Source organism: Salvia miltiorrhiza, chromosome 8 (genome assembly GCF_028751815.1).
Source record: "Salvia miltiorrhiza cultivar Shanhuang (shh) chromosome 8, IMPLAD_Smil_shh, whole genome shotgun sequence".
Classification (NCBI taxonomy): Eukaryota; Viridiplantae; Streptophyta; class Magnoliopsida; order Lamiales; family Lamiaceae; genus Salvia; species Salvia miltiorrhiza.
Window position 1 is genome coordinate 26886866 of NC_080394.1, and position 72089 is coordinate 26958954.

Sequence of the window (72089 nt, forward strand, 5' to 3'; positions counted from 1 at the left end):
CCTCCGTTTGTGAAAGAACTTTAAAAAAGAGGGTGATAGGAGTTTTAAGAAAAAAGTTACTATTGAGTATACTGAGAGTTGAGAAAAAATTATTAAGTGTATTGAGAATGATGAAAATATATTGTAATATTAAAAATGGTGAAAAGATAAAAAGTATGAGTAAATAAAGTATTATGTGGGACATAGTCCAACAATAGGTAGAAAGTTTTTTTTTTTTCATGGACATCCCAAAAATGAAAAATAGAAAGATTTTTTATGGAGGGGGAGTAAAATTTTTAAAAATTATAATGTAGAGAAAATAATAAAATTAATTAAATTCTTTTTTAGTTTGAATAATTTTTTTAATAATTTAGTTTTTAAAGTATTCCATCTGTCCCATTATTATTAGTCTGTTTTGCTTTTTGGGGTATCCCATTAATATTGGCTTGTTTCTATTTTTGGTAATGATTTTACACTATAAATAATATGACCCCACATACATTTACATTACAATCTTATTATCTTAAACACTCGTGTCCAAAAGAAATAGTCCAACAATAATGAGACAGATGAGAGTATTTAACCTATATTTTATTCGGATATATTTTGTTCCAATAGTACTATTATTGTTGGAATAAAGTATATAAATAATGAATTGAAAAGAAAAAGAAAAAATATAGGTGGGGGACAGTGGTCCATTTGGTGGTAATTACATACTACGCCATAACTGCGTTAAGTGCTTTACGGGAAAAATTCAACTACTTTTGAGCACGGGAGCAATTTGTTGAATCACTTAATTTATTTCTGATGGGCCTGTCGGTCATACCCCTCTTTTAGGTTTTGGATTACCAAACAACAACATTTATCAAACATTATTAAAAAAGAAGTGAGTCACAAGATAATTTTATTCATAATTTATTACCTAAATTTCACTTTAAATTTTAAATTATTTTTACTATAAATTATATTTTATAAGTTTAAAAATATTATTTTAAATTATGAATTTTTAAATTTGTATCCATTGTACTTTGGTCTATTTTTCAACTCTTGACACCACAATATATTTTTTCTAATTCACATGGTACAATTGTTTTGTGACTTACTAATTGAAAAATAAAAATAATTTTAAATACATCGTAATATTTCGCGAGTCGCGTCAATTTTTTGGAGTCGAAAAATAGATGGATGATGCAATTCATACAAAATAGTTAATTCATGATTTAAAAAAAATTGTGATGATTCATGATATAATTGGTAGTGTACAAATAATTTAACAATGAAGCGCAATCTGTTAGTAATATGCTCCGTCTCCAATTAATAGGTTTGTGTGTGAGTAAGATTTTTTTCTTTATTAATAAAATATATATATATATATATATATATATATATAAATAATTTGAGATTTAAAGTAATACTTATCATAATTATTGATATAGTTAGTTAGTAAACAAAATGAGATGATTACTATTTATGGATCTTCAATCATCAGATATTTTCGTGTATATATATATATATATATATATATATATATATATATATATATATATATATATATAGGGTGTGGTTCTAGAGAGAACTACATTATTTGTGAGAACGGGAGAACCATCAAATCTAATGCATCCACTGTAAAAATTAATGCATTTGCTGTTAAAATTAATGCACTAAAAAAATAAAAAAAAATGCTCCCTTCAGGATTCGAACCCAGGATCTGCATTCATCCAACAAAATGATGCATCCACCGTAGATCTTGATGATCGAATGGCTGAAAATGGTTCTCCGGTCTTCTTTTATTTATGGTTCTTTCTTGAACCTCTCCCTATATATATATATATATATATATATATATATATATATATAGGGTGTGGTTCTAGAGAGAACTATATTAATTGTGAGAACGGGAGAACCATCAAATCTAATGCATCAATTGTAAAAATTAATGCATTCGCTGTTAAAATTAATGCACTAAAAAAATTTAAAAAAAATGCTCCCTTCAGGATTCGAACCCAGGATCTGCATTCATCCAACAAGATGATGCATCCACCGTAGATCTTGATGATCGAATGACTGAAAATGGTTCTCCGGTCTTCTTTTATTTATGGTTCTTTCTTGAACCTCTCCATATATATATATATATATATATATATATATATATATATATATATATAGGGAGAGGTTCAAATAAGAACCACTAATAAAATAATAACAGAGAACCATTTTAAGCCATTCGATCATCAAGATCTACGGTGGATGCATCATCTTGGTGGATGGATGCAGATGCTGGGTTCGAATCCTGAAGGGAGCAATTTTTTTTGTTTTTTTGGATGCATTAAATTTAATAGCGGATGCATTAATTTGTATAGCAGATGCAGTAATTTTATTGGTTCTTATGTTCTCACTATAATTGTGGTTCTCATTATAACCGCACCATATATATATATATATATATATATATATATATATATATTTACGTTAATTTAGTTGAAGAAATACGACGATATAATAATAAGGTAAGATGGACTCCCTTCGTATATCGTTTTTGTGAAAGTTAATTTAGCTGGAGAAATATGATAATATAATGTACTCCTTCTGTGTTTATGAAAATATGTTCTAATTAATTATTTTTGTTTATACACAAAAATATGTCGTAATTTTTTTATAAATAATTTCACTAATTATTCTTGTAGGGTTATTTCTCCACTTACTAAATATACAACTATTTTTTTCTAAAAGAATCTGTGCCTACTTCCTTGGAATTCGTCTTCATTGAATGGAAGAAGTACAATTTTTTTGAGAAAGAAAAATTACGATGTGTTTTTATTAAATATGTAGGTGCATTTAAGTAGGGGAAATGGAGATTATAATTCATTAAGATTATAAAAAAGGAGAAACATGATCCAGCTAGTTTAATTCAGAATGACATTTTTTGAGTTTTTTTTTTAAATGACATTATTATTGCTTCAATTAGGCAAAATTTCACATGGATTGGATATAGCATAATAAAGCCATGTTTTCACTAATGCCCTAAGATAAATAAAATATTAATTTGTGGATATAATATATTAGGAATATAATATTATGAAAATAATTGCAAAAGATGATATACAAGTACAAGAATGAATATGACATGCTTCGTATTAAATTCTTTACGTCCAGCTGTTTCGGTACTTCGCCTCTGATAGGTTTATTATTGATTGGGGAATTTATTTTTTTATGATCGATAAGATAGTATTTTTATTTTTGATAGAAGGATTTTTCAAATTTCACCATTTTAATCGATAAGAATTCAAGTGATACTAAATTAAATGATAATTAAGTGCAAATTTGTTGAGAAATATGCCATGATAGAATTTTTGGATCCAAATATTATATCAAAGATATCAAATTTATTGATACAATAAAAAAAATTAACATTTTAATCATAGCCAATAATGCAACACATACTAATAGACAAATATGAGGGAAATGATTTTTGTGGAAAACAATTAATTTTTTTGAGAAAAATCAGAAAAGCTTAAGTTCGTGGAAAAATCAGAAGTATTAAGTTTGTGAGAAAAATAGAAAATATTGAAAATTCGTATATTTATCATAAATAATTTAAATTAAAAATTGACATGTGTATGTCACGTAGGCAATAATATGTCACGTATAAGCTAAATTAGTTACAATTTGAACAAATTGCTCGTTGTGGGAAAAATCAGACGAACACAAAGTTCATGTATTTATATTCAAAAAATAAAATTCATGGAAAAAATTAAAAAATATTGAAAGTTCGTGTATTCATACGCAAATATAAAAGAATAATATTAAAAATCACTATTCAATAGACTCGAACTCGATGCGCACTGATTTTTATGAATTAAAAATAAAAATTGATTTAAAACATATTTATACATGTAAAAGATTAAAACATGTAACAAGAATGAAGGAATAATATTTTTGGATTATAATTTAAGATAGATATGGAAAGAGGGATTGTATGTATTAGTACTAATTTACTAAATCAGAAAATGATGTTATTTTATATAGATCACGATGTTGCATCATCTCTCTCTCTCTCTCTATGTATAAATATTTTGTTGAGTTCCCCCACTATTTATATTTATGCAGCCCCCTCTCCCTCCCCGTTCTCCACCCCCTCGTAAAATGGACGGAAAACGGACCCCCATTTTTCTCTTCCTCTTCCTTTCTCTCTCCTTCTCTCTCTCCTCCGCCATTGCTCAACCCTACCAAACCTTCGCGCTCACCTCCCTCCCCCAACCGGAGACACAAGCTCTCTACCAATCCGACCAACTCCAGACCCTACCAGTTTACCAATCCGGTTTCGCACTCGATCTACACCATGTTGACAATCTCTCCCCCGCGCAGGACTCGACGGCGGAATCTCTCTTCAAACTACGCCTCCGCCGCGACGCGGTTAGGGCGAAATCGCTCTCTGAACTGGCATCGTCGGCCGCACAGACTAACATCTCCGCTAGGAATAGAGGCGCGCACGGCTTCAGCAGCTCGGTAATCTCCGGACTCGCGCAGGGGAGCGGCGAGTACTTCACGCGCATCGGCGTCGGAACGCCGGCAAGATACGTGTACATGGTGCTCGACACCGGCAGCGACGTCGTCTGGATCCAGTGCTCTCCCTGCCGGAAATGCTACCGGCAATCGGATCCGGTCTTCGATCCGACGAAATCGACGTCCTTCTCCGGAGTTTCCTGCGCCTCGCCGCTCTGCCGCCGCCTCGATTCCCCCGGCTGCAGCAACCGGAATAAGAAATGCCTCTACCAGGTATCGTACGGGGACGGCTCGTTCACAGTCGGCGACTTCTCGGTTGAAACGCTGACGTTTCGCAAGGCGAGAGTGAAGAACATTGCGCTAGGCTGCGGCCACGACAACGAGGGGCTCTTCGTCGGCGCCGCGGGTTTGCTAGGTCTCGGCCGCGGGAAATTGTCGTTTCCTACTCAAGCCGGCCGTCGCTTCGGTAAAAAATTCTCCTACTGCTTGGTCGACAGAACGGCGTCGTCCAAGCCGTCTTCCATGCTCTTCGGTGAGGCGGCGGTGCCGCGAACCGCCGTCTTCACTCCGCTAGTAACAAATCCGAAGCTCGACACCTTCTACTATGTTAATTTGAACGGCATCTCCGTCGGCGGCACGCGTGTCCCTGGCATTACGGCGAAGCTCTTCAAAATCGACGCCAGCGGCAACGGTGGCGTGATTGTCGATTCGGGGACGTCGGTGACCCGTCTAACCCGACCCGCTTATGTTGCCCTAAGGAACGCGTTCCGGACCGGGGCTTCGAATTTGAAGCGGGCGCCGGATTTCTCTCTCTTCGATACGTGCTTCGATCTGTCCGGGAAGACTGAGGTGAAAGTGCCGACAGTCGTGCTGCATTTCACCGGAGCGGACGTGTCATTGCCGGCGGCGAACTACTTGATTCCGGTGGACAGCGACGGAACTTTCTGCTTTGCGTTTGCGGGTACAACGAGCGGGTTATCCATAATTGGCAACATCCAGCAGCAGGGTTTCCGGGTCGTGTTCGATTTGGCGGCTAATCGGGTCGGGTTCGCCCCTACGGGTTGTAGCTAGGCAGTGTAGTGGAGTGGGGGTTTTATAATTTCGCTTTTATTTATATTCAAAGAAGGGTAGTATTTGCCTACTAATTTCTAAATTTAATTTTGTTTCAGAAATTTTTATGATGAAATTGGAAAAGGGAACAACGGCACATGTTGTCTTTTGAATTGTGTCCTATAAATTATTGCCATAAACTTGTACTTTTGTGGGACTTCATGTATAGATGCATTAGATTTGTCCACTGTCTGATGCGTGTATAACAGTGTATGGAAGGTTTTTGTATAATTTTTTAAATTTTAAATTATAAAATAGTCTTAATTTTATATAGTTTTAAATGTACATAAAAAGTAGTTTTATTTTATTCATAAACACTATTCCAAAATAGATTATTTTTCATATATTAACTTATTTACTTATTCTATCACATATCATGGACTCTCTCTCAACTCACAATACAATTTTTCTCAAAAAAAAAAACTCACAATATAATTATTTATTATTATTAATCAGGTATCCTTTTTCTACTAATTATATACTTAATCACTTTTATTAAAACTGGTGTCACTATCTCCTATGACTATTTTTACAGGTCGGATGTAGTATATAAATTTGAATAGTTTTAGAATTTATAATTTGTAATAAAAAAAAATAGTAGTGTGCTATTGATTTAATTGTTAAAATCTTATTTCAGTAGTACTCATAGATTGAACTAATATATACTCTATTCGTCATAACATAATTTTAGAAGTGACAATATACATTTTAATAAATGCAGTTGATTGTATTATTGTGTGGAAAAATAGTCTCATCTAAAGGATAAAGTTAATAATAATAATTAATTATATTGTGAGTGTAGAAAAAGGTCCCACAATATAGTAGAATGGGTAAACAAGTTGATATATTGATGCCTCGTTATCGTTATATATATATATATATATATATATATGTTCAAGAAAGAACCACTAAATAAAAGAAGAACGGAAAACCATTTTCAGTCATTCGATCATCAAGATTTACGGTGGATGTATCATCTTGTTGGATGAATGCGGATCCTGGATTCGAATCCTGAAGGAAGCATTTTTTTTTTTAATTTTTTGAGTGCATTAATTTTAACAGCGAATGCATTAATTTTTACAGTATATGCATTAGATTTGATGGTTCTCACGTTCTCACAAATAATGTACTAGTTCTCTTTAGAACCACACCCTATATATATATATATATATATATATATATATATATATATATATATATATATATATATATCACCTTAACCAACAATTTGGTACTCTAGATTTGTACTCCCTCCATCCCAATATTCATAGCTAAAAACTTTTGGTCACGAGTATTTATGAAATTTAAAAGGGAGAAAAGAAGAAAGTTCACATGCTTAAGTATGTTTTAACTTTAATTAGGAGACACCTCCCCAACAATCAACAACACCAGCCACATCAACAAACTTAAACAAAAATTCATGATATTCATTCCTAAAATGTTGAAAACAACTGCAGAAGAAATTTTAAACCCTAAATTGATGAAGCTCAACTGATGCTAAATGAGAATGCAAAACGAAAATTATCACAGAAAGAAAAAAATCTATACTCTAAATCAAAGATTCATCTCAAGAATCAGAGATATGACATCCTCCTCCACAGAAATCAAAATCAAAGATACATAAAAAAGCTTCATCCCAAACATAGATACATAAATCAAATCACAACTTCCCCACAAAAAGCTTCAAATCCGGAGACTCCTCCTGTGCCAGCCGCCCCGAACCCTTTTCATACACTGCCCTTGGTCGGACAGTAGCGGTGAGTCACCGTTGTGGCCTTTGTTTCATCTTCCTCGTCTGTTGCTACATCCCCAGATCCCCAAACTCTCTCCTCTAATTCCCGACATGACGGTGAAAAGAGGGGATGTCGTCGTTGTAGTGGAGGTGCGAGGTTGGTGGTGGAGACGATTTTAGAGGAACGGTGGAGGCAGTAAGAGGAAGAGGACGGATGAAGGTATGGTGTGGAGGAAGAGGCGGAGGACGCGGTGGAGGGTGGAGGGCAGAGGCGGTGGAGACGGACAAGAGTGAGAGAAATTCAGGAGGAGAGGAAAGAGGTTGTAGACAACGAGAACTTAGAAGTCAGAAATTAAGTTACTTTTTGAGTTTTGTAATGTAGTTAATTAAGATATTAATTTACTCCTAATTACAGCTAAAAAATGAAACGGTCGAGTAACGTGAGATGACTCAAAAAGGAATATGAGCCATGAATATTGGGATGGAGGGAGTAGTAAAGAAGGCTCGAGGTATATTAAAGCTCGTTGCTAAAATATTCTTCCATTTCATATTACATATTTGTTGCATACCCTTAAATAGGTTGTAATGGCTGAAACAATGACATATATAAGGTGATGAAAAGATAAAATTATCCTCCACATCTTCACCCACATGCTCCACTTCGTCTCCCAATTACTTCAAAGCCCGTCGTCAACGATATCATGGTTGTCGATTGGGTGGCAAATGACTTCTCCGGCCCGATGGTGGTCTCTTTGGGGGCGACATTGTAATTGATAGTGATGAATTAAGGGTTTCAATTTGAAATTTTAATTTAGGTAGAGCTTCGTCTAGGTGTAAGTCTACTTACCCATGAGAATCAATTACAGTTGCCAGCGTTGAAGCTCCCATTAAGCTTTGTTGTTGACGGCTTGTACGTCTATGCGTTGCGTTGACCACCTAATGTGTCCAAGTACATAAACATCGACTATGATTTGTAAGTTTGATTTAGTTAAGGAAGTGATGAGAGTAAAGAGAAGTTGTTGAAGGCAAAATAAGAGGTTCATATTTCTAATGGCTACGGTAGTGGCTGGGAACTATAAGGATAAATAATTTGTGTTGTTCGAGTAAGAGAAAGAAAATAGAGATATTACCAGTGGATTGCGGCATAATTTGGTGTTTTCTTTTTTTTTCTTTTAAGTTTACCCACTTAATTTTATATACGGGAAAAATTGTATTTTGCTTATTTAGTTTAGATTTTAATCTAGTGTCCCAAACAAATCTCATTATAAGGCATGCACTCAATACTGTAACCAAACTCTGCAAAAATCAATATAACACAAAGATTCAAGCTCATTTATTGCTATTGTTACCATTGATATTTCAAATCACCCATTTAATTTCAAATTCAAACATATTCCATGTTTATATCATCATTCCCAAAGAAAAAGACAAGATTGGTGGAGTTTGTGGTCTTGGACCTACCCCAACCGGCGCACAATGTCATCATTGGCAGACTAGTGCTTGATGCTTTTTGCGCTCTCGTGTCAACTTACTATCTAAAGATGAACTTTTCCATGGAAGAGGAAGTGAGAGAAGAAGTTGTTACCCAACAGATTTGACAAAAAATTACCGACTAGCTGGTGAGCCGAAGAGGAATAAATTAAAGACAAGACAAAAGCTAGGAGAAAAATTAGAACTACTGGAAATCACGAAGGCCAGAGCAGATACAAAGAAGCCAGCTCTGGTAACCACGGTTGAGTAGTGCATGAGCATAGAATTGTTCCCTGGGAAAGAATGAGCTACAACAAGAATCAGGACTCAGATGGAGTCCGTGGTTAAAGAGAAAGTGATAGTGTGCCTCTAGAGGAACGCGAACATCTTTGCCTTCAGTACATCAGATTTTTTAAACTATCCAATACAATCTTAAAATCAACCAATGAAGATCTTAAGATTAAGCCAATGAAACAAAAGCTCCAACAATTCTGAGCGAAGAAAGAAGAAGCAATTCAAGCGCGGATGCGAGAATTCCTCAAAGTAGGCCACATTGTGGAAGTACAATATCCAATCTGGCTATCCAACGTTGTAATGGTTTCAAAGAAAGAAAAAGAGTGGCAGATGTGTATGGATTTCAGAAGCTATCAAGAGGACATCTTATCCCTCATCTTCTTGTCCTCTTCGGTACCTAAATAGGTAAGAAGAGAGATGTTTTCCCCTCGTCAGTCGTAGTCACGGGAGTAGTTATCTCCTTAGAAGGAGACGGAGCTTGACCAACAACGCAAGAGCTGGTAGGGTTGCTGTTTTTACTCATAGGTACTCCATGTGAGTCTACCAAGACTCGTTTCTTCTTGGTGGTGGCGGAAAAAAGTTCAGCAGCAGTAGAAGAAAAAGGTGGAGCTATTGACACTGGAGCAACCTCTAGTGGAATGTCAGGTCTAGTGCCAATTGTATCTGTAGAGCTGCTGGCGGGACCCCCTGAGTTGTTATATGCCATTGTAGAGCCACCAGTCGCAACCCTTTGGGTTGGTTCTTCAGAGCTGCCTTGGTCTTTTAGCTCGACTATAAAAAAATTTAAAGAAAATAAATCGTTAGTAATACGAAAGGAAACTATGTATATCTGAATAAATAAAAAAAAATTACCGATCAAAAATAAAAAAGGCTCATCACGGCCAAAACATTTTGGTTGGCAGAAAACCCTCTCATATCGAAGGCTTCTATCTCCGCAAAATGCGAATTTTTTCAAGGTTTTGAGGAGTGGGCTTTGAGCCTATGTACTTGCAGATTTGGGTACGGTCAGAGTGCCACTTAGTCTCTAGTAGACCATAGGATTCCCAAGGTTGGCCAAACATTATAAAAATAAACTTATCGACAAACTCTTTTTTGCCGAGTGAGATTTGCCTATAGCGAAGAAGAGAGGAGAAGCTATAAAAGTTTTTAGACTTTTTTAAGAATTGCATTTGACAGAAGAGCAGAACGTGTCGCTTGTCAATAAAATGTTCTACATCACAACTTGCGTACTGTTGATGGAGTGAGTTGAAAGAATGAGACTCGAAAGAAATTACTAACGGTAACGAAGAAGGGCAGAGGGAAAAGATGCAGACCTGCAACTATGTGATTCTACCATAGTGGAATCATCCGAGGAGTGGACGACTCATCAGGTTTATCTTGATCATCATTGTAAAGGTAACATGCAATTAAACCCGAATGATGGAGGGTGAGTATCATCATTCCCTTAATCTCATTAGTAAGTATGGCCGCGACGGCTGGAGGGTTGAAAATTATAGAGGTTCGTATCATGGTCAAAGAAAAAATGGTTCTAAGAAAGGAAAGAAAAAAAAGACTACGACAGACGGAATAAGGTGGTTTGCCCGGAGAAGACGACTGTGAAAATGTGAAAGAAAAAGGAAAAAAAAGATGGAATTACAAAACGTTAAAACTAAGAAAATGTGATACCTAGTTTTGTCCTAGTCATGTTAAACTATATTTTCTATGCATCGTCATCAAAGAAATAAGAAGTTAGCCAGAGTAAATTCGGAACACGAAAGCTCGAAAATATTGTGAGAGTTGAAAATGGCCCAACAAGGCTTCCGTTTGAAGCTCGTTCCCTATTTATAGGAATGGGGACCCTTCCAAATCTTGACACATGTCTCCTAGGGTTTCATACTATACCCAAAATCGATTGTTGGAGATTGGACGACTGGAATTGTGTGGGGACCCGTGCGCTGAGACGAACAGCTAAGATGCAAGGAAATATGCCATCTATGGTGTGGTTCCATTGAGAATTTTTTTTTTCTTGAGAAATAAGAATAATGAATAAATTAACAAAATCTACGGATAAACCAATATAACTCACAACTAGCCAAATCTACGGATAAGCCATTTTACACTTCGTACCATTTGTTCCAACACTTGGCGCAACAGACCTTCACATGAATGTGACAAAATAGAATATTAGTACCATTCGTATCAAACAGTTGGTGAGAAAGACATTGAGACGAATGATGTGAAATAGCATATTCGTACCATTCGTCACAATCTTAAGTGCTAATATTATTATGACAAATGTTGGGAATGGTTCAAAGTGCGAAATGGAATACTCGTAGCATGAATGGTGCGAATAGGTCTTTTCTATTCACATCATTCGTCTCAATATTTGGTAAGGCAACATTTAGGAGGACTGATTCGAATATGACATTTCGTACCATTCGTTCCAACATTAGGTAAGAATAGACTTTAAGACGAATGGTGTGACATTAAATATTTGTACCATCATCTCATGCATGTACTTGTGAGATAGAAATGTAAAATAACAAGGAATATATAACACTCATTTGAAAAATAACACAAATTCGAAAACAACATTTTATTCATTTATTCATTTTACAACAAATACAAGTACAAATCTAAAAAATAACTATATGTCATAACCAATTCTACAATAATTTGATATCGTACTACTGGATTTTCACCAATGAATCCTAACTATATGCCATCACTAACGGGATACCATTGGGGATCTCCCGCAATGAAAAAGAATCTGGAAGCTCATGCACCTATTATGGGTGGTGTTAATGGCCGCCTTGGCTAGTTGACATGACAGATGATATGAATTCATTCCATTCGTTTCAATTTTTCTTAGATCTGCATATGCAACTCATAACTCTCGTAGATCTTGAACTAAAATATATTTGGAGAAGAATATGTTAACAACAACGTACTTGTGATATCAGAGACGGAGAGAAAAAGAAAGTAGCTCGGCGGTACGACAGAGGAAATAAGGTACAAAAGTGAGGAAAAGAGGGGGAGTCCATGTTTTTTGTAGGATAATGCGGCACCGAAATAGTTAAAATTGGCTAAATATTGTTGAAATAACGTGGGGTAGACAAACAACTATTGATTTTCACTAATTTTAAATGGATATTTCGCACCACTAATACTTAATTTATTGTCATCGATGAGTTTATTATAATCAATTACCGCTTTGTAACTGTGGAAATGATTATGATCAAGTTATTATCTTATAAGAGCTGACTGATTCAAGTTTTATCGGTGTTGTATGCATTGTATTTTTATTTATTTAGATATTTGGAATCTGTACTAGGTTGATTGTCATTTCATTTATTCATTTCATTTATTCATTATTGTAGTATATAATTTCATGACATGATATGTATCTTGTATATATAAAAAAAACTATAAGAGTATTATTATACAAATCACATTTATAGTATAAATGAATCCATTATAAATGTGGTATTAAATATTATGAATTTGGTCTAAAAAACTATAAATTATAAAAAATGAAAATTTGCCACTTATGAAATTCGAATCTTAAAAAAATAAAATTATAAATTCATTATAAAACTTCATGATCTAAAAAAAAAAAAAGGTTTTTATTTTATGCGATGAATAGCACTATCATCTCAATGTAACTATTGTGAGAAACATTAGGCATGGGATATTTAATGAGAGAAAGACACATTTAACCAAACTCACATAGTTAAGGACTTATATAGCCACAAGATTTAAAGTAAGACTTTAGTAACCAAAAGCCAATCAATTGACCAAACCGCCCTTCGTCTATAATCATGCTTAATTAATACATGCAAACCAAATTTTATTAAACTGTTTTTGCTTAAAGGTACGTGGCGTTGTCTCACAGTCCAGACCCAGATCACAAAGTAATCTATCGGGCACGAGGAAAGTTTCCAGCCGATATACCATTCAAGCTTCCTTAGCAAATCATTTTGATCTTAACAGTCTAACATTTAATCAGGCCCAACATGCTTCCGTACAACTTCTAAATAATTCAAATCATAAATCAACAGTATACCTTTTGTCGACTGGTCACCTTCAGGAGCTTTTATCGCGTTTTACGGACTTCTTGCCTCCTCGGCCTTCGTCCAACCACACACTCGCAAGTGATGGTTGCAACCTTCTTCCTTCACTGTGTTCCGGCACTCGCCGAATGGTCACCTTTAGGAATCAGTTTCCCTCCTTCGCTGTGTGTCGACTCCAAATATTTTTGTTGAAAAATGAAAAGAAAATATTTATACTAAACCGGAATAGTTGGACAAAAACAAAGTGTTTATAGAGGAATTATATAATAATTAATTTATTTCAAAAATAATCCCCCAAGGGAGGAGACAACTTGTTCAGCTACTCATAGTAGCCGATTCTTGTGTACATAAAATAAAAAAGGAAACTAAACTAATACGAAAAACTTTGAAAACGGAAATTTAAAATTACAAAAGATAATTTCTAGAGAGAGGAAGTGGTGTGTGAAAATGTTGTGAATTTTCTGATGCCTTTCTTCTCTCCAGCTCTTGTGGTTTTATAGAGGTCTGAAACCCTCTATTATTGCTTGGTAGTTGGCCTCGGATGCTTTCTTCGTGGCCAGCTTGCTTGAAGTTGACAGCCACCTTCTTTTGTTGGCCATTATTGCCGACACTTGTTGGTGTTGTCACATGTGCTGGACCCTTGCTTTATCATTTTGTGATAATGCTGGTAGGGGCCTGCTGCTTTATTTTCCACTCACTTTTGTCCTGATGCGTTTGGTGAGTGGTCCTCCTGTTCTTCCACCCACTTTTGTCGTTTCTTTTGTGGGTGCGATCCTTGCTGTGAATCACATGATTCACTCAATTCTGTTGGCCACCTTACTTTTTTGGTGCCCGCGGGGTCCTCCCCTTTGGAGTCTGATGTTTGTCGTGTTCATCAGACCGGAACCTTCTTCTGTCTGGTTTCGGGAAGAAACCTTTGCCGAATTCTGGTTCCTTCTGCGACGAACATTGGTCGCAGATTTTCTCGATCCATTGGCCCGAATGAGCCATGTTGCAGAATTTGCGACGAGTCTCTTTGCTCCCCGCCATCTTGTTGTCCCAAATTGTTTGCCGTTTTTTCTCGAAAGATTTCTCGGCAAACTCGGTTGTTGTTCCTGTCATAGTGTTGACCAAGAACGTTCCCAAATCTGAATTCTGAAAGAATTTAAATCTGGACTTCATTTTGTCCATCTCTGTGAGACAGACCCAAAGACCCCAAGCTCGTCTCGTGGAGATTTGATCCTCCGTAAATGTTGAGGCGATTGGGACTTGAAAATCAGGAACTTTGATCCGGTTCAAGGCTCCTGTATCTGGTCTCCGAAGCTTGATGAAATGAAAAGCTTCATAGACTCCTTTTCCGACAGGTTCTGGAGCTGCACTGAAGAAGTATAGTTCCAAAACATCTCCCCGTTTAAGGGACTCGTTGTTTTCCCAGGCTTCAAACACCGTCTTTTGGATCCACTTGGGTAGACCCTTGATTTCGTTGAAGGCTGGAGAAGTGGTATAGACTGAGGCCAAAGCCCCAAACTCATACCATTCCTTGATTTGATTTGGATTGGCTCCCGGAGTTGTCCAAATCCTGGGGTATCTCCCTGCAACATCAACCCGGCAATTTCCCGGATTAATGCCCTTTCTTGTGATGAGTTTCTCCCATCTGTCCTGATAAATCTGCCAAGAAGGAGAAATATCAACAAAATTAGTATCAACCTTAAGTTGGCCAGTCATCGGCCTAAGATTGATCTCTCCCTCTTTTACCCCAGAGGTAGTGGGTTGACATGTTGATTCAGGGAGTGACCCCTTAACAACATCTTTTCCTCGAGCGTCCGGCTGTGAAGCCATTCTCTCAGGACTTGTGCTAGGGGTACTTGAATCCCCTGCTACAGGTAATCCGCCCTGTACGGAAAGCATTGCTTTAGCCCGATTTTCACGGACAACGCGCAAAAGCGGCTTGCTGAGTACCTCCTGAAGATTGAACATCTTCATGAAGCAATCATCGATTTGGTCGGATACTTGGGCTTCGTCAGCCGCTTGTATCTTTCCAGCTTGTTTAGTGTGTAGTACACACTTCTGCCATTCTTGTTGTAGCAGCTCTAGACTTGCAAAGAGCTGCCCCTATATTGCCTCGATGGCCTCCACTTCAGGGAGCTCCATCCCTTGTAAGGAAATCTGCAAGAACATTCTGATCAGATTTCAAAACGACAATATCATAATCATAATATTGACATTCGGCTTGCCATCTAAGCAATCTAGATTTTTCAGGCTTAGATTCAATCTTTTTTGTTAAGAAAGCTTTAACGTTAGTGTTATCTACTTTCAAAACAAATTTCTTAGCAAGTAAGAAAAGCGGCCATTTTTTAAACGCCTTTCGCACTGCAAAAAATTCCTTCTCGTTGATGTGCCATCGCACGGCTTCGTCGTCGGAGAAAAGACCGCTACAGTATCTGCAAGGTTCTTCTCCATAGGGGGTGATCTTTGTAAGCACTGCTGCCCACCAGAAATCACTCGCGTCTGTATAGAGGACCAAGTCATCCTCATCTTGTGGTATTGAAAGCTTCGGGAGATTTTTGCAAATCTCTTTTAACTTCTTCATTCCCTCCCGATGCTCCTTTTTCCATATGAATGGAACATCTTTTTTCAGTAGTGGACTGAAAATCTTTCTGTGTTCTGCAAGGTTTTTGATAAACATCCCTGCAAAATTGACAACTCCAAGAAAGCTTTGGAGCTGTTTTTTCTCCTTGAGATCCTCCGGAAAATTCTGGACCTTCTCTACAATATGATCTTGTAGAATGATTCCAGATTCATCGATCTCAATCCCCAGAAACTCCATCTTCTGGGTGGCTATGACTGCCTTCCTTTCTGACAGCACTAGTCCTTCTTGTTGACAAACATCCGCAAAGATCTCCAGATGCCTGACATGTTCATGAATGTTTTTTGATGCAATAAGGATGTCATCAATGTAAACAAACATAAACGAAGAATAATCCTTGAAGAGATTATCCATTTTCCTTTGGAATATCTGAGGCGCGTTGGCTAACCCCATTGGCATCACATTCCAGACATAATGTCCTTGAGGAGTTGAGAAGGCTGTGAACTTCTTACTCCCTTCCTCCATGCGAATCTGGTAGAAACCTGATTTGCAATCGAACTTTGAGAATACCCTTGCACTTCTGATGCAGTTGATAAGGTGTTCTCTACTTGGGATGAAATATCCATCGAACTCAAGAATGTCATTAATCCCTTTATAATTAATGACCAATCTTGGCTTTCCTCGCTTGATCTCCCCATGATTTCTCACCAGAAATCCCGGACTGCTGTAGGGTGATCTTCCTCCTTCGATCAGCTTTAAATCAAGGTGTTCCTTGATTATACTCATCATATCCTGTTGATCTTGAGGGTTCATCAGAATAGGTCTGTACCTTACAAACTCATGCTCCTTTCCAGTTTTAACTTTCAAGGTTGCTCTGAGCTGGTTTTTGTCCCACCATGCCAAAGGATCCTCGTGGTAACACTTCTGGATTCTCCTTTTGACGTCGGCAATGGACACCTGTTCTTCTTCTTTGATATCTTTGTGTGATATCAGGGAGACTTTGAGGATTTGAATTTCTTCCTCAGAGAGATCTGGGAATCCCTCAGTTCTGCATTTGAGCAAAACTTCTCCGAATCTCCTTTGATCCTTCATTTGGGGTCTCCGGAGTCTGCCATCATCACCACGCTTGCTGCGAAAGTTGATTGGCATCGAGCGATGAAAAGCTCCCTTGAGCCTTTGCACAATGATTTTGTGGTCACAGTTGGTTGTGAACACTAGCCTCCTGGCTTCATTGTCTTGAATATACCGCTTGAAGCTTTGCAGAAAATTATTTCCGAATAATATATCTGCTCCGGTATCATGGAAATAAATTGGTGGAGTTTTGACCTTGTACCAAGGTGTCTGTCCTGCTCCGCCGATCAATATTTCCGTCTGTTTTACTCCCTTTGATAAGAGTAAAATCTTCTTGGAGAAATCCCTTCCTGCAATTCGAGGTAGATCTTCTTCCACTTCTGTTGGAAAGACTCCTCGTTTTGCTGTACAGATTCCTGCTCCTGAATCCACATAAGCAGCAAAATATTCCGCTTTGTATTTCTCATATAACATCCCCACAGAGATGTATATTGAGAATGGACTTGTCATTGGATCATCACTTTCTGTCGTCCAATGGTGATCTCCATTCCTCCTGATTTCCATGACCATGGTTTATATTTGTCAAGGAAATCTCGTCCTAGGATCAGGACGTCTGCTTCTGGTCCGGCTTGGCCTTCGGTCTGAATTTCAAAACCTCCAACCTCCAGAGTTCCGATGTATCGGTTGTCTCCTGGATTCGCCAGATAATACAACATACTGCAAGGAAACTTGTTTTCCATGCTTGTTGTATCAAACCTTGTAGAAACCTGTCTCCATCCTTCGGGGCATTTGAATTTGACCCTCATGTCTGGGACTGGTGTTTCCTGGATCGCCCTTCTCTCATAGGAATGAGAGAAACTTCTCGATATAGGCCCTGAAGTTAGCCTGTTTCCTTGAAATGATAGCCTTGGTGCCCCCAGTCTGAGACTCTGGGTATGGCTAAGCACCGGTTTGTCTCCAACGTCGATGTCGATTTCCCTGTTCTGGGGAATTTCAACTCGGTTTGAAGGGGCTGCCTTAGCAACTTCTTTGAATATTTCTGGAATTTCAATAAATTCTTTTCCCAGAAATAACTCCGTATGATGGGAATTTGATAGGGCATACGAGACTTGATAAGTCAATGAGTATGGCCTGTTTCCATCTGTCATGTACTCCTTCTTTTTGTAGTCCTGATAGAGAGTCAGGGCTCGGCTGAAAGATGAATCTTGTAGATTATAAGCGATCTGTGGATAAAACTCGGTTATAATCTTCTTGGCATAGAGATTGCCCGAAAAAGCTCCAATAACTGATTCTCTGGCCTCTCTGACCCTTTTATCGCATAATGCGACATCAATTGGCTGGTCTGTCCCTGGGAGAAGGGAAGATTTTAGCACCAATTGAATTGCTCCAATATGAATCCATTTCATCGTACTTGCGACTTCTGGCTTCATTTTCCTGAGATCCTTCCTAATATCTTCGGCCGGAACCAGCTGGATTTCCACCTGGTTGCTTGTGATCTCAATTGGAAGCGCCGTTTCTTGGCTTGTGACGCCAAAATAGACATGATGCTTCCTCTTGGTTGGAATCAAGCTATTTAAAACTCGATTCAATCTTCCGTTAGAAAACCCTTGGTAGGTTTGAACCTCTTCGGTTTCCTTCTTGAGTTTTTTCACGAGCTGCTTCACCACTTCTTTCTGTGGAATCAGGAAATGGCTGGTAAATCCACTCTGATCCTCCTTTTGGGTGTGGTGGACCTCGTGTTCTTCTTTAGTCTGACTCGGCTCCGGTTGATCCATTGGACATCTCCGAATCTTCAGAACTAAAGATCTCTTCTTGCTCATATATACTCTCATCAGAGGATATATCTTCAAATTGATACACGGGTATCAATTTTTGGTAGAAGATAGCGTCTTCGATATCCGGGGTGGATTCGAATCTTCTTATCTCCCTTTTCTCGTTGTCTGGGCAATTGGTCGAAATATGCCCCTTTGCACCGCACGTCCAGCAGTTGCAATCCTTGAAACTTTCATTTGCTTTGGCCTGAGTACGCCTGAAAGTTTTTCTCGCCGGGATTCTTTTTTGATTTGAGAATCGGTTTCTGGATGGTCCGCTCCGTTGGCCTGACTTGTAGGAGCGTGCCTTCTGTCTGGTCCACATGGTTCTTGTCTTCCAAGAACTCTTCCTGGACTTCCTTTCATAGGGTTGATACCTATGTTTCTTTCTGCTCCTTCTTTGATATAGCAACTCAGCACCAATCTCTGTTGGAAGATCAATGTTGTCGCACATCAATGGAGATTTCTTGTTGAGTCTCCTCAATTTCTTGAGATTCCTCAGGTCTGCTGCCTTCTGGCACCATTCGGACAGCTTCTTGTGCACGTATGACATCCTTCTTGATGCACTATCAAGTGGATATTCTCCTGGTGAAACGTATTCGTTGATGAGCATCTCCCTCCATGGACTCGGGAACTTTGTGAAAAAGAGGTCCTTGGCGGTTTGAGCATCAACAACCCCCATATGAACATATAGGGTATAAAGACGTAGAAACTCATCAAGAGCTTTTGGCTCTAGCACCATTAATCTTAGATTGTAGAGTGCCTGATGATATTTCTTGCGTTTCTCCTCTGCAGATCCTTCGAAAAAACCCATTCCCAAAAAATGGATTTTAATTTGTTTAGTAGCCTCCTTAATGATGTCATAAGGTTTTATGCTAGTAAACAATTCTTCCCTTGCTGAGATGTCGATTTTATCCCAGTATTGTTTTGCCATTCCTGCCAAACTAGCTTCGAAGATTTTGGCAAACTCCTTTTTATCGTATTCGATTGTGGTGACTACGATATTTAATGATGAAGCCCATTCGTCGATCAGATCCTCCCAATCTTTGAAGCTGGCTTCGTCGATGTTGAGAATCAATCCATAGGGATGGATTGGTTCAAGTGTGGCCTTTCCTACAGGAGTATCCCGCATTTGTGGCCTGCGTCTTTTGGTTCGTTGGTAGTGGCTGGCATCATCTGAAGCTCCACCCCTTTTTGACGAACTTTCTTCTTGGTGCTCGGTTTTGGGCACCTCATCTCCTTGGTTCATCTTTAGATCAACCATGTTGAGGTTAGCAAAGGATTCTGCTAACTCCTGTAGATCTTCTAATCCGATTCTGTCAAGGCTATTCATGATATTTGCCTTTCATGATTCGGATTATATCCTTCGGCTGCAACTCCTTGGGTGCTGCATCAAATATAGGGGAATTCGTCGGGTCGTTGGACCATTTATTCCGAATTTTCCCGGAACATGGTTTTCGCCTTTCGATCTCCTCCATTCTTCTCTGGATATCACGCAAGAGGGTAAGGATTTCCTCTTGTTTGAGTGATATTCGGCTTATCTCCATCGGTAGTTCATACAACTTGTTGCCATAAAATTCCACCGTTTTCTGAATCTCCCGCAAGTTGACGTTGTTGGAAGAGTCTGGCTCGATCTTGTGGTAGCTTGGATAAGCTACTCCCGCCTTGTCTTTTTGTTCCATCAATCGTGTGACTGATGGGCCTCGTCCATGCGTTGTTCAATCCTTGTCCTGGCTGCCACCATTCTCATGAGGTGCTCATGATAGAATTGAATACTCGCAATAATATTGCGAATTAGCTCGATATCTCCTCCTCGTCGTATATTGGATACGAGGACTCGATTGTTCCACCTGAGATCACTTAAAAAGTGACTAGTTTCTATCTCCAGATTCTGGAGAGAGTTCCTGTAGTGTACACATCTCGGACACTCGTCCGGATCCATAAACTTTAAATGGAGTCTCCTCCCACATGGGTTAATAATAAAATAAATTAAAAATTACATAATTCCTCTATAAAAACCCGCTCTGATACCATTTTGAGAAGCGGGGGATCAGCACTATAATTAAGCCATTTTTCATTGATTGTACACAGTTGATTATTAACGTGCACAGTTGACCTAGGGGCGCAGTTGTCTTTTAAGGGGATTTTGGCTAGAAAAGTCATTCTTTAAAAGGGGTGGCCAAGAAAGTCATAAACTATGTGCTTTAGGCTACAAATGTCAATTCTCACATATTTAATTGGGTATAAGAGAAATAAGAATTGTGAATAGTCATAAAAATCGAATTGGCCGGCGATTATATTTTATTTGTTGTCCAAAACATAATGAATTGGGTTTATTTGAGTTGATATAGATGCGATGGTGTGATTTGGCACGGTTGTTGTAGTTGGAAAAATTAATGAGAAGAGTCAGGCAGAGTTAGAACGTGTGGAATTAATTGTAGTCCTACTATTTTACACTTACTCCTAGTTTTATTCAACTTTTGTTCCAAGGTTTTGTTCCCGATATATCCCATATCAATGTCTATGCTTCCCTGCATGTTCTCAACCTCGACAGCCACATCGTGGTTATTCATAAATTATTTAAATAAAAAAAATTATTTCCTCCGTCCACGAAAGAACTTCCTATATTTCCTTTTTAGGACGTTCACAAAAAAACTTCCTACCTATTTTTGGACTATACCTCACCACTTTTTTTTTTTTTTTTTGATCGAGACCTCACCACTTATAATCCTCTTACTTTTCACTTTTCACAACTCTCAATATTAATTATAACACATTTTCACCACTCCCAATACACTCAACTATCTTTTATCCATTCTCCATACATTCAACAATATTTTTTCTTAAAACCCGTGCCACTCCCTCCTAGGAAGTTCTTTCATGGATGGAGGGAGTATTTTTTTTGAATAAGAATAAAATTTAGTTATTTTAATGTATTTCTACATTGTAGTTATTTTTTTATAATTTTTTTGATTTACTTTTATTGAAAAAAAAGTGTAAACAAATGTAAAGAATACAATAAAATAACTAAATTCTATATTTGTTTTAAAAAATAAATTAAATAATTAAAAAAAATCTATTAAACTAATTTGTGGGTGGCTGCATAAATTTATTGTTTAAATATAACTACTTTTATTCTTAATTTAATTTTTTTAGGGACGTTTATTTTGCATGATTCATAAGATATTATGATTCTTCTTTAAGGTCATTCTTTTAATGAGATAAGAATCAAACAAAATTAATTTAAATGATGAAATAATCAAGGGCATTGAAATATCTCAAAATTTTAATTTATTAAAATAAATAAAAAATTAATCTTACAAATCCTTTAAAGCAAGCGTCCTATTAGTGGATCGGGGTTGATCCCCATTTCGTCTCTTCACTAAAAATGCATAAATTATGCGAATTCGAAAAGTACGAATAATCCAAAAATTCACTAGTTTAATTATGAACAATGATAATTTTGTTACCAATGATGCATATAATTGTTAATTATTAGTATTATTTTGTTTAGGAGAGGAGATTGTGAATTTAATAAATAAATAAGAAAGTTGGGTATGATGCAGGATTGACATATCAGGGGCGAGAATTCCGGTGATTGTGAGGTGGAATTGAGCATTCAGCACTTCACATGCTATGGAACCAAAAACCTCTCTTTTTCTCTGTCTCTCTCATCAACTCACGGTAACCTTTTTGGTCCTTCACTTTTGCTTTTTCAAGATATTTTATTGATATTAGTATTATATTCATCCTAAATATCTATAATTGGCCACAATACGATTTTAATAAATATTTGTTTATTAAATATGCATAAATTTAGTAAACGTATTAAGAAGGAAAAATATACATAAATAGTATGCGTGTGTTGACTTAACTGTAGGAGGTTAATACCTAAGACCTAAGGTCCTAGATTCGAGTCTCTCGTCGCGCGATATTTAAATTTTTTTTATTTAATTATATAATTTATCAGAAAAATATATGCATAAATATGGGGGACGAAGTGAATAATTTATTATCTCTGTAGGCGTATGTGCTTTTGTGTCGATTTGGTCTATATTAGTTTATATATCTTTGGATGATGAAAAAAAGTATTAATTGAAAATTAAAGTTTTTTACTATATTACTTAAATTGGGATTGATATCTCCTCAAAAAAAAAAAAAATGGGATCGATATAAATGAACTATTCCCTTCTTAGAAAAATATTTAAAAAAATTTATCATGGTATGTTCATAAAAATTAATTTGATTTTATTCACTACCTCACAATATATTAACTTATTTAATTATTCTATTGCATATGACTCGTTATTATTATCTTTATTATTCGTTAAGTCACTATCCTTTGTCCATAGAATTCGTGTCACTCTTTGAACTATTTTTTTAGGTTGCGATTGGGGAATATAACGTTACTTTCAGTTTATTTAATTAAAAAGTATGCGCTTAAACTTTGTTATATTTTTTTTGGTCTGATATTTAAATATATATATACATATATTTGAAATTGGCCCAATATACTAATTCAAATGCGTTAATTTGATGAGTTTCAAAAAAAGCTTTTTGTCTAATCCTATTATTCCTTTCTTGGGATGAATGAAACCCGCAGCTGGCATACGCATTATAGTTTGACCTCAATATTCATTGTGTAAACCTTAATTTTTATATGTTTAGTTAGTGATAAAATATTAATATTCAAGGTTAAAAGATAGTATTAAGTTTAAATTCATCGTAAAATAGCTTTTAATACTTTTTAATTATTCAATAGAAAAAAACCTCAAAAATACTTTCAGCTTTGTTTACTTCGGTATTTTGTGAATTAGTGAACTATCTTTTGCGAATTGATTGTTTCAGGTGATAAATTTGATAGGGTACGTCCCATAAATACTTTCATGCACTGATAAAAGTGAGATATACAAATCTTACTTATAAAAAAGTTTGAGATTAGTGACTTAAATATAATGATCCATCAACGATTCTTCAAATTTTTAGTAATCGAATAAAACAAACACGAATATTATATTGATGCTATAAATAGTTCATTACGGAGAAATGGCTTTTGTTTATAGATTGACGATGCATGTTATATAACGTGCAACAAAAAATGATTATGGATGACTACAAAGTTTTATGCATGTAGCATGTAACGTACCATGTGCAAAATTAAACATAACTCTACATACCAGATCCCCCACATGTTTTTATAGCTTACGTCTAATAAATTAAATATTTCCATCATTAGATTTGCCATTTATGGTTTAAACTAATTCATCAAGATTTGATTGGGGGAATTATTTTAATTTGTGATTTAAATTATACTATATTATTTTTATATAATATAATTATTAAAGTTTATTTATGAGATTATTTCATCTTGAGTTTGTAAAGATCATAACTAACTTTTAAATATCATCTCCTATAGAGCTTGAAAAACCATGATATATTTTTGTGCATCATTTCATTTGGAGCTTGAAATATCATAATTGAGTTTCAAGCATCATCTCGCTCGGAGTCTGAAAGAATATAACTGATTTGTGAGCATAATCTCATTTAATGTTTGAAAGATCATATGTAATACCCCGTTCTTTTTAACTAAATTTAAAATTATTCTTGAACTTAGATTTTTAAGATGATTAACGTCCGAAAAATGAAAATGAATTTATTTTAATCCCAACAATTAAATGATTTACAAAACTTTGGTATATAGTTAATTAGTTTCTATGCATTGCATCGAAATAACTATCTAAGCATATTTTTTTGAGCTTTGAGGCTCAGTTCCAAAACATTATTTAAAAACTAGGATCACTCTTTTCCTTTCGACCTCGGGAGAGGGGAAAGAGAGGTGGGCCCCTCACAACTAATCGATCTATCACTCAATCACATGTTGTTTCGTCATTTTTTGATTTTTTTTATTGTCTGATCACACTCGAAATTATGTATCTAGTTATCGTATTTTTGCCCCTCCTCAGTAGTTCCGCAGAAGGTTTTTTCGGATGTTTTCTAGGATCAGTGGATCCACTTTTCAATTTAAGTCAACTGATGCACCCGCGAGGAGAGCGCAGAGTAGCTGGGAACTAATGTGCCCATTAGCTCATCTTCTTTTCCTCTGAGTAAGAATTATGTATATATAGAAGAGTTCTGCCTTTCCGCATTAACTTTCATACAAACTTTCCTTTTTTAGGATAAGTTGTTGACGCCAAATGAAAAAGCTTTCTCGTTGTTGATACCAGCAAGACCCAAACAGAACTTTAATTCGATTATGTGAATATATAGATTAATTCTATATGCTAGTATTAATTTACATATGATTTAAATTAAAGTCTATGTATGACTTTAATTATTTATATGTGTTGGGCTTTAATAAAACATATATTGGGCCTTATAGTTAATATTAATTTGTTTATATGTTTGTCTATTTCTTTTAGCCCAATTGTATAAGAAAGTTGGCCCACATATGAGAAGGATGAGTACTGTTCTTCAGCACATGGCTTATATCAATCAGTTCATCCCATGCCTTAGCTGCTCTTTTCACTCATTCACCCCATGTTTGCTACTGCACCATATACTTTCACCTATTCATCCTCACTAGCTATCTTAAAATATCTTTTATTTTCCATCTAAATCCTTCAACGCAACAACAAAATCCCGCAACAACAAAATCCTTCTTTGGTAAAGTTAATTTCTTCCCTCATTTTTTTCCTTCCTCACAGCAACCCCATCCCAGTCTATTTCCTCTACATATTTTCTGCAGAACTTTGTGACATCATAGAATTCGCTCAATAAGGTGTTGTTTCAACTCAATATTTATCTTAATGCATTATATTAGAATAACGGTACCTGTAATAATCCTAACTTAGACATGCACAAACATACTTTTTCAATCTCAAAACCAAACCAACACATTTGCACCAACACATTTGCACATTTCTTGTGATGCATAATCTTTTATATACATTGTATGATTTTACAATATCATAGAAAATAAATAGAGATTTAAAAGAAAGTAGAACAAGCTATGTTATAAACTGAACTCTGGTACTCTTGTTTATGTCTTGATTGTTGTGTTCGTGTGAGTTGTGTCGATGGAGAAGAGATGGGGAAGGGTGTGTTGTTTCCGTCACGACGGCGGTGGCACGGAGCCGCTGTTATCCGTCTAGTTGAGCAAGAGTAGAAGGCAAGCGATGGATGTTGCCGCTGACCGTCCGAAAGGAGAGAGATAGTTGGTGAGGGTGTTGAGACAATCCTAGCCAACAATTCGATAATCTGACCAAGAATCATATGATACTCGCATATGGAAACGAACAAAAAAATAAACAGATATGGAAATCCAACACCTTTGAAATCGATCCTCCAAGTCCTGTAGGCAAGAATTAACCCTTACGAACCAAAGAGCAACTCGTCTCAACAACGCATGACAGATGATTGACGCCACAAATGGAGATGGAAATTTGTTTGATCAGTCGATATGAATTCCTTGGCAAAACCGAAAGATATTTGAAAAACTTTGAAGAGAACTCACAATTGTATTAATAAAATAAGTTGGATGTTTTGAGGTGATGAGTATCTTATGGTATTGTTGCTTAATTTATAGCAACCAACACATACTAAAAGGGCGGCACTGCTCATTTATTAAAATTCGGCTTTTGATTTGATATTGGTGCATTGAAGATATAACTTGTGGAAGGGATTAGATAGAGGAATAAATTGGTGGTGTGTAGAGGTATAATGAACACTAGCTACACCTATCATCTAATGATCGAGAATTAATTTTTCCATTGACAAGTGAGGCAATTTATCACATGAAATGACACAACAACCGCACCCAAATTATCTCAATTTGAATAGTCAAATATTAATAAATGGGCTCAACTAAAGCTATTTTTTGGGCTTTTAGCCCAAACAAATAGTTGGGCCAATGTAATTAACATAAACTCTACCAAAAAATAAAATACATCATCGTTTCAATAATGTCAAAACATAATGTAATATGCCTTTACTTACAATAGGTAAAAGTTTAAAAAATATATAAGATGAGTGTAGTTATAGCTTAGCAACGAACAAACCAACAAGAACTCCTAGTAACACAAGTACACACAAGTGCAAGCAACATGAACACCGCGATGGAATCAAGTTGCCTCGTTCGACGCAAACGGAGGTGGCCTACTGAATATTGCTCAGTACCACGAGGGACGTGTGTTTAGCCTTATTTTCTGAAGAGTTTTATGGGGTTTTATGTGTGATATTGACTTATATGTTGGTCTCGTTCACTCAAGAGTTGATTGATTTGAGCATTTGTGTTAATTTTGTTGTCTCAGGATTTTATGCTTGAATTGATTGATATGTGGATAAAAATGAAGTCAGAATTAAGTTGAATGGTCTGAAGAAGAATCGAAGTTCGTCTCGATACGGATTCGTAGGCGAAAACAGATCTAAAATCGGACTTAAAACGAGGAAGAATAGACCAAAATAAAAACACTGCGCAATGCCACCCCCGACGGCCTCTGCCTGTGCGAAATTCTGGTAGTTACGGGATTTAGTATTTAAACTTTTTTTTCTAGGGTTTTGAAGGGCTCTCGCCTCTCACAACCTCCAGCCCCTTTGTCCACCATTTTCCTTTAGTTTTTGGAGCTAGAAACTTGTCCTAACAATATTGGATCGCATTTTGATTGTCGTTACATTGAACTATAGTAAGAATTCATCTATTGGTTAGTTTCTACGTATGTTTCTTGAGTGTTTATCTTCGGTGCTTATAGATTAATGTTGATTGATGCATTTGATTATCTCATCACTTAGTTAATGTATTTAGCTTGTTGCTTGATCCATTAATTGAGTTCTCCGGTGAATTTGGTGTTGAGGATTTCATTTACATGTTCTTTAGTATTAATGATGATTAGTGTTTTCCATGGATTTGAATGCTTGCTCGTTTGTCTCGCTTAGATAATTGTTGAATGATGCTTTAGGGTTTATCGCCTTCTAGATCGTTGAATTAGAGCTTTAATTTTTATGCTTCCTTTTATTGTTTTCATTTATCTACATTTTATCTATTGCCTAGTTAACTTTACATGCTTTCTTTCAATTACGCATTGGTTAATTAGATATGGAGTGACAGACCGAATTTTTTATTAGAGTGTTTAGGTTTATTTTCTCGTTTTATGTGCGTAACATGATTAGGTGCCCTGTTTAGACTTCCTTGTGAGAGTTAACTTATCATACTAGGACGACCTCGTAAGATTGTGAGTCAATCCCTTAGGTGTTTTGGGTTGAGTCAACGTGTGTGGACGACATCGTCGATTGTGAATCGTGAATAGCCGTTGGTGAACGGGGACTCAAAGGAAACTGGAAATGGCCTCATTCATGTTGTTCGTCGAACCACATAAACGATGTATGATGTTTTATATTCGCCGTACACTTGTTATAGTATCTTCCAGGATGCAACACGTTTTTTCTAGCACGCAATAGGTGCATGTGTCCAGTTCTAAAAGAACATTATGGGATGACAATCAATTGGTCGTCGCTACCTATTTTCATTAACCTATTGATGCAAAATCAAATAACATAAATATATTAGTACACTATACCGAGCAAATTATATCACAATCAATAGATCAGTCACTGTAAGTGCATACACTCACATAATATATGTATATAAATTCCAATATGCAACTATTAATCATTGTGTTCAAACTTACAAGATTTAACCACATACACAAACCACTAGCTACTTTGAAATACACGCAAATCCAAATAATTTGAAATGTAATAAAACAATAAATGTCAACATAGAATTCCATACAATGTCGTCATAAAATCATGTCATATTGTTGCCAGTTTCTATTAGCCATTGTGTCTCTCTCCGCATTCCATGCACGCGTTGAATCAACGGCATCGACACATTCCTCAACTTCAGTTTCTATGTTTTCGTTCCTATCAAGAAGGGTGTCATATTGCTGCTCGATCGGATCCACAACCATCTCAGAACGTATGAATAGGGGTGAGCAGAAATCGAACCGATAGTCAAAACTGAACCGAACCGAACCGTATTGGTGCGGTTCGGTGCCAATTCTATTTGTGGTCGGTTCGGTTCGGTTCCAAAATTCAAAAACCGAAAAAATTCAGTTCGATTTCGGTTCTATAGTTTTGGTTCGGTTTTGCACCGAACCGACTAATATTAATATTTTATTAAATATTTATATTTTATAATATATTTAATTTTAGTTTTAACCTAAACTAAGAAACCCTAAGTCTTCCATTCTCTGCGCGCCGCTCCCTCCCATTCCACTCTGTCTCTCTGCGCGCCACTCCCTCCCAGATCTTCCCTCCAGCCCCTCTGTCTCCGGCAGTCCGGCAATCGTCGGCGCGTGTGTAGGCGTCCTCGTCCCCTGCTGCCGACTGTCGTCCTCGTCCCCTGACCCCTGCCCAGGCGCGACAGCCCAGCCCCCATCCGTCCGGCGACTCCTCAGCGCCATCTTTGGCCTCGGCGCCTCCGTCCGGCGACTCCTCAGCAGCAGCCGTTTCCAACAAAAGGTAAGGTGGTAGGCTATTTGGGTGTTCTAGAAGTTTGATTTTTGTTTTTAGATCCTCAGCGCCTTCTTTGGCCTCACGCCTTCTTTGGAAATTCTTCAATGTAAATCTAGTTATTTTAGATCCATTGCCATTTAAATTATTTGCAGTAAACAATAACTTAATTTCCTTATTAACTTGCGGCTGGGGGAAGGAATGGTGGGGTCAGCGCCATTAGTTAACAGTTTATTTTGGCATGTTGGGCAATTTGTGATTATGTTTATTATCTTTTAGTATTTAATATTTAAGCATCATAATCATAAAATTTTATATGAGATCATTTCATCGTGGTTAAGATTTGGTTTTTCAAACTCATGTACTAATGATATATTTGTGAGTTGTGGTGCGATACATCGAGATTTAAATGAACTGTTTAATTTCCTTATTATGTATTTATGTGTCAGAAGATAGGTTGAGAGAGTTATATTATCGCTGTAGAATCAGTATAAATGAACTGGTATTTGGGCAACATTATTCGTGTTTATGTTTTTTATTCCTTACCAGCTTCAGATTCGATCTGCACAATTTTCTTGACTTGAAGGTTTCAAGCAAAAGAAAGTTTGAAGGAAGAAGAATGGAAGACATGTTCTTGACTTGTTATGTTTTTGTTTTTTTGGAGCTAAGACTTGTTTATGTTGCTATTTGTTAAACTTTGACATTAGAATTTGTGTTTTTGTGATGTTGGTATTATCATTGGGGATTTGACATTTGAAATTTGTGCATTTTTTTTTACCATTTTTAATAGGTAATTTCGAAAAAAAGCAAAAAAATAAAACTGCACATTTCGGTTCGGTGCACCGAACCGAAACCGACGGTTTTACCGGTTCGGTTTCGGTTCGGTTCCGAGCCCCCTATTGGTGCGGTTCGATTTCAATTTTCACCGTCGGTTCGGTTTTCGATTTTGAGTTTTTGGTTCGGTTTTGCACCGAACCGAACCGATGCTCACCCCTACGTATGAAGTTATTGATGAGGAAGCACACTATTATTAGTCTGGTTTGGGTCTTTATTGGATAGTTTGTGGTGCTTCGCAGGATTTCCTAACACATCTTCATTATACCGAACGCACACTCCATAACATTACGCGTTATGGTATTCCTTAGGTTGAACAATTCTTTTGTATTCTAGTGTCTAACACAATTTGGTCATCATTCCTTCAGATGAAATCTTACCCCCTTGTATTGGGCTAAGAAGTCTTCGCTATTAGCGTAACCATTATCGACCAAGTAAAAGTTTCCTATATATATTGCACATAAATGAGATATTAAATGTAATTAAATAAGATGTATATCAATAGATTTCTACTGTATGTTATACCATTTGGGACTCTAAGTCCGTGTGGCCTGTTAAGTGCATCACGGAGTACTCTAGAGTGCAGCGGAACCCTCCCAACCCTACAAAGCATAGATAAATTTTGAATTTCTGTCACATACTCTTAATGTGTTGGTCGATATCTGACCCTTACAGGTCCTATACCTCAGCTTGTCTGCGTTAGATACCAAAACATTTATGTATGTTCCATCTAGTGCACCCAACCAACCCTATCAAATCATAACATCAACTGAAGTTAGTTTGAATTTTGGCTAAGCTTGTATTCAAACTAAAGAATATGTCCATAACATTTATTTCATTTTTTATATTTCATACCTTAAACCATTTCCACCTTAAGTCATTACATTCATCTGTTACAGGTTCTGGCTTGACGAGTAGTTGACATGTAGCTTCAATTTAGCATTCAAGACTACATGAACGTAGTGAGAGATTGTCTGTCCTGAACTCTAGAAATCAAAGCGAACAACCCTATTCTTCTTATGATGTGATAATATGGATAAAAATGCAGCGACTTGTTCCTCTACGCTAACATAGCTACCGTCCTTTAACGACCCAAAATGTCGTGACAGGTGACATAATCTCCCAAACGTGTTACGGTCATTCTCAAGTTATTCATACAATCAATATCACTCACATTTGTCATCCTTTTGAGATGCTTAACTTGGTCGGGGATCTTGTACAACATGCTAAATGGCTCACTTATACCACATATTTCTCTTTTTTGTTTTCAACCTAATTATGACATCAATTATAACAACAAGTTAAAACAAAAATTGATGCATTATTTCTTCAATAAGCCATGACACATGTGTTTTGCTAATCCTATCCCTCTTCATTGTTACCAAGACTCAATCGAGGGAGTGATATATAATATGCAATTAAAGACACAATTATCACCGTCATATTGAAAGGCAAACGTAATGCACATTTTAAATGCTCAAACACAACACAATACATCAACTTTGTACACATTTTATTCTCCAAAAAAAAAAACATAACAGGTGTAGTGGATTCCGGATGAAATCCGAACAAAAACCGAATCAGCACATTAACCCCTCTCCCTCCCCCTCTCGCACCCTTGATAATGCAAGTCTTACGATTTCACACAGCAAGAAAAGCTAGCCTAGGTTTCAATTCTTGGTACGCCACACGCTAGTCAATAACCACATGAAGATAATGTTTCGTCCTTATACCTTACAAAAGAAGAAAATGAATTGCTCAGTCACACACCATCAACAGGCAGAAGTTGTGGAAAAATAAGCAAGAATTCATTTCTCAACTACATTTTCTGAAAGTTCTTCAGAAAATGATAATGCATAAAAAATTGAATGAAGAATACAATTTTTTTGCCATATCTGCAATATATACAAGATTTATATATTGGCGTACAAAATAAGAACAACATAATTTTTAGTTTTATAAAAACATCCACATCGTTAACGAAGAACATGTAACCCTAGAAATCACAAATTCATCATCTAAATCGATCCATAGGTTCGTTCACTCCGAATTCCAGAGCACAAATCAACGAACCCACGCGAAAATTGGTATAATGTCGATGAAGAACACAAGAGATTTTAGAATACCTGGTCGGCAACGCAAATATTCATAGCTCAAGGTCTGTGGTCAAATAGCGTCCCTCCCAAAATAAATTAGGTTTTTTTTTAAAGAGTAAAATTGAAATAATGATTTAAATTATATGAACTGTAGCAGCAGGGTTAAATTAAACTTGCCAAATTCGCTAGTAACATAAACGAGAAGGAACAATGTTATATCGACGGGTATTGCCTTTCCAATGGCCCCCAATAGTAACTAAACAAGGTTACCAAATAAGCAGAAAATTCAGTATAACTAAATAATTTGGGCTAAACTTGGCTATCAAACAACCCCTGAAGATAGTGCTAGCTCGGGGTTAATCACAGGCTCTCCCTAGTAATAATCCAATCTATTAAACGTTTACATAAGATAAGATTATTTAATTATCTTTATCTTAGGGAGTGTATTCAATTAAGAATTTAAAAGATTTTGACACATTTTTTATAATCTGTGGATTATGCTAATTCCATGGAATGTCTTAATTCTATGTAGAGTTTAGCAAATATTATTAGATTGATTTATCTCTATTTTCATAGACTTTATAAGTCAATAGATTATTATTATAAAAAATATTTATAAAAAAACAATCAAATTATCCTTATCAACATAACATCACACACAGTACAGGAACTGATCAAACATGTCGTATAATTGTGTTGTGAGTGATGGTATCGGGAGGGCAACCACTCAAGCTTATGCACTCTAGCAAATCAATAGCAACTTTAAGATATACCTTTTTTTCTACACAAACTACTCAAGCTCATATGTAGTTTGCCATTGAATTTTCTCTCAGCTCCCATCTTACCATTTGATTTAATCTCTTGTTCGCTACGTTCGCTGCGTCTATCAAGACAAACACCCACTTGTTGCCCTCGTCACCTCAAAGAAAGTGTTGATCTCACACCATTCCTTTCAGCTGCAGAGCACATTTATTAGTTCTACTATAATATACAGAAATGGAACTGCAGCCTTTGCATCCGAATTTATATATGCTCAGTTGGAGAGTGAGTTCAGCCTTCGAGGAAGTCTAGCGGCATGGCTCTGTAGAAGTCGTACGTATGGCAGGGAGAGAGAGACAATACTTGACAATCTCTTATCGGGAGGTGAGATTTGTGTAGAGATTTTGTATTTATACTAAGACATTAAAATCCTCCAAAATCCATGACATATTAGAATTCTTGAAAATTTCAATACCACGAGATTTAGATTGATATTTAAAAGTCATAATTGAATACTAACAGATTTTTAAGGCTTTTTAAATTTTGAATTCAATACCTATTGACATGTGAAATACAATAATATCTTATAAAATCTGAATTGAATACACCACTCTTATTTGAAGTAGAAAACATTGACTTATAACTAGGGGTGAGCAAACCCAAATCGAACCCGCTAAACCGATCTGGATCGACGGGTTCGGTTCGGATCGGACCGACCCAATATGTATAGGCGATATAGGCGATCCGATCCGAGTCAATTTTTTAGGACCGAAAAGTTTTTGGGTCGGTTCCGGTCTAAACCCGCTCGAACCCGCCGAACTCGGACCGACCCATACATTTTATAAAATAATAATAAAATTTATATATTTATAATAATATTAACAAATATATTACTTTTCACCTAAATTCTAAATTTATAATCTAATAGTGTGGAATGAATTATGAACTGAATCAAAATTCAAAAAATATTAATGAATGCTTCAGAATTTAACGTGATAGTCAACCACCTAAAATTTGTTTGAGTATAGTTGTTCCAAGTTGATTAGCTATTTGGAATGGTGAATGCAACAATTTATGTAATCTAATGTAATGTGTTATTAAATCAATCTGACAATCGACGGGTCGGATTCGGACCAAATCGGATCTGATGTTCGGGTTCGATCCGATCCTCTCTGAAAATTCGCTCTGTGTCGATCCATTTTTTAAAAAAATTCGGTTCATCAAACCCGACAGATCGATTCGGATTGGTCCAAGTTCGACCCGTTCCTCACCCCTACTTTATAACATTGGTCCTTGACCGCCTCTGCAGTGTCGTGTTGTTCACACAATAAAAGATAATGTTAAATTACATTAATCGCCTTGGCATACATATACCTACAAGTCATATGGTGTCCAAGGATATAATCGTCAAATAAAGCTGGGGCTTAGCCAAACAGTGAGAGAAATTGAATTCATTCACATTTCACGAAAAATACACAAAATCGGATGCCGCCGGGAAAAAAGACCAACGATAAACTGACTAGAAATCCACATCGCGACGCCGTGATGGCGGAGGAGAGGGAGAAGGCGGCGGCGATGGCTTTGATAGAGAGAGCCGTCGAATCCACGGCAGCGGAGGTGGATCCGCGCCTCCTCAAGGCGATCAAATCCGTGGTGCGTAATTCCGACTCGGAGCTCCGTTCCGCCTCCCAAACTCTAATGTCTCTCATGAAGCGAAACCATTCGCAGGTAGGACTCTACATGATTATGAATTTTAGATGTTATCAGTTATTTCTGCTGTGTTTCTCATGTTCTGTTGTAGATTGGTTGTGTGTGTTTGGATTAAATTTGGAGTTCTTCGGTTAAGTGCGTGTTTGGTTTAGAGTTTGGGCAATTTAGCTCTCGGCATGTTTCTTAGTGGTTATTTCGGGATCAATTTTACTACTCCCCGTGTAGCTTTAATCAGTTCACATGATCTTTGTTAAGTCTGCTACGTAATTCAAATTTGGTTTATCCAGATATCAGAGAACATGTTTTAATTGCCGCATTCTATTTTATGCTAGAACGGTTGGCTTATTTTCTTTGTTTTATTACTACTTTCTTAGCAAATTATGTATATGTTCTGTGAGAACATTTGTATTAAGTTTTGTAGCTGTAGACCTCAGTTTTTGTATATTATCTAATGTGCTGTCTTCATTTTCTATATTTTGATTTATATTCATTAATGATAAATATTGTTAAATAACTTTATTTGATGAACTTTCTGTTATAGGTACGGTATCTTGCACTTCTCATAGTAGATGAGCTTTTCATGCGCTCGAAGCTTTTCAGAAGTCTTCTTGTTGAGAACCTGGATCTATTCCTTAGCTTAAGTATTGGTTTTAGAAGAAACCATCCGCTTCCTCCTCCTGCTTCTGTTGCATCTCTTCTTCGCTCAAAGTCAATCGAGTTCTTAGAGAAGTGGAATGATTCGTTTGGCATTCATTATCGACAACTCAGATTAGGTTATGATTATCTCAAGAATACCCTTCGCTTCCAGTTTCCTAACCTGCAAGCTAACGCAGCCCGCATACAACAAGAGAGAAGGGAGAGGGAAATGAGAACAAGAGATATCTTACTAAAGAAATTTGAATCTTTGAAGGCGAATTTCTCATCCATAAAAGAGGAGATACAGATCAATATTGATGAAATTGATGAGTGTTTAGGAATTCTTAGGATGAAGGATGATGACATGCAGTTTGATCCAGTAGATAATGAAGAAATGGAAGAGTTTCGTAACTCAGAACTACATCAAATCCGTCTTGATTCTTTGAGAGAGGCGAAAAAAGTCCGAGAGGATAGTGAAAACGAAGTTGTTATTGATGCTCTGAGAGAATTCTACAAGGTTCTAGTCACTAAGCATCTCACTGCAGTGCAGGAGTGGATTTCTGTTCTTATAAGAGTAGAAGTGGCTGATCTCAGTTTCAGGGATTCTGCTTTGAAAAATCTCATAGATATAAGAAATCTCATTCAATCAACAAAAAGAAAATGTGAAGAATCCGGCTGTGAGCTTCGTAAAATTGTAAATGCTGAAGAAGAAGAGATTTGGGAAGAAGGTATCGTAGAAACATTTGACAAAGGAAAAGTAGGTCCAAGCTGTTCTAAAACTGCTGAAGCCCCCAGTACATCAACAGCTCATAGTACAAGAGACGCAAAACGAGCTACAAAATTGTCGAATGTAACCGAGAAAAGAAATGCTCGGAGTAGTGAAAGTAACAAAGATCCTGTACGAAGTGAGCTTTTGGCTGAAGCTCCAGTTCTTGAATGGGGATCTTTCCTGGACCGCTGGGGACCAAACGAGGATGTTTTGGCTAACCAAAGGGGACTGGATGTTGAAGGTCACTGGGGTAGGGTCGACCAGGATGCAGTTATACCAGCCGAGAAAATTGCAGAATTGAACATGCGGGCATTTGTGTATGAAGAAAAGCCTCTCGAAATCCAACCATGTAGAGCTCCTTTGAAGAATGGTGCACTTTGTCAAAGAAAAGATTTGAGAGTTTGCCCATTTCATGGACCCATCATCCTTCGAGACGATGAAGGGAAACCAATTAAGGAGAGCTCCACAACAGAAGAGGCAGTCGACCAAAACCAGCCAGAAGAATCAAGTCCAAATGCTGACAGTAATGTGGTGCACCAGCTGCTAAAGCAAGCTGTAAAGAATGTTCGGGAGAGGGACAGAGAAGATGCAAAAACGAGAGAAGTAGACAAGCGGGCCTTAAAGAGAGCAAAGCTTGCACAAGTCCGGGAGCACAATGAAGCTATGCTGCGAGATGCTGCAATTGCTTCAACTTCAAGATCCTATTATGTAGGGGATGATACAGAAATAAGTAATGGATCTAGAACTTCTAGTAGAAGCAAGAAACAAACGCTCGCATCAATGCTGAAAAAGAAAGAAACTTCTAAAGACAGATTAGCTCAGAGGTTACTGAACACTAATGCAAGAGGTGCTACTATCCATCAGTTGACAACGGCTGAAGAGGCGAACTACCGGGAAGCATTTCCAAACCAATGGTAGAGTATGCCCAAAATTTCGTCTCCTGCAGAGCGAACGAGTAATCGAAGCAGCTCTTCTCAAGGTACACTTTGACCTTAGGTAAATTGTAGTTAGTTTTGGACAATTTCCACTTAGTTATTGTCTTTACCTCATTTTTGCAGCCACGTTTTTGTGAACTTCCTAGTTTTCACCGAACTTTTTAATCTCTATATTATTTGTGGTTTGCGAGATAATGAAAAAAAAATAGCTGACTTTAAACTTAATTAATGTAGCTGACTTCAAACTTATCCACAAAATATTTTGTGTATATAGTATATAATTTGGATACATTCAACTGATTTTGACAGGAAATATGGCGAGCATATAGGAAAATGTCAAATCATTGAAGACTATGAGAAGCCGGCAACAACAACTAATACGCACTGTCAATGATACAACGGTAGGTATTGTGTATTTGTGAATAAGAAACGGAATTTTTCAATGGTAAAATCGGGGCCAATTTCACTTATTAGTTTATTGAGAGAGAGAGAGAGTAGCCATAGGGCACATAGCTTATAAAGGGCATGAAGAATAATGGAAATCTTGACGGGAGGAGTAAGGAATTGTTGTCGAACCAACCAAAGAAGCCAAAGATGTTTCAAAAATCTGTGTGTCACTCTAGTGCTACTTTCTACTTTTTTGTCTTGCTTTTAAAATTAAATTTAATCATCAAAATATTGCTTAAAGTAATTTGTAATAGCTATGCTTTTATACCACTATAACTCCAAATATAACACCTTCGACAATCATTACTAGGAATTATTGTCACAACCCAATCTGCTGGCAAAAATCCAAGCAACTTTTCAAATACGCAATTTCTTTTGTCGAATGGAGGGCGCTTTTAAAGTTCTGGACCACCGCTGTTATTCACAACGAAAAATAAATATAAGTATTTGATTAAAAGGAGCAACATATTTCATAAAAGTATAGCAAGCAAAATTGATTTTGCGATAATATATTCATATGATATAATTGTCAAGTTTGAAGTATTTGCGTGAACTTTTTTTTAGGGGCGTATTTGCATGAACTTACATAAACTACGGAGACATTTGAATACTAACATGAGTTATTATTCCTCAGAATATTATAAACAGAAAAAAAAAATATTTACTGCCCCCTGCATGGAGGAGCATCCTTCGCACTGACAAACATTTTTTTTAAGGTGGTAAACATATTTATATGATTATTAGTATTAAATAAGACTCTGAAGTTTGATCTCATGGTGCTAGTTTGAATTTACAAATAAAACTTAAATTAAATCTCAAAAGCTGATTCGACAATTAAAAAAATTACATCAATTTTTTTTTACTTCACATCAGCTCCGAAATGCCACTGTTTCCCTTAAAATTTTACTACTCCATATTTTAATTTGATGTAAAATTTGACATTTGGGAGCTGACATCTAATGTAATTTCTTTTTCTTTTTTTTAATTGTTGGGTCAGCTTTCGACAAGCCAAATCATTTCTCAGTTGGACAATTTTTTTGTAAATTTATACCTGCTATAAGCTGAACAATAAAGAGATAAGTTCATACTTATATTTGTAATTTGTGAATTTAGACTAAAAAGTTATCATATGTTTCAAAATTTTAGCTACTTTTAACAATAACTCTATTTATTATTAGGTGCATATGGTAGCGAAATTAAAATAATTGTGACATGCAAAATGTACCTACTTATTCAAGAATTCAAATATTTTATACTGACCAAGAGTTAGTAGTTCACATGAAAGCTGCATTTATGAGCTCCCCAACCCCAAAGCAGGGCTCATTTTTGTCCCATTTTGTTTCAAAAGAATAGAAAAAATGAAGAAAACATTTTCCGCCCTTTTAGTCTTATCTAAGAGGAACCCATCTTCTTGCCATATTCAAGAATCTGTATCATTAATGTGAATATTTTTCTAGTTGTATATTTATTGTTTAAGATATTTCAAAATTTTATAGATACGTTTTGGATAAACTCTGCTTGTGTATAATAAATTGGCCCAAGAATTCATAGTAGTTTGGTTATAAAATTATTTCTTGGTTATGTATTCGCAGAAAATAAGCTAAATGTAATTTACTTTAAATGATTAATTTTGATGGATAAAAATAGTAAAATTATTACTTGTGAATTTTGATTAATTGAAACTTTGAGATATCCAAAATCCTTGGTCTTGATTATATCTATCATTTAAGCTAATTTTGCTTGATTCTTATTTCCATTAAAAGGATGAGATTGGAGATAAATATACTTAATCATGCATCTTATCAATAATGCAAAATGTAAAGTAAACGCTCAAGTACTATGGATATATACTAGAGTTAATATATAAAACTATTCATTCTCATATAACAAAAATATTTACTAAAAAAAATTAAAAGTATTTTTTTATGAAAAATTATACCTGTTGCCCTCCTTTTATTTTATTTTACCAAATTTTCAATTTCTTCTCACTCTTCTTCTCTCTCTCCCCTCCACCCTCGCCTCCAGCCTCATGGTGTCCAAGAAATTTTGTACTGTACTATATAATGTTGATGATTATAGTGATTTTGACTTTAAGACACTCACGGATTGAATTTATTTAATATGTAAAAAAAGTAAATTATGTTACTCCCTTCATCTCACTTCAAATGTCTCAAAAATTATAAAATTATTCTATAATTTTGAGACATTTGAAGGGAGACGAAGAGAGTTTAATTTTTCAATGTTATTAACATTCCAATCAACATCTTTCTAATAAATTAATTATTACTTGTGGTAGTTCAGAACCCTCAACTCTCTGAAATAACTTTCCCTATATGGTCTGACATTTGAAGAAACCATATTTTTCATAAATAAGTGAAATTCATTATTATCCCCCAACCCTTTTCATTTTGCAAAGGATTAATTATAGTTTATAGCCTGAACTTTCAACAAATTTTAATTTATAGCCTCAATTTTAATTTAATTTTTGTATAGCCTGAACTTTGAGAAATTATTTAATTATAGCCACAATTGCACAAAAATTATGTTAGTAGTCTATTCTTTCCCATAATTACAGCTGTGATGATGATCAATTTGCACGAAACTAGAGTTTAATGTATTCTACACGAAAAGAGGTTTTCAACAGTAGGTAGCGCATTGTCATCGGACCATTGGTGTAGTCGAAATCGAACCATAAAATTAGTAAAATGATGTCAACTTTAAGACGCGATTATGACTTCATCGGTGGTCCGATGACGATGGGCTACCTATTATTGAAAATCTCTTTTCATGTAGAATACGTTAAACTCTAATTTAGTGAAAATCGGTCATTGTTTTATATGTAATTTCGACAAAGAAGAGCTAATGTCATAATTTTGATGTGATTATGGCTATAATTAAATAATTTCTCAAAGTTCAGACTATACAAAAAATAAATTAAAGTTGAGGCTATGAACCGAAATTTGTTGAAAGTTCAGGTTATAAACTATAATTAACCCTTTTGCAAATCAATACAAAAAGCAATCAATTTTTTTAATTTTTATCATGGCCAAGAAGTGAAAGGACAAGTCTCTCTGCTTAAACTATACCCCACACAGAGGCGCGCTCTCTCTCTCACACACACAGACACATTAAAGCAAAATCGAAAACAAATTAAAAAAAGTAAAGAGAAAAAAAGCTCCATCAAGAAAAGCACCTTCATTTGAGAACCCTCGGCTCCTCCAATTTTCTTCTGTAACCCTTCCACAATCATATTAAAATCTCGAAAAAGAATTCTGAGAAATCCCCTAATTCAGAATTTCGCCCTAGAAGGGGGCAAAAATTCCTCGCACTTTCACCCCCCCCAACTTCCAGAAATGATCAGCCGTTTGATCTGAGCAAAGAAGTAAACAATTTCGAGAATGGAATCCAGCATTGAATGCGTGACTGATGGATTAATGGATGAAGATGAGATCTCTTCTCAGTTTTCGTCATCGAAGCCATCTCACACTAATATCAACACCAATAATCTGAATGGGATGGTTATTAATCCGGCTACAAGTGTTCACGAGCTTCTAGAATGCCCTGTTTGCACCAATTCTATGTACCCTCCAATCCATCAGGTTTCTCTCTCTTCCTCTCTTTATCTCTGAAGCCTTTTTTTTCCCTGTAATTTTTGCTGCCGTCTTCTTTTTAAGATTAAAAAATATCTTGATATTTTGGGGAAATGGGTTTCTAGATGCCTTCGTGATGGGTTTATATACTTGAAGGATGAACTTTTCTGGTTGCTTTATCTGTAGAATTTGTTTTTGTGGGATCGTGTTGATTGATGCTTCAGGTTGGAAATTTGTGGAAATTGCTGTAATATTGGAAATTCATGGAATCCGATCCTTGTTTATATCCCTGCTCGAACTGATGTTGATTTGGGATAAATTTGTGAATGAATTGGTTTTTTAGGGTTCACCAAAATTTCCTTTTTGTCTTATTTTAGGGTTCACCGATTTGGTTGAATTCCTGCAAAGATAAGAAATTTTATCACTATTCTTTCAAAAAAAAAATTGGCATTTGAATGAACCTTTACTCTACCTTGATCTTGTTTGGGAAGATACAAAAACAATAAATTTAAACCCTGGGAAATTTCCTTCCTAAACTTGGGTTTATACTGGTTTGCTTTGTTTCCCTTTCTGCATACTTGTGAAAAATTGTGATGGAGAATATTTCAGGGCGTCCCACAAGACAAGCCCCCTTATAGAATTGAGCAAAAATGAACAATGTGAGATAAGTTCAGGGCTGTCCCACAAGACTTGAGGCACGTTTTAAAATTGCCTCTGCTTTAATAGAACACCGTCAGGAGATTTACAGTGATGAAATTTGAGCATACTGATGTTTCTCGGATTAGCATTTGACCTTCAAGCTACTGATATGAAATTTGTAGATGAGAATTTACTTGATTGTTTGGACCTTTGCAAGCCCCCTTTCTGATAGATTACCTTCAAACGAAATTGATCTTGTTGTTATAGGGATGCTCAGTGTTATGCTGATTATACTTTGTTGTTTGTTTGTCCTAATGCAAAGTCGTTTCTGCAGTGTCACAATGGTCATACCATTTGTTCGACATGTAAAGTAAGGGTTCATAACAAATGTCCGACTTGTAGGCATGAGCTTGGTGATATAAGATGTTTAGCACTAGAAAAAGTTGCTGAATCACTTGAACTTCCTTGCAAGTATTCCTCCCTTGGATGTCCTGAGATCTTTCCTTATTATAGTAAGTTGAAGCACGAGGCTGCCTGCAATTTTAGGCCTTACACCTGCCCCTATGCTGGATCAGAGTGTTCCGTCGTTGGGGATATTCCATACCTAGTTGCTCACTTACGAGATGATCACAAAGTGGATATGCATTCTGGCTGCACATTCAATCATCGCTATGTTAAATCAAATCCTCGGGATGTAGAGAATGCCACATGGATGCTAACTGTGAGTGTTTCACTACACTGTTTGTTTCCTCAAAGATTAATCTTGTTCCTTTAAATGATTCTTTGAACTTGGTTACTGGGCTATAATGGCATTGTGCATAAATATTAGATCTTTGTGGAACTTGGGATGCATTTGAATTCCATCCTTCACCAGTAAAGTTCTAGGAAATCTTGTTCAGAGTACAATTCTTGTCTTAGCTTTTACTAAGTACTTATCAAGAAAATTGTATTCGGAGGATGATAGTGAACACATCTGCAGTCTAGGACAATAATATCTTTGTGGAACTCGGAATCCATTTAAATTCCATCCTTCACCAGTAGAATCCTAGGAAATCTTATGCAGAGTAGCTTATAAGATAAGTTGCATTGGAAGGATGCTAGTGAGTAGTGAGAACTCATCTGAAGTCAAAATCTTATCCTTCACCACTAAAATCCTAGAAATGCTGATAAAGAAGACCTTGTTCCTTTTGCTATGCAGGTATTCCATTGTTTTGGCCAGTATTTTTGCCTACATTTCGAAGCTTTCCAACTGGGCATGGCTCCTGTCTACATGGCTTTTCTTCGATTCATGGGAGACGAGATGGACGCCCGGAACTACAGCTACAGTTTGGAGGTTGGGGGGAATGGCCGGAAGCTTATATGGGAGGGCACCCCTCGGAGCATCAGAGACAGTCACCGGAAGGTCAGGGACAGCCACGACGGCCTAATCATACAGCGGAATATGGCGCTCTTTTTCTCAGGAGGAGACAGGAAAGAGCTTAAGCTTCGTGTAACGGGGCGGATATGGAAGGAACAACAGAACCCAGATGGTGGAGCTTGCATACCCAACTTCTGCAGCTAATGCTGCTTGTTGTTTTCTTTGGGTTTTTTCCTTACCTTTTCAGAAAAGATGTAACTTCAAATCTGAAAATGTGTTGCTATATTCACAACAGTATGTATTGACAATTTCTTGAAATGTATGTGTTGGAAGTTTGCACCAAATGTCTGAATCTCAGAAGCCCATATATTGTTGATGTTGTAAGAAACAGTTTCATCTCAGACAGCAGCTCATGTGTGTGAAACTCTGCAATATAAAATGAGATTTTGATGGTTTATAAATTTTGAGAACTAGACTGAATCAATAAGGATTTGAGGATTAAATTAAAAAATAAAAAATTAAGGCGTGAAATTCGTGGACATTCTATAGCATTGCCATACACTGAATTACATATTGGTAAGTTCTTAACAAATTTATTCCTAACTATTTTCATTTTTATATCTGTATATAAGTTGATTTAGATTCTAGATATTACCTCACCACGAAGAGAAATTTGGAATAATTATTTTTTAAAGAAAAATATTTGTTCTCTTTTTAAAATATGCAATATTAAGTTTTAATTCATCAAAAACATTATAAAGAAATAGATGAAATGTGACTTTTAGAATTTAAATAATATAAAATGAAGTAGAAATATTTTAAATAGAATCGTAAAGTCCAAAGAAGAGATATTGGAGTTAATTTTAGGGGGAAAAAGAGAGATAAATGAGAGTCAGTTGGGCGTGGGTTTACGCAGCGAAGCCGTTAAACTTAAACCCTCCCCAAACTCCTCTCTCTCTCTCCCCTCCTGCATATGCTCATGGAGTTTCCAAGCTCCAGAATCTCAACCAATCCTCAAGTTTCTCCATTAATTCCTTTCCTCACATGGAAAGGGAGGAGAAGTCCTTCGACGCTAACCATACCAAACTCCAAGAGGCAACAACCGCTTCCAATATATGTAGTCCGCCCAATTCCGTCGAGAAATTTCCGGATTTCAGCTCATTTTGGCAGAGCTTCAAGCCGCCAGAATTATCTCAGGAAGAAACTCACCCAACAACAAAAGCAGCAGCAGGTGAGTGAAAACCTTGTTTATGAATTTGATAAACTCCATACATATGAGTCGAATTTTGAAACCTTGAATGTCGAGGGTGGTAGTAGTGTTAATGACGAAGATAGGAAGAATGTTGTTGATGATAATTTTAGTCAGAGTGAGGGTGTGATAGATTCCGAGAAGGAGTTAACTAAAAAGAAAATAGGTGAATCTATCATGTGGAACAAGTTGGAGGGTTGGGTTGAGCAGTATAAGAAAGATTCCCAATTTTGGGGGATTGGAACTGGTCCTATATTTTCCGTATTTCAGGATAGTGAAGGTAAAGTGGAAAGGGTAGTGGTGAATGAAGACGAGATTATGAGGCGGAGTCGGATTGATCCTCAGTTGGATAATGAAACTGAGGTATTGGCTGAAGTTGATTTTAAGATATCTTTTGCAAATGACTTGGCAAGAGAGATGGAGAATGGGAGCAACGTGATTCCCAAGAATAGTTCAGTTGCTAAGTTTCTGCGATCATCTGGTGCTGAGGAATCACGTCTTGTGGGATCAGTTCGCAGTGCCACAGCAGTGAAGCCAGTTTCATTTCCAAGTATGTCAAGAGTTGGAGCGTTAGTATTATGTGGCTTGTCTATGATTTGGGCAATTAGGGGCCTCCTCACTGTTGGCGATGATAGTAGAGGTGAATACACAGCGTTTGAGAAGGAGATGCTGCGGAGAAAAATGAAAGCTAGAAAGGAAGAGGAGAAGAAGTTGGTGAAAGGTAGTGTCGAAGTAATGCAGGTGCCTATAGAGCCTAAAGGCATGTCGATCAAGAGGCCTCAACTTGATAAAGAAGAACTTGCTAGCAGCATTATTAAGGCGAAGGGATCAAATAATCAACTGGACCAAACTTTCGAAAGTGAACTTGAAGGGAAAATCAAAGAAATCAGGGCAATGGCAAGGCACGCACGAGAAACTGAGAGAAGAGATGCTCTGCAAAAGTCCTCAAACCACAATGCAACTTCAGAAAATGAACTTCCTAGTGAGGATGAGGTATCTATCACTGACACAGACGACGATGATATTGAACTGTCGATTAATGCAGCTTCAGACCTGTCGATTAATGCAGCTTCAGACGACAAATGTGAGACAGAGTTCCACAACATCATCCCAAGTGGCACTAAAAGCTTGAGATCTGAAGCAAGCAATGAGAAGAAGGTTTCAGCATTCTCAAACTTAACTGATACAAATGTACATTCCGATGGTTCAGGCTGGCAATCACAACAACAAAATTCTTCGCCAAAAAAGCTGAGGATCATAAAATCTGCCAAGGAAGCAAGGGAGTACCTTTCGAGGAAGCATCAAACACCAGAGGTGAACCAAAATGATTATGTGGGAAACAACAAATGCACTGACAGTTCTAGTCTGGTACCCACTGCAAATGTAGCATCTGGTAGCACAAGTCCGGTAATGGATTTAACTGAAAAAGCACATGATCCTACCCCTATAAGTGGAATAGACGATTTTTCATATCCAATTGAAGATTATAGCATGGGTAGTGAAACTGCAGAAGGAAATGTGGATACACTAGATCATTCAGAAACATCCAGAATATCCTCTGGTCAAGACGTTAGTGTCTCTAACAACGTTGCACACAATATCCCAAAGACAAAAGAAATAGATATTTGGACTCACCAGACTTGTAATAGCGAAAGTGATGCATCATCTTTTCTGGGCAACATACAAGATTCAAAATCTATGAAAGTTGATGCAGCAGGCCAACTCAAGGCAAAAAAGGTGCCTGAAGATACAGCAAAGAAGTCTGCATTTGCTACTGCTAATGAAGTTAATGATATAAAGAAGGAGCTAGCTCCGTTAGTAAGGAAGGAAAACTGGATGGAGAAGAATTTCCATGAATTTGAGCCCATTGTGGACAAGATTGGAGCTGGCTTCAGAGATAGTTATCAGATTGCAAAGGAGAAAGCAAGTCTAGAATCTGGTTCAGAAACTGATTTGGCGCAGCTTAAGTGTGATGATGCTGAAAGCGAACTTGAATGGATGAAGGATGAAAGGCTTAGGGAGATTGTATTCAAAGTAAGGGATAATGAGCTGTCAGGAAGAGATCCGTTTCATCTTATGGATGAAGAAGATAAAGCCACCTTCTTTAGTGGCCTCGAGAAGAAAGTCGAACAAGAAAACACAAAGTTGCTGAAGTTGCATGAGTATCTTCATTCAAACATTGAGAACCTTGATTATGGAACAGGTAAAATATATCTCTTATGTATGCTTTCTTTTAGATATCAAACCATGGCTTAGTTTATTTTCTTATTCAATATATGGGTTCAACAATATATTTGATTATCCATGTAAATCTATAAGAAATGCTAATTGCTAGCTTTAGGTGGGTCATGAGCATGTTGATATGGTTGCGTGGGAAAGAAATGTCTCGTGCACTAGTTGTATTTGACCTGCCAAACATGTTATAATCATTTCTCAAGTATCGCAACGCACATATCTTATCCCTTTTTTACCATAGTATTAATTAATTACTATTTTTAAGTTTATCATGCTTGGCTTTCTTTCCATTGTGACGTTCTTGATATCTGTCTTTAAGACCTTGAAGTTTCTTTGTTATCCTCTCATTTTTCTTTCTTTCTTTTCAATTTTGTTATCGTTCCTGCTTCATTTTCTTTTCTAAAGTTTGAGCTTTGTAGTTATCCTTTTTAGTGGATTTGATGTTATAAAAAACCCATCTTCTTTCTGTTCAGTAATAGAGATAAACAGCCCTAACTTGTTTGCTTTAGAGAGCAAGCCATGTTAATTTCTATTAGTGATGTTGAATGAGGAGGTTAAATCTACCTTTTATATATCATTGGAGGTTAAAAGAATGAGGAGCCCATTCTTTTCAATATGGGTTCGAGAATATATTTAATGATCCATGTTGTGTTGTGAGAAATTGTGCTGACTATCTTCCTCTTTATAGTGTTACACATAGTTATGTTAATGTGGCTCCTAACTTTTACAACAGATGGCATTAGCGTGTATGATCCTCCTGAGAAAATCATACCTCGGTGGAAAATCCCACCTGCAGAGAGGAACCCCGAGTTCCTTAACAACTTTGTGGAACAAAGGAAGGAACTTGTTACTGAAAGCCTTAAAAGCTCGTTTCTCTCGAGGAAAACTCCAAAAGAAGCTGTTAATAAATCAGAAAAACTATCGTCCCTCGAGAATGGTGCTGTAGCAGCAGATAACTCTGATCTACGGGCAGGAGTTCAGAAAGATAATTTAGAGTCTTCAAAGACCATTATAGAAGGTAGTGATGGTTCTGTTAGGGCAGGCAAAAGATCAGGAAAGGAGTTCTGGCAGCACACGAAGAAATGGTCTGAAGGTTTTCTGGAGTCTTACAATGCAGAATCAGACCCGGAAGCCAAAGCTGCAATGAGGGACATAGGGAAAGATTTGGACAGATGGATCACCGAGAAAGAAATAAAGGAAGCAGCTGAGCTGATGGAAAAACTCCCCGAAAAAGCATTCATTAAACAAAAGCTCAATAAGGTGAGGAGGGAAATGGAACTTTACGGGCCTCAAGCTGTTGTGAGCAAGTATCGTGAATATGCTGAAGAAAAGGAAGAAGATTACCTGTGGTGGCTAGATCTTCCCCATGTCCTGGTGCGCGTTTCATTTGTGTTTTTCAATTAATTCAAAAGTTTCGATAACATTAGCAAGTGGCATGCGCTGTGTGGCCTATGATAATTTCCTCGACACTTTTTCCCTAAACGATATATCTGCCTTGTTTGAATTATGTTTTTGTCAGTGCATTGAGTTGTACACTGTGGAGGATGGGGAGGAGAGAGCGGGTTTGTATTCATTGGAGATGGCTGCCGATCTAGAACTGGATCCGAAGCCATATCACGTGATTGCTTTCGAGGATGCTGGTGAGTGCAAGAATCTTTGCTATATTATACAAGCTAAGATGGAAGTGCTTGGTAATGGAAATGCTTTCGTCGTTGCTAGACCGCCCAAGGTAAATCCATTTCTCTTTGGAAATACATCTGTCTCATTCTCAATGAAAAACTTTTACCTCAAGAATAGTCATCTCGTTTCACTCGTGGTTGTAGGATGCTTACCGTGAAGCCAAAGCTAACGGATTCAGTGTGACCGTCATCAAGAAAGGGCAGCTGCAGCTCAACGTGGACCAAACGTTGGAAGAAGTGGAAGAGTCGATAGCAGAGATAGGAAGCAAGATCTACCACGATAGCATCACCAAGGAGCGCTCCGTGGATGTGAAGGGGTTGATGAAGGGGGTGTTCGGCATCACCAAACCTACCAACAGGTATTCTACTTAAAACACATTGCTCATTTCCTTTTTTAGTTGAAAACATATCTGCATTGCCTTGCTTGCAGGAACAAGTCCAAGAGAAAATCAAAAAGGCGAATCAGGCATTGAAGTGGCTTGCTTGCGTTAAGGTATAATTTGAGTCATTGAGGAAGATCATTTATTTGATCAAAAGAGAACAAAGAATGTGTACAAAACTTGCATACAAATATTCCTTCCAAAAATTAGAAGAAAAACCACAGATTGAAATGGCGCATGAATTTGTTTTTGTGCACTTAGCAAATCCCATCATCTCATTACATCAATCCGAATGCAATATTAACTTTAATTAATGATATCAACATTCTATTTTTTTTCCTTACTAAATAAAGGTTCACATTCTTTAAAATATTTTCCCCTTGCGGAGAAAAAGCAACAGGAAGCATGACTGACGTCAGCAGCGGACGCCCAAAACAGTCCCGCGCGTGACCTCAATCGCGACCCCGCATTTCACTCTGCTCTCCACGCGGTGCATGAACACCCGCAGCACGCGAACCCTCCCCACCAGCTTCATCCGCGTCTCAATCTCCATCGTGCCCCCGGCCTCCGCCGCGCCGCCGACGCTGTCCACCCCACCGATTGCCGCCCTCGACGGCGGCGGGAGCGGGTACTTCTGCAAATCGAACTTCGCCGACATCTTCTGCCTGCCGCGGCCGCCGATTCTCCCCGCCGGGATGAAGACGGTGCCTACCGGCTCGCCGGAGTATACCAGCTGCAGCGAGCTGTCGTAGTGCGAGAATTCATCGCGGTTAGGGTTGGTCACAGTGACGAATTGGAAGAACTCAAAGTTAACGGTGCCGTTGGCAACGGAGAATGTCGGGAACTGGACAGCGTTCACGGCGATCAGCGGAGGCTTGGGCTTGAAGAGGAAGAAGTAGACGGCGACGGAGGCGGCGGCGATGGCCAGCAGAAACACCGTGGCGACGGCGCACGAGGCCAGGTTAGTCCGGCCGCTCCTGGATTTGGTGCTGAAGTTATAAGGATTGTGATTAGTAGATCTGTGATGAATTTGAGGTTCATTCATCTCTCCAGAAGTGAAGAGAGAGAGAGAAAAAAGAGATTGTTACTTTGGTAGTGGGTTTTGGAATCAAGTATTTTATGTGGGAATGCTATTTTACTATTACTACTCCACTTTTTATCAAGAAAGCAATGATAGGTTTTGGCTACGTCATTCTTTTCTTTCAGAATCTTGGATTTCTATGTCCGGTTTCTTAATGGTGATGAGTTGAGTAAGTTGTGATTTAAGTGATTAGGCGCCAACTCTTTCAATTAACAATATTTTCTCTAATGCCTAACTAAATTGGTTCTTTCGAGTAATATTTAGATCCAACTTGATTAGATGAGTTCACTGCATTTCGCAGCTGGATGTGCGACACGTGTCTCAGGTCTTTATTAATTTTATTTTTTTCTTTTTACAAAAAAAAGAAGAAGTTAACAACGATGACTTCTTTCTTCAAGTTATGATTGTATTCTCGATAAGTGGTTGTTAGAATGGATTTACATAATTACTGTAAATTCTATGATGATAATTTGAGAATATTTAGATCAGAATCACTAATCTGTAACCATAATTGAAAATCGGTTGACACAATATGATCTTCCAATAATACGGTTTCTTCTTGTTTAGCGTATTTTTTCGATGGGAAAAGAATACAAAATAGATTACCGTTTCCTGGGAACTAGACCCCATATATATATATAACTTCTCAAGTTATCAATATTTATTATTTGATCCCTCAACAAATAATAAATATTAAATTTAACATATACTCCCTCCGTCCCATAATAAGTGGCCACATTTCCTTTTTTGTCTGTCCCACTATAAGTGGCTGCTTTCTAAAAATGGCAAAGTTTACTTTAATTAAGTCAACAATTACTCACTAATTTGGTCAACAATTGTAGGCCACTTTCTAAAAATGCCAAAATTACTTTAATTAAGTCAACAATTACTCACTAATTTGGTCAACAATTGTAGGCCACACTCTATTAAAACATATAACACTCAATTTCTTAATCTCCGTGCCGAAAAGAATGTGGCCACTTATTATGGGACGGAGGGAGTACATAATATTAGCATTTATTTACATAATATATATATATATATATATATATATAGGAAGAGGTTCTAATAAAAACCTCTTTTAAAATGAGAACTAGGAACCTAATCTTAGCCTTTAAATTTGAAGATCTAGTGGTTAGGATTAATTTGATTAATAATGCGCCTAAAATGATGGAATTTGTTTGACTTTGCCGTTTTTTTTGGTTTTTAATTAGGAGAAGGTTATATTTGTCTTTTAAGGTTTTCTTAATTAATGATAGATGTTTTGTTTTAATTTCATTTTTTTCGCTTCTTTTTCTTATTCTTTTTTCCCTTTTTAAATGTGAATTTATATAATTTAGTAGTAAAACTTCGACCTTTTCATTTTTGATGTAAAGTTTGTATTCCAATTGTCAATTGCATAGTTAAATGATTTGTTGCATTCATCAAATAATTTATTGCATATACATTTTTATTGAATTATTGAAATAAAGGGTTTTGATTGAAATAATTGGGTTTTTAATTGCATTCGTATACGTGTATTAAATTTAATTATTTTGTTTTAAACTTTTGTGATTGAAACAATTTTCTAATAAAGATTGTATACGTAAATAAGTATTAAATTTAATTGCATAGTTAGTATTTTAAATGTTCATTTTTTTATTTATTTTTTTGCCGCATAGATAAAATAGTGTGTTGCATATTTGAGTTTGAATTTGCATGAATCATTGTATTTAATTTTGAATTTGTTTCTGTAAATTTGTCGCATTGTATTGCATATAATTGTAAATATATGTTTTACAATTGCTTAGATTTCTGACGATGTTGCACAAATTGTATTGCATATAATTGCTCAGATATTTTTTAAAATTGTATAGAATTCTACCGAATCATAGATAAAAAATTGTATAGATTTCTACCGAATTAATTAAAGTTAAATTAATTATTATAGAAGTTTGAAACTTGTATTATAGAAGTTTGAAACTTCTTAATTTTGTAATAATTTAACTTTAATTAATTGCATAGATGCACAGCTTCGAATCAAATCATGCAGCGAATGAACTTTAGTGAATTGCATAGATGCATATTTGCAAGAGCATAGATGCACATTTTTAAGAATAAAGCAATTTCGATCTAATATCTTCATTCACCGGCTAGAAAATAATAGTATAAAAATAACTTCAAAGTCACAAACTCATGTAGCATTTGTTCAAAGAGTTTAACATCGCATCAACTAATGATCGATTTTTTTTTTCACCAATCCAGTTAGTGAAAATATTGCATTTAATCATGATATAATTAATATACATTAAAACAGAATGCACAGCAAGACAGCAAACGAATAGCTTATGAAGTTGACTTTACTCTACTTTATTGAAGATTGCAGTTTCAAATATAAAGAGTAAAACAAGACAAAAGCATATTGTATGTAGCAGTATCAATTTGTTCAGGTAGCTCCTTTATATCAACTTCAAACCTCTCTTGAACCTGTTCCAGGAAAAGGGCACATTGTAAACCCAGAAAACTCTAGGAGCCCATGGAAAATAGAGAACAGCATGGTGGTATTTTACCTGATTCAGAACATCAGAATCTGATGCCGATGATACAAACGTAATTGCAAGCCCTTTAGTGCCAAATCTGAATACCATCATGCATATATTCATAGTTTAAATTGCATAGATGCACAACTCTTAATCAAAGAATGGAATAAGCGAATTTTTAGCACATTTTAAGCAAGATTTTCACATACTTCAGTAATCTCTCCGGCGATGTCGAGTTGGCCGTCGACTTCCACAGACCTGCGGGAATGCACAGATCGGAGCACACAACCGCCGGCCAAAAATCCCGCAACCAAGACACCTTTTTTTTTCAGATGCACGAACCGGTTATTGCACAGATCGGCCCCATCTTCTATTTCTCCTCTGACTCCGTTCAATTTTCTTCAAATCGGCTACTCTATAGTTTCAAGCCCTAGGTGAAATCGACAAATTTACATATGAATCTCATTTTCGAATGGTTGCACGGAAGGAACACTAAGTTAAATTTTTACCGTCGCCGTTGTTGCCGAATTCCAGGAAGATCGGTGGTTCCTCAACTGCTTCGCGTCGGCCTGCAAATCGTCCGTTTGTTGCTTCGTCGCTGGCGTGCAGAACGGTGGTTCTTCAACTGCATAGAAGGCTGCGGCTCCTCAACTGCATAGAAGGCGGCAGTTACTCAATTGCAAACCGTTCGTTTGTTGCTTCGTCGCCGGCGTGCAGAACAATGGTTCTTCAACTGCAGAGAAGGCGGCGGTTCTTCAAGCCCTAGATGCACCGTAAAAGTGAAATTGTAAATGAAACTGAAATTTCTCAATACCGTGTAAATTTTTATTTTCCTTCTTTACATTTCTACCCTTTCAATTAAAATTACATTTACATTATATATTAAAATGTGCATCTTTAATTTAATCTCACCCCTTTATTTTATTAAAATCAATGGTTTAGATTAGGTTCCTAGTTTTCATCTTAAGGGGGGTTTCTATTTTAACCTCACCCTATATATATATATATATATATTTGTCCACTAATTAGATTAATTAAGAATTTAATCCAACAGTGGTGTGTTATGGCATTAGAATATGACGATTGCAAATTGCCGAATATTTTGGCAACAAAGCAACTTGCTCGACACGTGTATTTTTTTCGGCACTAATTTTTAAAATTACTTTTTGTGGACATAGAAATGAGCCTTTATGGCGCCAATTTTTGATTTTCTGGCACAAATTTTTAAAATTTGATTAGCTTTCCTAATTTTGTTTATTTTATTTTGAAAAGAAAAACATGCAATCAAAGTTGATGCAGAGAAGACAACGTAGAGCCTTGGATTGCAGCCATCTCGAACATCTGCCTAGAATGATGAGGAGCACTTGAGCTTTTGAAGATCGATCTTTGTTGATCTGCATCCTCAAGTTTCTTGTCTTCTTAGTGCTTCATTGATGTGTTTTTTATAATGTCGAGTTATTTTTTTTTTGCTTGCCTCATCATGGAACTTGGATATGGAAATCCATTGTTCCAATTTGGCTACTAAGCTTTATTGTATAGATGTAACCAACATAGAATTCTTAGTTCATGTTTGTACTGAAAATATTATCTATTCAACATTGATCTTAGTTGTTCATATGGCCATAATTTTACATGAAATTTTTATCTCAAGTGTTATGTTTATCACAAGTGAAGTCTACTGTATATACCCAGAAAGGAAGAAAAACCCAAGGCTGATCACAGATGTTGCAGCATCAGTTGGATGTATGCAGAATTGATTAAGAAAGCAAATAAGAAGAAGAAAAATGAGCATGGATGCTGAGATAGTAGCTTCCCAGCTGCCTCTAAAACACTTATATATGGAGAGTTTCTGGGTGGCTGTCTGTGGTGGGAACGTTACGTAAGCTTGGAGTTGCAGACACGAAACAACGTGAGGAGTAGCTGAATAGGTGATGCAGGTAGAAGCGTGAAATATATTTGATATTGATAAATATACGAACTCCGTTGATAACCATTGTATACCGGAATACGTACAATAAGGGTTAATCCGTTGATTCACTCATGAATACCGGAAGAACACCGCCAGAAGGGAACAATTCCACCCTCTACATTTTAACTCTCAATTCGACTCTCCTAAAACATAAATAAAACTCCTATTTATAATAAAACCCTAAACATCTAAAAGGAAACAAACTAACTTGACCAACAAGACAAATCAATAATTAAAGATATAATATATGATATGATTCTATCTTCATCATTCTCTCCATCCTTGAAACGATTCGTCCTCGAATCGAAAACGTCCTTGATGATGTTCGGCATAGGGTCGATCATATTGACCGTGTAGGAAGTCAAAGATCTCTCGATTCTGTGCACGTAATTCCTTGAATTGTTGAGACAGAAGGTCGTCGTCACGCTGGAGATAATCTTGAACATTCTGAACGGTTGATTGACGGGGAGACATCGCGTAGGAGCGTAGCAAGGCTCTGGATACCAACTGATGCAGGTAGAAGCGTGAAATATATTTGATATTGACAAATATACGAACTCCGTTGATAACCATTGTATGCCGGAATACGTACAATAAGGGTTAATCCGTTGATTCACTCATGAATACCGGAAGAACACCGCAAGAAGGGAACAATTCCACCCTCTACATTTTAACTTTCAATTCGACTCTACTAAAACATAAATAAAACTCTTATTTATAATAAAACCCTAAACATCTAAAAGGAAACAAACTAACTTGACCAACAAGACAAATCAATAATTAAAGATATAATATATTATACAATTCTATCTTCATCATTCTCTCCATCCTTGAAACGATTCGTCCTCGAATCGGAAACGTCCTTGATGATGTTCTGCATAGAGTCGATCATATTGACCGTGTAGGAAGTCAAAGATCTCTCGATTCTGTGCTCGTAATTCCTTGAATTGTTGAGACAGAAGGTCGTCGTCACGATGGAGATAATCTTGAACATTCTGAACGGTTGATTGACGGGGAGACATCGCGTAGGAGCGTAGCAAGGCTCTGGATACCAACTGATGCAGGTAGAAGCGTGAAATATATTTGATATTGATAAATATACGAACTCCGTTGATAATCATTGTATACCGGAATACGTACAATAAGGGTTAATCCGTTGATTCACTCATGAATACCGGAAGAACACCGCGAGAAGGGAACAATTCCACCCTCTACATTTTAACTCTCAATTCGACTCTCCTAAAACATAAATAAAACTCCTATTTATAATAAAACCCTAAACATCTAAAAGGAAACAAACTAACTTGACCAACAAGACAAATCAATAATTAAAGATATAATATATGATATGATTCTATCTTCATCAATAGGAATCCCATTCAAGTTGATTTTAAGAGAGGCAGGAAAAAACATCGCATACCAATAGATTAGGAAGTTTAGGTTGCTGTGATTGAATCTTGAGTCGCATTTGGTTGCTTGTTATCTTGGAGCTGGTGGGCTACCAAATAAAAATCATATTCAGAAATAAGATTACATAATCCCGACCGGTAATTGTGGATATATATATGATGCTTGGAAACTCCACAATTCATTCAATAACCAACAAAAATGCATATCAACTCACCTATAAATATCAAATCCAACATTAATTCACAGTCCTCTCAAGATTTAAAGACCAAAATACACACAAGTAGTAAGATATGTATGATTGGGTTTGGGAACTCTCACAATAACCACCAAACATAACCCATAATTTAATTACTCTACACTTTACACTTGAATTTATACCTTCAAATCTCTACTTAACACAAATATTAGTATTTGTGACACATCAAAATTGGGCTGCCAAAACTCCTTGTCGATGTCATCAAAACTCGTAAATTGAATCACAAATCCTGCTACAAAGATAAATGTAGAAAATCAACTTCTTTTTCAATTTAAACAAATTCTGAAAATGACTCCGAACACGTGGCATAAATCTAAAGGTGAAGTGTAGTGAACTCCCAAGGCCGGATACAATTTACCCTTGATTATAAGTAACACTTCTAACCTCTATCTAATGATTAGTTCAACAGTTTTGGATCCAAATTCATTATGGATTTAAGGTGTGGTTTTTTTTTATATATATTATAAATTTATAACGAGCAAAAGAGAATTTTTTTTATTATTATTTTACTGTAAAAAACATATTTGGCTCAAGGCAAGTAAGTTATGATTATTGTAGGAAACATATTTGGATGAAGGGATAGAAATTACCCTGGCCTGACTTAAAGGCGCTTCTACCCTCTTAATCTCATGATTCATTAGTTAAATCAAACATATTTGGATCCAAAACCCTAGGCACTTCTACCGGCCCTCGACGCAATTACAAACTCAAAACACATGAATCTTCAAAACGAGATTCTTATTCATAAATTCATGATATGCAAAAGAATCTAACATTTTTCAACTAAAAAGGAATCCCCAAATTACCAAAGCCCTTGAAAACATTATCCAATGAATACTGAACGAATGGAGAGAGTTAAAAGATCATGTGCAAATTATCCCCGAGACTCAGAAATTTGAAGGAATTGACATTCACAACCAACGCTAAGTGCATATGTACCAAAACCATTGTACATATACACAAACTTATATACCAATCTTTCCTAGTGGAAGTGGGGTTATAGGTAGTCTTCCAGACGACGATCAATGATGCTCGAAACGGAGTCGAGGAAAGCACCTTCACTCGAGCCGGGGAGGACAGAATCGAGAGCTTCTTCCACAATCTCTTCGACGACAGAGATCCTCCTCACTGTTTCCCTGCACATCATGTTGCCTATGATGAATGGAGTTAGCCCTTTCTCCGCGCCTTTCTTCAGAAGCATAGTGGAGATGCGTAGTACACGAGCACATTCATTTGGGAGATCCCACCCGTAGAACTTGAGCAAGGCAATGTCCTCCTCTGCATCCATCGACCTTATATATTCAAGGGTGTCGATGCTAAAAGGCTTGCGAGCTTGCGGCCAGTAAAGCCAGTCGAACGTGCAGTCTTGAAACTACAATGATGGAAAAGATGGAGATCAGAAAGGATTAAATGACAAGCAAAATCAGTTTTGTATTTATGAGAAATGAAAATCTGTCTCCATAAAAGTGAGGCCTATATCTGGCTTGATATACAGACGTGTTGTGGTTATGATGCTCCCTACGTCTACCATTAGAGTTTTCCCCACAAGAACCTAACCAGATTCAAAGCATGAAACACAAAAATACGACATTTTAACAGAATATTGGAGGTTATCATAGGCGCGATAACATATATTTATGCTCTATGCTTGAAGAAAACAAGTTAAAGTACCCTATAAAAAGTGGTAAATAAAGGTACGTGAGGCTTACATTATATGGCAAGCAATATCCATGATCAATCGGGATGAGCACAGTTCCACCATCTTCACCTTTACTCACTAATATATTTCCTGCGTGTCTATCTGCATTGGCCACCCTCATATCCAACACTGCAATCTTGTGAACTTCCTCGACGGGGAAGGCACCAGGCCCCATATCTTCACAACTTCCATTGTTCTCCATGAACATTTGCAACGAACCAGTCTTGACAGAAACACCTCCAGGATGATTAAAGCCTTCATGTAGGCATTTCACATAAACAGTCGGGGGAACACCAGCAAAGCCCCTAGTCTCACCAGAGAAAGAGCGGTTGCCGCTCTTTGGATGATCAAGTAAAAAGACAGCGCACTCCCTGAGTGCACCCTCACCAACTCTTGTTCCCTTCTTCAACCCTTCTCCATCCTCCGATAAGGGTAGCCCTCGAGGGTTATTCTCAGCCATAGGCTCCTCATCCGCTGGCTTAAAAACGGATAAATATTTAGTACCTGAGGAATCAAGCATAAAATATGCACCCCCAGTGCCCTCCAAAGACCTAATTGGATAATTACCCTGGTCCAATCCTTCCCTAGTAGCATTAATCATATTGCTAATCTCCAGAGGCAATTCAGTCTTTGGGTTAATAATTACAGGCTCCAAAACAGATTCTTTTTCAGGGGCCTTCCTGGGCACATAATCATAGGGCTTACTTACCCTTTCCGCATCACATTCTCTCACATCATTCTGTTGTGGTGCAACAATTGACAACTCAAAGTTCTTTCCCACTGGCGACCCCCTAATTTTAGCAGATTTCCTTACAAACAAATGTATCACAGCATCTGTATTATCCTTAGACAGATCATTTATCAACCTCTGATCCTCAATCGGCTTGCCATTCAGCAACAACTCGTGATCTTCCACAACCTCCGAATTTCTTTCTGCAATCTGACGCTTGACATAACCAACATCCCGGCTCCTTTCCACCTGAAACTCAAACTCTTTCCCACAACATGTTCTCACTTTTATAACCTGAAGGTCCTTGAAGCGAAGGACCAAATGCAGAACATTTCCATCACTCAAACCATAGTCCCGCACGAGGGATTTGCTTCGAGCCAATTCCCTACCACCACAGACCAACTTCTGGTTCCGGCGGAAAATCCCCTTACAGGTCTGGATTCGGAGTTTCACAGATTCAATTGAATCGGACTCCAAAACCCGCATTGGGACCTTGGAGTCCGGCATAGCCACGAATAGCAAAATCGACTCTTGACTATGTTCAGGCAAGAGAGGAGGTAAAAACGTCATACCCTCCTCACGAACCGGGACAATTGAAACCAATCCAGCAGAAGACATTTCTGTATTCTTCTAAACCTCACCTCAGAATCCCCAAACCCTACAAGAAACTACACTACCAAACCCTAAAGAAGCAAATATTTACCAAATCATCATATACACGGCGTTCGTCTTCACACAACAAACTATACCGAAATGTAGGAACCTAAAACTACCCGGAATTCACAGAAACACCACACAAACCCTAATAGGATTCGTGATTGGCCATTCAATCAAAACATGACAAATTGAATAAAGAAAAGCTAAAAAATAAAACTTTTCACAATCGAAGCTTCAGGAATCGAATCAACACAGCGCCTCTGATATCACCGAATAAAAATTCCAGCAGAGAAAAGGGGTATCTTACCGGAGAGCAAGAGCCGAGGCAATCGGCGCCCTCGGAAGAGGTGAAGGAATAAATCGGCGAGGAATTAGAGTGAGACACGGGGTTCGCGGTGATTGAATGGAGAAGAGATGCAGAGGAGAATTGAGAATTCTTTGCCCTTTTTTGGGTGTGTAGTGAGAGAAAGTTTGTGGTTGGTTGGAGAAGAAGAAAGAGAACGCGGTTTTAGCTGGAATTCTGTATTATGCGTTGAATTTCCACCTTCACGGTAAATGTTCACGCAAATTTAACGCCGTTATTCATTTATTATTTTCTGCCCAATAAAAAGATTATTCAAATTAGTTCAAGTTTGGACCAAAAGTTATTATAGAATTTCATTTCATACTAGATAATTAATATTGTTGAATTTTCAAGTTTCTTAAACATTCAAATACAGGCTTTCAGACTTTATTGACTAGAAATTCGTACAACTTAGAGTTTTAAAAAATGGACTTTTATAAATTTTTAAGATTAAAATAGCTATTAAAAATTTAGCAAGTTCTCGGATGGGTACAATTCACTAATAACTTTTAGAATATTTTATTTTACGGATATATATATATATATATATATATATATATATATATATATATAGCTGAACAAAGTAATAACTGTGTACTAACATTTTAATAAATATATGATTTTGTGAAAAGTAACAAACTTCTAATCTAGCTGGTTTCGCATACGGATAATATATGAATATTATTCATATTTTCTCTTTTATTTATAAATTTCTATATATAAGTATCAGCAGGATTTTATAATTATCGGAAACTTAACTTGGGGAAAAGGATTAGTGGATGTGACGTGGCAAAACAGCCCAAATATTTTGATTTCCTAGTTAAAGAAACTATCCGATTTCGTTCCGTCAAAGAATTCTGTCACTAAATTCAAAAATTAAAGTTGTAGAATTTAGAATTTTGTTGGTTTCTCCTAAAAAAAAGTGGTTTCTCCTCAAACCAACAAAATTCTTTTTTTTTTTTTGTAAGGGTTTTGACCACCATCGTTATTTCTCTCTTTGTAAATTGCGACGAAGCTTTCTTTCGGATCTTTCCACTCAACCACTCATAACCACAGTATTCATAAAGGATGGATTGGATGATAGTAGTTTTATTTATCACAAATTCTCATGTGCATTCGGGTGTACAGTGTCATTTCGATAATATGATAGTATCATTTTAATATAGTGTTAGTAACATTTCGTGACAGTGTTATTTATATAACATGATAATGTTAGTGTTAATATCATTTAGTGCAAGTGTTAACGTCATTTTACATTCGAGTACACAGGAGACCACTTCTTTATTTATAAGGGTTGTAATGACTAATGAGTGATTAGCTAACAAGCAAGAGTACGAAGATGAATCTTATAGTAAGGAAATGATTCTATTTCATATGACACTCTTAAATTTTATTATTTTTAAATTTCTTAATTTTTCTTTATTTCTAATTATTCTTTCTTTTATATTATTTTAAATATAAATTAGTGTGTAATTCGTCGAAATTCGATGGAAATTATTTGATATTATAATTTATAAAAAAAAGACGTAAAAATTATTTCATATTACTCCCTCCGTTCCATGAATCTTGACACGTTTGGATTCGACACGAGAATTAAGGAGTTGTAGATTAGTGTGTAGTTAATAAAATACTACAAAAGTGATAAAGTAAGAGAGAGAATGTAATAAAAGTGATAAAGTATGAAATAGAGAGTAATAAAAGTGATAAAGTAGAAGGGAGAAGGTAATAATTATTACCCAAAATGGAAACGTGTCAAGATTCGTGGGACGGCCCAAAAAGGAAAACGCGTCAAGATTCGTGGGACGGAAGGAGTATATTATAAATTATGAATATTTTTCAATAAAATAAGTGTTAACATGACATAGGTCTACGTTACATGTCAAACTAAAATGAAAAAATATGTTAAAGATGACTTTCATCCACACTTACATGACTTACCGAAACATATATTCGAAAAATACGAAATGAGCTATAATGTAAGAATTATGTGACCAAAAAAAGATAGATAACAATTCTCATTCAAACAACTTATAAAAACATCATATAAAACAAATATTGTCTAAATAACACTAAACACTTGCTAGAGTCGTCTTCGACACTTATTATCAACTTATATTATCCCATAATACATTGTAGTCAACCTTCTCCGAAAGGAACCTTAATCTTGAACATAAATTTCTTTGAAGTAGGACATCTTGAATCTCTTTTGGAAAGCAAACTCCTTCAATGTAAAAAAATGCACTCATTAATACATCTTAACATGTGTTTATGTAGATGTGTGTGTGTGTGTTGGCCAAGCGGTAAGGGGTTAATGCCTAAGGTTAAAGGTCTTGGGTTCGAGTCCCCTGTGGTGCAGCCTTTAAATTTCTTTATTTAATAAAATAAAATAAAAAAACATGTGTTTACGTAGATTATTACTTGTATTGATTTTTGAAGGACTTCATTTAATACTGTTAATTTATCAAAAACAAAACATGTGTCTACGTAGATTATTACTTGTATTGGTTTTTGAAGGATCTTGTATTGATTTTTGAAGGACTTCATTTAATACTGTTAATTTATCAAAAACAAAACATGTGTCTACGTAGATTATTACTTGTATTGGTTTTTGAAGGAAAAAATAAAAATAAAAAACGTACCTCTGTTTCTTCAACATTAACTTCTGCGGCTGATTTTCCTACCACTTGCTTACTCTCCCTATCCCATAATACAAAAGGTGAACTGCTAGAGTCGTCTACGACATTTATTATCAACTTATACTTCATTTTTACTGACTCGGTAAAGCTGCTGCAATACTTGCAATAGAATTGTGTCTCTACTTTCTCAAGTTTTCTGTAGTACTTTTTGCAAGAAATATAAAACCAACCCTGCTCTTCATTAATATCAACTACAGTACCACATATCCAAAAGCTTCCACCATATTCAAATAACACAAAGTATTCAACACTTATAAATTATTCAGTTCAGAGATATTGTATGTTTTTAATTGTGATTTTGTTTTATAGCTTCTAAATTCTAACAAAGCTCTTTTATGGTTGTCACGGTGACTCCAGCAGCAAGCTCATCAACAACAATTGAGCTTGTTGCTTGTGAAGTACTTGAAATAACCGTAGTGCTTAATCCAGAGTAAATAAGTCTTGAAATCAAATATGATTAGCAATCGGAAAAAATATATACATATATATATATAGGGGTGGGCTAAAATAAAAACACATTTTAAAATATAAAAGATGAACTATTTTAAGCCCTTAGATCATCAAGATCTATGGTTGATTCATCACCTTATTGGATGAATTCATGGTCTCGAGTTCGAATGCCATAGGTAGCAAAAAAAATATTTTTTGCAATTCATACAGTTACACAGCAAATTCATACGTGTATATATATATAGTATTAATAAAGTAGATAAATGAAAGGTACCCCTGCTTGAACTCATGTATATCAAGTATATCTTTGCTCAACAAAATTTTAGTAACTTGATATCCATTTTGCGCTTTTACAACACATGTAAGTTTAAATATTAACAAAATTCTAAAATTGTGAACTTATTGCTTAAAGTCATAATTACAAATAATTAAAAATTAGAACCCTAGAAACATTAAAGTTAAGTGTTAAGTTAAATACTCCCTTCGTCCCTAAAATAAGTTCATCTTTTTCCTTTTTGGGACGTCCTCCAAATAAATTTCTCTTTCTTTCTTTCCATTTTTGGACAACTACCTCACCACTAATAATACTTTATTTATTCTTATTTTTCACTTTTTCATCACTTCCAATACTAATTATAACACTTTTTCACATTTTCACCACTCTCAATACTAATTATAACACATTTTTCTCCACTATTAATACACTTTACTATTTTTTCTTAAAACTCGTGCCGTCCCCAAAGAGAAACTTATTTCAGGGACGGAGGGAGTAACTATTTATCTTTAGAAACCGATTTTCGGAAATTGATAACAGAGTTACAGAAATTATATATACTTGAAAATATAAATAAAAGTATCATTGTCACTACACAAGTTGAAAATAATTGAATAGATAAAACGGTTGACTCAAACAAAATAAAGTTAAGTGCAATTTCAATTAATTAAATTATCAGCTGATATGACATTTAACTTAATAGTAATCAATAATAAATCATCTTAATAATTATTTGTTAAATAATAAATTAACTTATTAACTTATGAACTTAAAAATTTTGTTGTATAGAAACTTAAGTTGTCCTAAATTAACTTATAATTATAATAAATTAATGTATTTATATCTGAACATTAACATGAGTCTATGTTATATCATCTATGTTGTGTAGAAATATAAGTGTCAAGATTGTACTTATCTCGAAATATACTTAGCCTGCAAAATTGTACTTAATACAATAATGTTGACATCCATTTGACGTTCTTCATATTGTTTCATAATACATTATATATCAGCATATTAATTCTCCCACAGAGTGCAAGAGATTCTCTTTCCCCTTGAACCAATATTATACAATATAGTAAAAAACAACAAAAAATTTAGATTTTAAGAATAAAGAAATAACGACAAAAATGTACATAAATACTCACTTAGTATCTTCTAGAATAAGATCCAATATTATTTTTTCTTTACCATCTCGAGTTGTCGGTTTTGTTGGATTAGGTCTGGAGGCGACATTGCCTATAACATATGCACGAGTCACATTCACAGGACTAAGATTTTGTACTGCATGTAGAAATATATGAAAGAATATAAAAATATTTTATCATTACCAATTGGAACAACATTGCAATATTTTCAATGGCTTAAATATCATCAAAGGACTTGAATGCATAAATGATATTAGGAAACGTTGGATTAGTTTCAACTCTCACTTCGGTGTTTCCATAAAAAGTTGTTTTGTACTTATTTGAAGTAACCCTAAACTTTGATTGATTATGTGTAACACCGAAGTTCCGTATAGCATAAAGCTCTCCTTCTTGAAACTCAGAGGTGAACTTAGATATCATAAATTTTGGTGCTGTGAAATGGTACATAATTCCCTGTAGTTAATTTGAAATAAGTATTTAATAATGATGCTACAGCACAATATTTCAAATGATTTTAGTAAAAGTAAAAGTCAACAAATAAAAAGATGAGGCAGAGCATTAAGAGCAAAGTATAATAGAGAAAGAAATTCGAAGAACTAAATTTTGTAGAATCATAAGTTAAAGATCCAAACGTGATATGCCAATTGAAGTTATCTGATGCATATGGACTATTTTAGATAATTTCCCAATTTCTAATATTTTTCTAAGCATACCTTCTTATAAGTTATATCTATATCAATATGCATTTATGTATTCATTTAATCATAAAACTTGATACATAAATCATACCTCCATATTGTGGAATATGCATTCAAAACTATTTAGCTCATCATTTTTTGTTGAAGGTATGTCATAACATCTTATCAATCTCGCTTTAAGTGTAGGTGTCATTGCCAAAGGGCGAAGCTCGTTGACGAGTGACCACATCCCGACTATTGAAGTTTTTGAATTCAACACAATCCTCAAATAGTAAAAATGTATCACTAAATAGCTCGTCAAACAGGCAAGGTGAAAGGCAAAGCACTGACAAAAATTGCAACATTGATCATAAATTCACTATTAAAACCTAGCAAATATCTTAGCCTAATTGCAAATACAACTCAATATTCATCAAACTATAAAATAATATGCTTATAGTAATTAAACAGCAACGCAAAAATAGTGGCATTTCCCAATATGCTATCTAAATACAAATGGAAATAATATTGCCTATATATAAATTAAATAACATAAACAATAAAGATGCTAAATACAATGAAATAAATAAGTACAATGTGCACCTGATGAGAAATTTTGGTTTGTACAACATTTTATTTTGATTTAGAAATAATATTTAACACCTCAATTCTATCCACATTTATTAATTAAAATCATTTAAAATATGCCCGTATAATACATCTTATGTCGGCTAATCATAATTCAAAGTATTGTACTATTATCTTCATATCAAGAAGTTCTTTCACTTGTATTACAGTAAAACTAAACCAAATATAAGAATCTAAAAATAAGGGAACAAATTACCAAGCTATATTCCTTCGAATTAAACTACCCAAATGAAAAGCTGACTTAAAAGAGATAAGGGAATATTCCTTCCAAACATTTGTGTAGCCTATATGTTATTGTGAAAGCTACATTAAGAGATAAGAGAATATTAGAGGAGGACCCGAGGAACTCACTATTTCTATTGCATAAGTTGTGTAAAGGAATGCTAGAGGTGAAGAAGAAGGTGAAGCCTAGACCCTAGAGATACTGAAGAGAGAATGCATTATGCAAAAACTGCTGGTTCGTATAGTAAACAAAATTATGACTACAGAGGTAACAAAATTAATATTCTAGCATAACACCACTTATCAATTCAAAATGCAGGAAAAAAAATCTAATTATCCAACTCAATATAACACCAAATTCCCAACTATTGATCTAGAATTTATGCCACTAAGCAAGTAAATTCCATATAGCTTCAAACATAATCATTTAAGACCATAATTACCAGATAAATAATGAAGTGGAGAAATTGATAGCAAGTAACGGACGTACAATCCGAGAGAGGAGAGACGATAAGTCTTGTTTGTACCGAAGAACGTGAAGTATAAACAGTAGGCGAGGCTGGGAGAAATGATCACCAAGTCTAAACAGTATAGGATCAACTACACTTTAAAATAACTTGATATGAAGATTATCATATCTCAAAATGCAACTATTTCATAATTTTAAACCGTACCTTAATGTGATAGTAGATTTCAAGGAAACTTATGATTCTTACATTATTATTCTTAGGGCTGTTTATTTGGATATTGGGTATTGGTTATATCCGAACCGAACCGAAACCCGTCGGTTATCAGGTAACCGATACCCGATATTTGGCTAAATGGTACGGTTATGGGTATGAGTATTTAATTTTTTTGGTTACCGGGTATACCCGATAACCGATCGTGTAATATCCATTTAACCAATTTAATTCATTTTAAAATTATAAAATATAATTTTATTAATATAAATATATTTAATTTGATATTTATAATATAACTACAACTTTACATGAAAGGAAATGTATCAATTTAAAAATTAATAATTAAATAAACTTATAAATAGTCAAAGTATAATAGAACAATCAATAATAAACTATTAAACTCTATTAAAATATTAGATTAACTCAATGAAATCATCAACTTGTTCATGGCATCATCGCACAAGGAATCGTGAAGGTGAACTAATTAAATAAGTTCTACTAAATAGCTACCATCTAATATAGCTAACATTTTTTAATGGTATTTCGGTTACCCGTTTAACCAACCCATATAACCGTCCCATTTAATCGATAACCGAATACCATTGGGGTTCGAGTACGGGTAACATAAATGCTAAATTTTGGGTACGTATCGTACCCGACCCGTTCATCACCCTACTTATTCTGTTATACTTTTCAAATGTAAAGCACATGCGAAAGAAAAGTGAAACAATAAACAAATGTTAGAAACTTAGTGAAATATCCTTATCCTAATTTTGATGATACCAAAATCGTTAAGGTTTCTTTGTAATAGACTAGAATTTTTCGAACTCAAGTGTTGGAGTTCTTTTTATAGTGAAGTTAGTGTTTTGAAGACTGAAGACTGAAGATCGGAGAACTGAAGACTGAAGACTGAAGAGCTCGACTGATATTGCGAATAAAGGCTTAGTCAAGCGCTGATGTTTGACTGATCGCGTTTCTCAACTAAAGGATCAGTTACGACTAATTCATTAATGCAGGTCACGTGGATTCAGCGGACTGATACTAAAGTCAAGTATCAGTTAACATTCTTCTTCGGACTGAACCTCCAAAGTTAAAAGGAAGTCACGCACTCCCAAGTACAGCCGCATTAAATGCAGAGATTTCAAGGATCGTTCTTTCTCTGCAGAGCATTCATTTTTAATGATTACCTTTGCAGAGACGTCCTACCTCCTGTACCTTAGTATTCGTTTCTCACTAAACAAGGAACCTCGAAGATTGAAGCCTCAGCAAAGTTCGAATTACTCTCCAACGGATGAATTCTTGAAGACCTTCTCCGCCAACGGATCTATTCAAGACCTCTCCTATAAATAGAGCTCGAGGAACACTCCAATCTTCACCGATTCAAATACACAAGCTGAAACGCTGCCGAACAAGGAACCTCGAAGATTGAAGCCTCAGCAAAGTTCGAATTACTCTCCAACGGATGAATTCTTGAAGACCTTCTCCACCAACGGATCTATTCAAGACCTCTCTTATAAATAGAGCTCGAGGAACACTTCAATCTTCACAAAACGCTGCCGAATTCGTTACTCAGCAAATTAAAGCCTTTCAAAGTTTGAATCGAAGAAGAGAATCCCAAAGCCAAAATCAGTCCACTACTGATTACATACATTCTCTTAGATCTTAGGCAAATATTTTATATCCAAAGCCTAAGTAACTGATTACAGAGAGCATGTTCTCTGTGATCTAGTTGGCAAGTTTTCGAACCTCCTTTCAACCGACCGAAAAGAGCGTTTGAGCCGAGAGAAGTTCAGACCAGTGTTCTGAATCCAAGAGATCTTAGTGCCCAGTGAGCGCTAAGAGTGTTTGAGAAATCCAACCCAGTGTGTTGGTACTGAAGATTATATATTCAATTGTTTCGCTCTGTTGTGCACCCGTAAGCACATGCCTAGAGTGTTTGTCAGTGTGATCAACTGATTGTGGATGTAGGAATTGGATTTCGAACCACTTAAAAATCCCATTTGTCGTTTATCGCTTTCAGTTTTACTTTCTTATTTGTGCGCAAACTCTTTCTCAACTGAAATTGATTAACTGCAATGTGAAACTAAATCTTGACAACGTGTTTAATCACAAAGGCTATTTCAAAAGAAAAGTTTTCTGCTGCCAGTGTTATTAGTCTAACTGATAAATCTTCGGATAGTCAGTAAGACTCATAACACTCATTTGTTTTACAAACCTGACTAAAGCCTAACGCATATCAGTTAAAGTCTTGGACTTAACTGATATCTCTTTACTGAAGAGAGATTCAGTATCAGTCATCAGCCAAAGTTTTCGGTAAAAGATTGTGTTGGTTTGTTTTTAATCAAAATAGCCTATCGGTGTATTCCCCTCCACACACCTATTCCTGACCTTCCGGGACCTAACAACAAAGAATAAGAAACACGACAAAAGAAGAAGAAAGGTACCTGATAGTATATACTTATTCCCTTTAGATATATAGCAATACTTGAAAATACATCTCTATATCATTTACCTATAAGTGTGGCTTGATTTTATAGTTTAAAATAATTAAAAGGTTATAAAATCAGTTTCCACTAGAATTGAAGATGTTATATGGAATTGTGCTTACATTTGAGCATATAAGATATATAGGCAGTTTGAAAGTAGAAAATAAAGAAAGCGGCAGTGAGGTTGCAAGTAAATTCCGATTGTTGAGTGAAATAGGATTCGTTTTTTATAGAAGGGGGAAGGAAACCAAAGTTGTCACTTTTCACTTCATAATTTAGAATTTCATAATATGAAGGAATCTCTGAAAATACGCATTATACAACATAATTTTATGTTAACCACTTAAATTAACTTTTAACATCTCAATATGTAAATAAGATACATTATTACATTGAATAGAAAATAGTACAAATTAAGACTTTCACGAGTTATTTGATAAAACATGGTTTCACACGTTGTATTTACTTCAATTATTAAAACAAAATATAAGATGATTGTAATTTCTCGAAACCAACCTTTCCCATTTTTATTTTGACTCTAAGATTTGACTATGATTAGTGCTCACATGGTAATATCTGCGTATCTTTCCTTCGAAGTTGTCATTTTTTCATGCATATAGATGTTTTTATTCAGAAATTTTATTTTTGTTTAGTGATACTTTTAAAGTTGATCTCAAATAAAAATTAAATTATTTCAATGATTTATGCAAAAGAAACCCAAATAAACTAAGTTAGATAATTAAGCATCCATTTCATTCATTCCCATTTTTCGTACCCCTTACCCCGTACCAAGCACCATTAATTTAGTGATTAGAAATTCAAAAATACTAAAATAATTATATACATTTAAACTAGAATCAATACATTCGCGTGGCCATTTTGAAGAAGAAAACATAAATTTTGGCCACTGATTTGAAAAACATAAAATCTGGCCATTTTTTACGTTTTAGGACTGTTTTGCCCTCAATTAGGGCGGACCGGATTCGGGTTTGCGCACGGGTCAGATACACAGGGCACTATTAGTGCCAAAAATACCACCAGAAAAAATATTCAAGTAAATTGGTACACTTGGCACTATTAGTGCCAATAGTGCCATGCACGAATGGTACTAGTGACCAACACTATTAGTGTCATTACTTGTGCTGATACACTATCTTGTCTTATACACTATTAGATTATCCTTTTAGGGTTTGGATTCTTCATTTAGGGTGACGCACGAATGATACTTATGGTCATATTAGTGTTATTAGTGTCATATACCCTCTATTATGTAGTGATGCACGAATGGTACTTAAAGCATCCACAGTGGTGACTCGATAGGCCTTACTCGAGTGACCACTATATCGAGTAACCCCACTGCAGCCTTGGCTTACTCGAAAAATCGAATAAGCCTCGTTCTCCTTCAAGACACGCGCGTGCACCACACACGCTAATAAAAAAAATCGAATTTTGCTTTCAAACGGCTCTTTGTTGATTTTTCAAGAATTATTTTCCTTCTTTCTTCGGTCATTCGACCGTTGCTGGTTTTTTTTTTTCTCTTCTCCCTCATGTTTCATTCACCAACACAAATTCTCTTATCTCTTCCAACTTTCTTTTCATCTTCCCTCTCAAATTTTTCAAAAAGTGGATCCATATAACCCCAACTACTACGACCCTAATTGGGTTCCCGATCTCTCTGGCGACTATCAACTCGATTTATCGGGTTTCAACTTGGGGAGGAGCCCCCGAGCGGCGAGGAAGAGGCACCGCCCGCCCATAATGCGTCGAAGCCCAAGAAAGGAGGGCGGCGAAAGGAGAAGGCCTACAAGGCGAAGGCGCTAGCAAAGGAGTCGGAGGAAGGAAAGGCCCTCCATCATACCTACACCCTCAAGGATACGGACCTCATCGCCTGAATTCGGACGGAGGAGACCAACGATGCCATCCGAGGTGTCGACCAAAAGGAGGAGTCCTATTGGCAACAGGTTCTGGATCGGGTGAACCCCCTCATCGGCGCCAACCTCCAACACCGGCAAATAAAGGGACACTGGGCTCGAGTGAGTGTAGAGGTGAAGCTATGGGAAAATACTTGGGTGGAGACGTGCGCCAAGTGGCCTTCCGGCCATTCTGACGACATGCTCCGAGAGAAGGCCCAAATTGTCTTCGCCGCTAGGAACAATTCCGGCCCCTTCAGGATGTGGAATACATGGAAGCTTCTCCGGACCAACCAGAAATTCAAGTCTATGTACCTCGAGGGAGACGTGCATTCCTCCAAGAGGACAAAGACTACGGAGATGGGCGACTTCACCACCTCAGCGTCGGGCGAGGAAATCACGTCTTCCCAGCCGATTGAAAACAAAGCGGCAAGGGCGGCTAAGGGGAAAGGGAAGGCGTCGCAAGCCTCGGAGCCTCCACCTCAATGCAAGGAGTACTTAGACAAGTCCGACACCAAACTCGAAAGAATTATTGCCGAGTACGCCAAGAAGAATAGCTCAAGCAGGAGATCCACGATGATCAGATCTTGTTCATGAAGATTCTTGCTAGGCAAAGGGATGAGAGAAATTAGCTTGTTTTTTATTAAGTAATTTTTAATAATGTCTTTAGTTTTTTTTAATGTAATTTTTAGGTTTTTTTAATTAATGCAATTTTAATTTTAAGTAATGGTGTTATTTAAATTTATGCAATTAAATTTAAATGAAAAATACAAAAATCAAAACTAAAAAGATAAAGTAAGAGAATGAGTCATCCCACTGTAGCCTCCTTACTCATAGTGGTCCCCCTCTTCTATCAAGTAAGTTGTTTACTCGTCCCCTTGGGATGGCCTAGTGGTTGGGGTGGTTGCCTGTTGTCCAAGAGGTCACAGGTTCGAGTACTCTCGGTAACCACTAGGTGGGGTGTGTGTGGTTTGTATTATTTATAATGTAATTTCATCAAAAAAAGTAAGTTGCTTACTCAACCATTGTGAATGCTCTTATGACCATATTAGTGCATAACCCGCGCGAAACCTGAATTCGATCCGCCCTAATTAAGGGCAAAATAGTCTTAAAACGTAAAAAATGACCAAAATTTGTATTTTTTAGATGAGTGGCCAAATATAGTATTTTACTGTTTAAAATGATTATCTCAAAAATGGTTTCGATTCCGATAATATATAGAGTGTAATTAATTAATCGATTCCCTAAAAAAATTAAAATAGAGTGTTTCGATATTCATCTCTATTTTCATTATTTGAAAATTTAGATGAATATTAAGTGTTTTTCCAGCTCTGACAAAGCACTTATTTGCTCCTTCCTAAAGTTTTATTACGATGCAGATAACAGTTAAACAAAATAAATAATACTACAATTTAGTAAAATTGTTATCTATTTAAAATTATTGAGTTTACTACGTTACCTATTGGTTATGTTACCTTTGGTTGAATTGTTGACAACATGCAAATTTGACTATTATTCAATTTAGTAAAATTCTTTTAAAGTTGATATCGAATAAAGTGTTTCCTTTAGCATACACCACCCATATACAATTACTGCAATATATTATTTGCAAATTACACATTATAGTATTCTCTCCGTCTCATTACTAATGTCTCATTATTTTTAGACACGAAGATTGAGAAATATGTAGAAAGTAAATAAAGTGAGTTGATGTAAATTATTTAAATATTAGATATAGAGAGAAAATATATTGCCAAAAAAAGAATAAAGCATGTGTAATGGAACATTCTATTATGAAAAATGGGACATTTATAATGAA

The 72089-nt window shown here is 36.1% G+C and overlaps 6 protein-coding genes and 1 long non-coding RNA gene across 8 annotated transcripts; 4 read left to right on the forward strand and 3 right to left on the reverse strand.

Moving 5' to 3' along the window:
- The first annotated feature begins 3969 nt into the window (after nt 1-3969).
- On the forward strand, nt 3970-5705 carry LOC130997354 (aspartyl protease family protein 2). The gene has a single exon (XM_057922646.1). The coding sequence runs from the start codon at nt 4081-4083 to the stop codon at nt 5551-5553; it is 1473 nt and encodes a 490-aa protein (XP_057778629.1). The 5' UTR covers nt 3970-4080; the 3' UTR covers nt 5554-5705.
- A 28447-nt stretch (nt 5706-34152) lies between these two features.
- LOC130997355 (UV-stimulated scaffold protein A homolog) lies at nt 34153-37442 on the forward strand. 2 transcript variants are annotated; one of them, XR_009093058.1, is made up of 3 exons: nt 34153-34514; nt 35038-36880; nt 37146-37442. XR_009093058.1 is itself a non-coding variant. In XM_057922647.1 (2 exons), the coding sequence occupies exons 1-2, from the start codon at nt 34272-34274 to the stop codon at nt 36817-36819; spliced, it is 2025 nt and encodes a 674-aa protein (XP_057778630.1). In that variant the 5' UTR covers nt 34153-34271; the 3' UTR covers nt 36820-37061. The 2 variants fall into 2 exon arrangements, 1 of the variants encoding a protein (XP_057778630.1); XM_057922647.1 differs by lacking the exon at nt 37146-37442 and having other exon boundaries at nt 35038-37061.
- A 2919-nt stretch (nt 37443-40361) lies between these two features.
- LOC130997356 (E3 ubiquitin-protein ligase SINAT5) lies at nt 40362-43213 on the forward strand. The gene is made up of 3 exons (XM_057922648.1): nt 40362-40882; nt 41847-42233; nt 42711-43213. The coding sequence occupies exons 1-3, from the start codon at nt 40682-40684 to the stop codon at nt 43071-43073; spliced, it is 951 nt and encodes a 316-aa protein (XP_057778631.1). The 5' UTR covers nt 40362-40681; the 3' UTR covers nt 43074-43213.
- Nucleotides 43214-43708: 495 nt separating this feature from the next.
- On the forward strand, nt 43709-48668 carry LOC130997358 (uncharacterized). Its single transcript, XM_057922649.1, has 5 exons — nt 43709-46321; nt 47087-47727; nt 47873-48082; nt 48177-48391; nt 48463-48668. Exons 1-5 carry the CDS (start codon nt 43843-43845, stop codon nt 48503-48505), a joined length of 3588 nt encoding a protein of 1195 aa, XP_057778632.1. The 5' UTR covers nt 43709-43842; the 3' UTR covers nt 48506-48668.
- A 159-nt stretch (nt 48669-48827) lies between these two features.
- On the reverse strand, nt 48828-49457 carry LOC130998258 (uncharacterized). Its single transcript, XM_057923690.1, has one exon. The coding sequence runs from the start codon at nt 49455-49457 to the stop codon at nt 48828-48830; it is 630 nt and encodes a 209-aa protein (XP_057779673.1).
- A 2291-nt stretch (nt 49458-51748) lies between these two features.
- Nucleotides 51749-52715, reverse strand: LOC130997359 (uncharacterized). The gene is made up of 4 exons (XR_009093059.1): nt 52522-52715; nt 52222-52442; nt 52043-52109; nt 51749-51959 (listed from the first exon to the last, which is right to left on the reverse strand). It is a non-coding gene; the product is annotated as an uncharacterized LOC130997359 (long non-coding RNA).
- Nucleotides 52716-56364: 3649 nt separating this feature from the next.
- On the reverse strand, nt 56365-59042 carry LOC130997360 (phosphatidylinositol 4-kinase gamma 4-like). Its single transcript, XM_057922650.1, has 2 exons — nt 57357-59042; nt 56365-57019 (listed from the first exon to the last, which is right to left on the reverse strand). Exons 1-2 carry the CDS (start codon nt 58692-58694, stop codon nt 56645-56647), a joined length of 1713 nt encoding a protein of 570 aa, XP_057778633.1. The 5' UTR covers nt 58695-59042; the 3' UTR covers nt 56365-56644.
- Between the last annotated feature and the right edge of the window lie 13047 nt (nt 59043-72089).

What these genes read in the sequence shown, in the direction of transcription:
- LOC130997355 (XM_057922647.1), top strand. Translation starts at nt 34,272, where the DNA reads ATGCCGCCGGGAAAAAAGACCAACGATAAACTGACTAGAAATCCACAT. An exon ending in TGAAGCGAAACCATTCGCAG is followed by an intron (nt 34,515 to 35,037) that starts GTAGGACTCTAC and finishes TTTCTGTTATAG; the next exon opens with GTACGGTATCTTGCACTTCT.
- LOC130997354 (XM_057922646.1), top strand. Translation starts at nt 4,081, where the DNA reads ATGCAGCCCCCTCTCCCTCCCCGTTCTCCACCCCCTCGTAAAATGGAC.
- LOC130997356 (XM_057922648.1), top strand. Translation starts at nt 40,682, where the DNA reads ATGGAATCCAGCATTGAATGCGTGACTGATGGATTAATGGATGAAGAT. An exon ending in TGTACCCTCCAATCCATCAG is followed by an intron (nt 40,883 to 41,846) that starts GTTTCTCTCTCT and finishes TCGTTTCTGCAG; the next exon opens with TGTCACAATGGTCATACCAT. An exon ending in ATGCCACATGGATGCTAACT is followed by an intron (nt 42,234 to 42,710) that starts GTGAGTGTTTCA and finishes TTTGCTATGCAG; the next exon opens with GTATTCCATTGTTTTGGCCA.
- LOC130997360 (XM_057922650.1), bottom strand. Translation starts at nt 58,694, where the DNA reads ATGTCTTCTGCTGGATTGGTTTCAATTGTCCCGGTTCGTGAGGAGGGT. An exon ending in GATATTGCTTGCCATATAAT is followed by an intron (nt 57,020 to 57,356) that starts GTAAGCCTCACG and finishes CCATCATTGTAG; the next exon opens with TTTCAAGACTGCACGTTCGA.
- LOC130998258 (XM_057923690.1), bottom strand. Translation starts at nt 49,457, where the DNA reads ATGAATGAACCTCAAATTCATCACAGATCTACTAATCACAATCCTTAT.
- LOC130997358 (XM_057922649.1), top strand. Translation starts at nt 43,843, where the DNA reads ATGCTCATGGAGTTTCCAAGCTCCAGAATCTCAACCAATCCTCAAGTT. An exon ending in GAACCTTGATTATGGAACAG is followed by an intron (nt 46,322 to 47,086) that starts GTAAAATATATC and finishes CTTTTACAACAG; the next exon opens with ATGGCATTAGCGTGTATGAT. An exon ending in ATCACCAAACCTACCAACAG is followed by an intron (nt 48,392 to 48,462) that starts GTATTCTACTTA and finishes CCTTGCTTGCAG; the next exon opens with GAACAAGTCCAAGAGAAAAT.